Source organism: Papaver somniferum, chromosome 1 (assembly GCF_003573695.1).
Source record: "Papaver somniferum cultivar HN1 chromosome 1, ASM357369v1, whole genome shotgun sequence".
Classification (NCBI taxonomy): domain Eukaryota; kingdom Viridiplantae; phylum Streptophyta; class Magnoliopsida; order Ranunculales; family Papaveraceae; genus Papaver; species Papaver somniferum.
The window spans coordinates 67,053,746-67,125,834 of NC_039358.1; the positions used below are offsets into that span (position 1 = coordinate 67,053,746).

At 36.0% G+C, this 72,089-nt stretch overlaps 1 protein-coding gene across 1 annotated transcript in view; it reads left to right on the forward strand.

Moving 5' to 3' along the window:
• Positions 1–1,530, forward strand: part of LOC113326725 (transcription factor MYB90-like) — a 3,294-nt gene extending 1,764 nt beyond the window's left edge. Inside the window, exon 3 of the mRNA XM_026574412.1 lies at positions 711–1,530. Within this exon, the coding sequence (XP_026430197.1) occupies positions 711–1,530 (820 nt within the window). The remainder of the gene's footprint in view (positions 1–710) is intronic.
• Positions 1,531–72,089: the final 70,559 nt, after the last annotated feature.

The window sequence follows — 72,089 nt, forward strand, 5'->3', positions numbered from 1 at the left end:
AGTATATATGTTACTACATATTACATATGTTACTAACATACATAGTATATTATTTGTTAGGGTTAGTAGAGTAATTTTACTCTTTTCAAATCTTTTTTGGACTAGGGAGTAAATGTTGTTTCCCGCTGGATTAGCCACTAATCCGGATCGGGTTTAGTGGACTAAACAGAAAATCTCTCAGAGCAATATGTATAATTGGCGGTGGCATGAAGGTCTGTGGGCCTGTCACCTGTGGCAGCTCTTTTTTAACGAATATACTCCTCCGTATATACTAAAGAGTTTTATTTTTTATTTCTTTTATCGTTCAAAAAGAAAAAAATATCGGTAAAGAAGGATTTTATTCATGCACGAAGTTTTTACGGGAAGTAAAAACTAGCTAGCTTCAATGGTTTGATGCCAATTATATTTGCTTCAATTTATGTTAGCACCCGAATTTGCTTCAATTTATGCACGAAGTGGTGACTGGTGAGCAGAAAATAACACATAGGAAAATAGGTTAAGCAATAAGACAAAATGGAAATTTTCCGGATGTGTTTTAATTGTTTTTGTCCACTCTTGGTTGTGCCCATTCCATAATTATGTATGCAAATCATAATCATGTAAAAAAGTAAATTGAATTGACATGCACGTATAAGACGAGTTTGATTGTTTTAATTATATACGTTTACTTAGTAACAAACACCTAATTCCAATTTATGGACTTCTTTCAGATGGTCATTAATTGCTGGTAGACTTCCAGGAAGAACCGCAAACGATATCAAGAATTACTGCAACACTCGCTTGAAAAAAACTTGTTTCTCCAGATACAATACCGAGAAAGGAAAACAAGTTGTCGTGACCAAGAAATCAACAGGAGATGATAATACCGCTCATCGTGATGGCCAGGACCATGAACACCGGAAGATTCTAAAACGCAGGCGCCTGTGCCCAGATATTAGTACTATAGATCATATTGATGATAAACATATGAGAACCGAAGTCGTAAGACCTCAACCTCGAACCTTCAAGAAATCTCAGTGGAATATGAATAATGTGCCAACACCAAATAATGAGAACATCACCATAACAACAACTAGATTTCCTAAGAATTCACAAGTTGTTAGTGAAAATGCTACTAAATGTTTGCCATTATTATTCGATGATCATCACGATCACTTCTCAAATAATCAACAAATTTATGATAATAGTACTTACTGGTTGAAAAATATTTTGTTCGGTGACACTGAAGAAAAAGAAGATTCAACGACGAAGAAGAAGAAAAAGAAGCCAAAGAAGAAGAAACGAGTTACGTCTAACAATAATGCCTCATCACAATTTGAAAGCAATACAACCAAAGGTGTTGAGGATGGGATGGCAAACGCTAAAGATAGCGGTGGTGACAATCAACATGCTTACTACTGTAGTTTCAATGAGGGCAAAGGGTTAGAAGAAGACGGTAATGCTGGCGACAACGACAACTTCTGGAACAATTATCTTGATGACAATTTGTGGCATATGTTAGGGGAAGAACATGAGCAGTATTTAATTTAATGATCTAATTAAGGGTAATGTAACAAGTATTATTACGAAATCAATTAGCTTAATAACTAGTGACTAAGCATTTAAGCAACTAGATAATTAATTAATTACAAAACAATCAGTATGCATGGATTAATTTCTTACTGAAAGCTAAATTGATTAACACATTAGTGTTACAGTTTTAGAGAAAATGCTCCTTTCATGTTTAATGTAGACGGACGTGGTTCTCATTATCTCACGGGAACATAGTAGAAGATTTGTCTTGGTTTATAACGAGCCAAATAATTAAGAGTTGAAATGTATTTTGTTTTTTCATGAGAGAAGGTTGCAACTTGGTGAATGACTGAATGTGATGGCGGCACCCACACTCTAACAAAATTGAGGTGGTTGAATCATCTACAACCAAACATTCAAAGGAACTTCCGTGTGCTTTTACATGAAAAAGAAAGAAGAAAAAAAACGGCAATATATTCAGCTTGTTTTCCAAGGATAACCAAACCTTTCGACCGATTTCTCTCTTCTATTAATCTGGTCCGTTTCCTGTCACAGTGTCGACAGCCATGCATATTGCCGAAAAGGTTGATAGTTGTAGTTCAGTCCGAGATAGCAATGGCGGTAGGAGCAGAAAATAGCTAGCATTAAAGAAAATAATCGAAGCACTAAGACAAAACGGATATTTCCAAATGTGTTTTAAATCACGATCAGAGTTCACTTTTAGAGAGAAAGTTGTTGCTTTGTGTTTAATTCACACGATCCGTCGGTCTCATGGACAATTATAGAGGATTTGTCTTGGTTTATAATGAAACAAAGAAGAATCGGAATGTAGTAATATCTGTATCAGAAAATGGGCTATATAGTCAAAAAGGTATGATTCTTGGGTCAAATGGACGGGTAAGCTTTCCGTCTGGGTCAAATGGCCAAAAAAATCTTTTAGTTGAAATGGACACAACTACCCTGCCACGTCCACCAAAACCTTAACACGTTCTCCTTCTCTCTTCAACAAAACCACCAACGCTTTCATCTTCATCTTCTCTCAAACCAGATGAGAACCAAATTCCTCCACCGTCTACCATCCCACCGGAACCACCATCAACAACATAATCTTCTTCCACCTCTGTTATCAACGCCATTAATCCCATCTCCACTATCAGAAACACCAATACCACCATCGACGGACATCAAGTTTCTCCACCACCAACTTCGACACCACCACCACCATCTCTACTACCAGAAAACACCAACGCCGTCGACAACATCGTGTTTATCCAACACCGTCATCGACGCCGCTACCACCACCACCGTTCATAAAGAAATTTCTGATGCCCTAATTCAAAATTCTCAAATTCACAATTTGAGAATTGAACTATCCAAAAAAGGGTTTTGTGTTAATTGAAATATATGCTCAAATTGGTAAGCTTCAGACCCTAATTGTCTTTGGTTACATTTAAAATAGTTTAGTTCATCGTGTTTATATGTTTATCTTGATTGGTATTGGAAATGGGTTCATCATGTACTCAATTGGGGTGGATACGATTTTGTCTAGCTTTAAACTGGGATGAACTTGGTTTCACTCTATCTTAGTTGATTGAATTTGGTTAGATGAAAGTGGTTAGATCTAGATTAAGCTCTGTAAAATCTAGTTTGAAGTTGATTGAATTTGGTTTGGATGAAACTGGTTTCATCCTGTTTTGGGTTGAGCTGAATTGTGTTGAAATTGTTTTGGTTTGGACGAAACTGGTTTCATCCTGTTTTGGGTTGAACTGAAATTGTTTTCATCCAAGTTTAAACAAGGATGAAACTGGTTTCATATACGTTTACCCTATGTAAAAACTAGTTTGAGATTAACTGAATTTTGTTTGGTTGAAACTGATTTCATCTTGTTTTGGGTTGAGCTGAAATTGTTTTCGTCTAAGTTTAAACAAGGATGAAACTAGTTTCATCATGTGTATTCATTGAAAGAAACCTTTTTACATCCTATATTATTACACGTTGAAATCAGTTTCATCATGTATTATATAAACTTAAAGTTGTGGTTCTGTTATAAGTTCCAGCAGTGGTCATTTCAGGTGCACAAAGACCACTAAACAAACCATTTTCGCTTATATTATAGATTGTTGCAGGAAGCAATAGCAAGCGGAGTGCTGAATTAAGAGCCAAGAATAGGCATGAAGTGAATGTGGATGGTGAATAAAGTAGAAGCAATATGCATGATGTGAACGTGGCTAGCAAAAGTCGGAGAAAAAGGAAAATAAATGAAGTTTATAACGTATGCAATTGCTGGAAGTTGAATGATAACTAAAATCGTTGATGTCATTAGGTTGTTTAGCAAATAGGTCTCTACAAAAGCCTATTGATGTAGTTTAAACTTAAGTTTGTTGCTTGTAAAACTTTCTTTGCATTGATTTATAAATCAAGATTCATCTATGGATTCATGAATCTTAATTGCAAGTCAATTAAATATGTAATGTTGTTACTTAAACTAGCATACACTTCCAGTTGTAAATAATTTAAAATGATCTTTTCTCAGAATATGCAGGTATTTTTTGCCAGAATATGCATGATGAAACTGGTTGCATCTTGGCAAAAAAAATATTTTTGTGAGTATGTGTTGTTCCTGGTTTAATCTGTGTTGTTCCTGAACTCATTCAAGTTTTAGCATAAAAAAATGAAGAGTATCTGCAATTGAACATGAGTCAGTAGAATGCATAACCATAGAAAGAACTTGAAAATTCAAAGCATCTGCAAGAAGTATATGAATAGAGTTAATGTTATTAGGATTATATTCAGAAGTAGGCCTCGTCTGGACCCTCACTTTCATTTCTAGGCCACTTTTTTTATTTCTTGCAAAACTAGGCAAGTTAAACGGATTCCATCCACTTTAACCATCTCGGTCAATTTATCGCGTTGACTTGTCAATATCTCGCCAAAATATCATATAGGGAGATCTCATACATGTGGTAAGATTACTGAAATGTCCTTCACACGTGTGTGTGTGTCAGTCACACACGTTTAGATGTCCACCTGTCTCGATAAGATCTCCACGTGTTGCTATCTGAGAGACAAATCTAAGTAACACGAAATCTCGAGGATGAATTGAACGGCCAAGATAGTTCTTCATTGTTATTATTGACAGCGCGGGAAGGTGTAAGGAATAACAGAAGATTCTTGGATTGAGAAATCGATTCATTTAGTTTCTTCTTCTCTTTTGTTCTTCAGAGAGGGTTTTTAGATAAATCATTGAAACAGTTTTTTGTTAGTTGAGATTCGAAGAACAAATTGAAGATTTCCTGCTGGTGAAGATGACGAGAAGGAAGAAGCGTTCTACAGAGAGGTAACAAAAAACACTAATCTGTTTTTTGAGGTTTCTCGGTTGATTTTAACGTTTCAGTGATGAACTTATTATGGGTTTTGTTTGTAAGGTTGATTTATTTGGGTTTGTCGAATTTCTAGGGTTTTCTATGTTTATAGAATTTTTATGAAGTTCGAATTTGTTCTGCTGATAATGAAGTTCTACTGATAAATTTCTAGGGTTTCTTAATTTCAAAATTGGGTTCTGCTGATAATGATTAACTGAAATTGATTTCTAGGGTTTTTTTATGGTTTGTGTGATAATTGATTTCTAGGGTTTTTATGGTTCTAGAATTTGTCTGAGATGGGTTTTCCATAAATTTGTCTGATATATATTTTTTTGTTCTTAATTGTAGAAAGCAAGTGGTTAAAATGGTTAAAGAGGTTCAACAGGACATATTTCCAACCAGAAATATTAAGGTGAAGGATCTAATCAACACTGCTATGTGTTTTGAGTTTAAGGGTTTGTCCAGAGAAGATATGGGTATAAATCAGTTAAAGTCTAGGATTAGTCCTATGTTGAGATTAACCAGTAGGGAGACATTGGACCTTCTATGGTTTGTTGATCCATGCCTACCATCAAACATCATTAATGATATAGAATTTTGGTTTTTCTGGGAAAATACAATTGAAGATGAACATGGTTGGATTACATTGTATTTGCAAGTGATGCCACTAGATGAGAATGGTGATATAGATGTATCTCAGGTTACTGCAGATTCACAGCCTCCTCCACCACAAATGACACCCAAAAAGAATGTGACTCCAAAGAAGCCAGTTTCTAAGACTCCACCTAAACCAGTTTTTACTAGTGGTTCATCACCTAAGAGATGGCATGGCAAGTCAGTTAGAAGAAGTCAAAGAATATCAAGGATGAAGAAGAAGAATCCTACTAAAGTGTTTGTTGATTTAGCTGGTAGTGAAGAAGATGTTTCTGATGAATATGTTGATGATGGAGGTGTATCAGTTCCACAGTTTACTCAACAAACACAAGCAAGTGTAGCTGAGAATGATGATGGAGATGTTTATATTCCACAGTTTACTCAACAAACACAAGCAAGTGTAGCTGAGAGTAATCCTGTTTTGGAGGCTAGTGGAGCTGAACAAGGTAATGAGATACCTAGATTAGATGATTATTTCAATCATGACTTTTGGGTTGAAGCTACAACACAGGCAGAAGTGGTGGAAGATTTGTTTGCAATTTCCCAAGAGTACAAGAAAAGTGATGAGTATGTCATGCACTTGAAAAATGTAGAAGAAGATGAATGTAACCCTGATGATGAGGATGTCCTGAAGATGAATGACAATGACAGTGAAGAGAAAGATATCAAGAGTTACAATAAGTTTCTACGAAAAGTTGAGAATGGGTATCTTTCAGATGGTACTGCAAGTGAGAGAAGTGATGGTGATAATGTTGATAATGATGCTGCAAGTGATGGTGATAATGTTGATAATGATGCTGCAAGTGATGATGATAATGTTGATAGTGATGTTGGTGACCCAAACTTTGGGGAGGTGGAGGTTGAGAATGACAAGGAAGGTATGTGATTGCTTCTGTCTCTTTTTAAACTTTGATGTGTTTGATTGTATAATCCTTTAATTTATTTAGTACTAATACCCTTATCTCTGTGGTTTTGTAGAGGACCATTATGGGGACTTGGTCTCTGACAGAGAAGAAGAAGGTACACTGTCATTTGTTTTGTAGTCTTTTGTTTTTCTTATTCTTTGTTTGTTTGTTATGTTTTTTTGTTATGTTTGTTTGTTATGTTTGTTTGAAGTGAAAACTACATTCTTTTTGTACTACATAACTTGTTATGCACATTTTTTTGTACTGCATAACTAGTTATGCATTTTTTTTTTTGCATCTGCAGTGATTTATGATAAGCATAATCTTTGATGCATCTGCATAACTGGTTATGCACATTTTTTTTGTACTGCATAACTTGTTATGCACATTTTCTTTGTACTGCACAACTAGTTATGCATTTTTATTTGCAGGTAGGATTCAAGCATTTCAAGAACAAATTTCCATTACTTACATCTGTTTTAGACCTCAACAAAGCTCTTACTCCATTACAAGGTACATGTTTGCACCTTGAATAAACCTATGGACATGCTTTTGTTTCATGATCTTCTTCCATTTCACCCATTAAACACACTAGCATACTAGTTGAAGAACTTGCTTTATCATTCATACCACCACCCATTTTTCAGTTCTGAAAATGAAGAGAAGTAGAAGTATGTGGTTGTGGAGACGTTCATTTATGATTTATGGAGAAGAAGATAAGAGTGCCACGTAAGCAGTGTCACGTGGGCCTTGCCACGTAAGCAGTTCCACGTACGCACTGGGTGATGACGTATAAAGAGTCATAGTAGCTGGTTGGGTCGAAATAACCGATTCAAAGGACTTTTAGGTCTTTTTAAGTGCACCTAACGGTGCTAACTTTCCATCCATCACTTTTGGTCAAGACTTGCCTAGTCTAGCAATAAATAAAAAAAGTGGCCTAGAAATGAAAAGCACCAAAAAAACGGGCCTATTTTTGTGAAAATCCCATGTTATTATTCAGTTAAATACATAAAGAAAAACTGATCCATATGCCGCTTACAACTTCAGTACAACTTTTCAATAATAATAACATTCCAAACATATTTTTATTTCACGTTCAAGTATCACCTGCACCTCAACCTATCTGCTCCATCAAGCGCAAACATCTACATTCCAGCCAATTCAAACTGAGCTCAGTTAATATAGAAAACCCCAGTTCCGTCTTAACCATTAAACCACTTCTCCCTTAACATATTTGCATAACTACCAACTGCAATTTCTACTCTGACCATCTCATCACTGCTCCTCCCCGAACTGGCCATAAAACCAGTCACATTGCCTACTATCGGACAACACCAACTCATCTGCAATTTCCTGAGTTACCTGCAACTTACAATCACACACATAATCCATTCATTCAGTCTGCACTACCAGAACAACCAAAAGCCAACACAACTCAGGGTCAGATTCAATCACTTTCATGCTTCAACCAATTCTTGCAATTCTGCATCTCCATACTCGGACCAAAACCAAATCTGAATGCAACCCATTCTCATAATCTTTCTCAGCATCAGATCCCCTCGCTCTCATCTCCATGATCGCTGCATCAGAGTACAGCTTCATTACAAGCTCATGGCATTTCAGTTGCATACCATCTTCTTTACTAGCCATTTGCTCAGCTTAACTGTAACTTCATCTCAGCCAGGCCACTTGAAGCACTATCAACATTAACATCATAGATTCCTTTCCTTGGCACCAACATACCAACCCTGCATTCTTCGTAACTCATCTCAGCTACAACAATATCAATCAGCAACAACACTTCTATCTTATCCATTTCCATGCTAACCACCATACTCAGTTTTTAATCTAATGTAGTCGACAAATATTGCAGTAGGCATGCTCTTCACTAAGGTAATCCAAGAATTTAGAAACTAGTTTGCATCTGGTTAAATGTATAGTCACACAAAGAATTTGGAAATTGGGAGCCATCTACAACATACATAAACAACAAAAATATGAAACTGGATGTCATTCAGTGGAAATTGGGAGCCATCTACTACATGTACAACGTTTGATCAGTTAAATACAAAAACAGAACAAACACACAAAACATTGATAAGTAAATACAAGATAAACATGAAATCAATTGAAACATAAAAAACTAACTCAATTCTTACCCAAAAATCAATAAATTGAAAATAACATCAAAACTAAATCTACAAATGATTCGAAATAAAAACAAGTTGAAAAGCATAAAAATCAAATTATTAATAACCCTAAAAAATCATAAAAATCAGATTATTAGTAACCCTACAAAATCACCAACAAAACCCAAAATTACAAAAAATAAATTCAATATTACTGAATCAAAGAGTAAAACACAAGGTTATGTGAATTCCTCTTATAATTAAACAAAAACAAAGCCAAAATCGGATTTATAAATCATAACCAGTTAAATAACCTGATGAATTTGAGATTGAAAACTTACCGTTCGAAGATATGAAAAGATTTTGATAGAAGAAATAACTTAAACGTTGATTTTACAGCAGTTCATCACCATGATTGAGCTCTCAGATCTGGAAGAGAATTTTTGTCTCTGTTGTATATCGTTTCCGTCGATATAAAGAGAAGGAAATACTTTTGTGCAATATCGTTTCTAAGTAATGGGTATTTTAGTCAAAAATATTTTCTTTGTTCACTTGTTTCTGGGTGAAATATCTAAATTGGATAATTCAACAGTATATTTTTGATTTTTGGCTATATAAATAGTATAAAAATCTAGAAATTTATTTCACCCAGAAATTGTTTGTTTTGGTCTTTTTGACCAATTTTGTGTATTTGTATTAGTTTCCACCGTTGAATCAATTCGTCGTTCCCAATAAGTAACGTCAATAAATGATTTCTAGGAGATTTTTCTTTAATGTAATCAGTTATATATATGATTGATTTTGTTTTCCAAAAAATGAAAGCTGGAAACTTCATGAATGTGATAGTACATACACTGCTAACTTGCCCATGAAAACTCTCAACGAACCAAGAGAAAAACCACAAAAAAAAACCCGCCTCTCACAAACCCACACCTGCACGACTTCCGAGATATGGGTCCTATTGGGACCCACTAATAAAAAAAAATATTCTGTGAGAGAAGGTTTTTCTTTAGTTTTTCTCCCACGGTTCATATAGAACCACTGTATTTATTTTTGATTGGAATGTTGTACTTTACTGAAATCACATGTCGACGCCCCGTCCATAGATTAATTATCTACCATATTGTGCAACGTAAGTCGTTTATGTCCACAAAAGAAACCGCCCGGTTGAGATGTCACAACTTAAGCATATATTGTACTCATTGTTGGGTGCAATAATCAAAAACAAGAAAAAATCAAATAAGCCAAAGTTATTGATACTTAGCTCCTTTATAATGGAAGTGATTGATTTGACGAAACTGACGAGCTCCCCAGATCTCTGCAAAAACAACAAGGTAAAACATTAGAAAAACATAGTGAGCCACGTTTTCAACACGTTGTCCTTAAGACATTAGCACCCGGCTACACTCAATAGTGATACTATAGCCCAACACATGACGGATATCTCCAGGATAAAACACCCTACCACACCTACTACTAGCATATGTAGTAGATGCTCAACTTGAGCTTGGCAACTCCGAAAAAAACCCTTAAGAAAAATAACGAACGCTTGAGAAAACAATATAAAATATTTTTTCCCTTGGGGTCCCTCTAAAATATAGAGCAACCCCCTTTTCCATAGATTTTACAAAAATACAGAATTTGTTTATATAATGAAACAATACAACTTTTGAAGAGGGACTCCTCGATATGGGGCTAAAAAGTTTATATAGTCTCTTAAAACTACTAAAAATTGAAAACTCCACGATGTGGGACTAATAAGTTTTTCATTCACAAAAGAAAATAATAAAGTATAATTTTTAGTAAAACTTTAAAAATTATTTTTTATTAATCGTTTTCCAACAATCCCCCACATGAATGAAAACTCAATAGAACACGAAATCACAAATAGATCTTGGTAAATAAACACCCCAATTTTACGACCGAACTGACTGAACAGACAGACGGACCGTGCATGTAAAAGTCATACTAGCCATTCTAACGTCCTCTCTCACACTAAATTGTATTGACTCCAGGGTCATACTATGGATTGCAAAAATCATATAGTATGGAAAGCTTCCATCTTTAGTTCCTCACAGGTGAGGCTCAAGGTTTCTTTCACCAAAGTGAAAAAGCATGAACTAGTGAACCCTTAGTGACCTTTAGGTCCTAAGTTCTAGTAATACCAAAATCATCAAAATGAAAATCACATAAAAAACGCAGGAAATACAATTTTAGGAAAAGGTGTCCATGAGGTCTTGAACCTTTGATTATTGAGATATTACCGGAACTACTTGCTAGAGACAGTGAACGCGATGTCTTGAACTGCTAGCGTTTGATGTAATTCACGGTAACAACCACGGACGATATCTCCAAGGTTGCTTCCAAGCTCGTGTCGTTTTGTCCAATTTGTCCCTTGACATATCATGTTTCTCAGAATGCTTTAGAGAATCAAAGCTCATATTCTCATAGGAAGCGGCCCACTTCCTCATTCAGATAGGTGAGTTTCCATAAAGAGTGTTACTGCTACACCCCTCTTCAATCTTAAATTGAAACTATAGAACTCATTAAAACTTCTGAAAAGTCATCCTTCACATGCAGTCACACTATCACGTCTACACCATAGGGAAGGGACAGAGAATGAAATTCTCTGATAGTGTTATACCTTTACCCACCACAAATTAGTTGTCTCATCCGAAACCTTGATCTTGGGATCTCCAGTCAGCAAGGTTGAGTATCCTTCATGGAAAGTTTAGTTTATGAGCTTAAATCTCTTTGTACAAACCTTTCGTCAAAGGTTGTGCGATATTCTCCTTGGACTTTATCCAATCAATGGAAATAACGTCGATTGAGATTAGTTATTTTTAGCTTTAGCTATTATGGCTTGGTTAACACAATGTATAGATATAGTTGGCACGGGCTTATGCCAGAGAGGAATGTCTTCTAAAAAGCATCTTAGGCACTCGGCCCCCTCTCGTGCTTTATCTAACGCAATAATATCAAATTCCATAATGAATTGAGCAATATATGTATGTTTGGAAATCTTCCAAAAACAAACCCTCTTGCTAGAGAGAAAACATATCCACTCGTAGGCTTAGACTCCTCTGAGTCAACTATCCAGTTTTCATCATAAAGTCCCTCAAAGACAACAAGATACCTTTCATAAATCAAACAAAAGGTAATAGAGTATTTTAGGTACCATAATACTTTACTAAGTGCATCTCAATGCTCTTGCTCATGACTACAAGTATATCTACTTAACTTACTCACAATATAGGCAATGTCTGGACTCTTACAGTTCATTAAATTCATCATACATCCTATAACTCTTGAGTGTTCAAGTTAAGATACTCCATTTCCCTTATTATTTTCGAGTCTACAAGAAGAATCGTATGGAGTACAAGCAGGCTTACAATCAGACTGATTGTATCTCTTAAGCACAAATTCAACATAATAAGAATGACTAAGACTATAAATGTTTGATTATCTTCTAATCCTCATACCTAATATTACATCAAAAGGGCCTAAGTCTTTCAAGTCAACGTTCACATTCAGTGCATGTTTTTAGTGGAATTAATCTTGTATCAAGTATAAGCATATCATCAACATACAAGCATACAATCACACATGCATCCTTAACAAGTTACTTTTAAATATGTTTTTCAGATTCATTAACTTAAATCAACTTTGCATTATCACATGATCAAATTTTCCATGTCACTGTTTACATGCTTATTTGAAAACCATACAAAGATTTGTTCAACTTACAAACTTTGTCTTCATAACCTTTCACTACAAAGTCCTCAGGTTGGTCTATGTAAATTTCTTTATCTAATTCACGGTTTTAGAAAAGCTATCTTAACATCCATCCGATGTATCTCCAAGTTGTTTATGGCAACAATATCAATTAGAATCTCAACAAAAGTAATTCTCGTCACAAGTGAATAAGAATCAAGGAAATCTACACCTTCTTTTTTTTTTAATTTATAGCCTTTAGCTACCAACTTAGCCTAATATTTTTCCACAGTTCCATATACATAATGTTTCCTCTTAAAGACTCATTTACATCTCATTGTCTTACTCCCTGGAGGTAAACTAGCAAGCTCCCAAGTTTGGTTCCGGCGGACTGAGTCCATTTCACTAAATGAAGCTTCTTACCAGAATGGGGTTTCAGTACATGTCAAGGATTCTTTACAAGTGTGGGTATCAGACTAAGCTAGGCATGTTATGAAGTCGGCTTCATAAGAAGTCTCAAGTCTAATTGTTTTACTTCTCTTATGCCCAACCTTAACTTCATCTTCCTTTAAGATAAGTTCTGACTATTTGAAAATAAATCTAGGGGATCAACAACACATCTCTAATGAGGTACAGGTTTAAGAATAAACATGTTCAAAGAACTCAGCTAAATTCTGTAATAATATTCACAACAAAGTCAGAAAAATCACACCAAAGTCTGAAAAATCAGAAAACACAACCAAAAATCTATATGGCACAATCAACATTTTTGGTTTCTATCTAGTTCTTTTAGGAAGAGGAATGACAATCTTAGTCAAACGCCCCCACATTTTGACGCATTCATAAGAAGGTCATCTACCTTTACATAAATAATATGGAGTTTCATCTGATCCTTAAAAGGGTACTCTATTCAGGATATACTAGTTAAGAGAATTGTCTCGCCCCACAAGGCCGCAGGTAATCCTGAACTAATCAACATGGAAATTATCATCTTTTTAAGGATACAGTTGTTATTTTCAAGTCTTCTAATTGGTTTTCAACTTCAAGTTTATACATCTTAAGGCTTCTAAGGCATCATACGTCCTTATCCCTAAGCAAGTATACAAGATAGTACCTCGTACAGTCATCTACGAAAGTTATAAACCATCTTTTACCATAGTGGTTTTGGGTTGATTTCATGTCAACTAGGCCTAACTGCATTAATTCTAAGGTCTTAGAATTACTATGAACATTTTTGCTAAAAGATTTTATAGCATATTTTGATTCTTCGAAGATTTAACTTTTTGTGTTCAATATCCAAACTAAATTTGGGTATGCAGCCTACGCTCTCCAGTTTACGCATTGACTTATAAGTTTACAGTTCCATGTCTACCATGCAAAACATTCAATCACACAAAAGAAAACACAAGAATCAAGTACTTCATCATATTTTTCCGTTAAGCATATATAAACCCTAAGTCTTATAACCGTTGCCTAAAAAATTACATCCCTTAGTAAAGAAAAGTTTTCCATATTAAATTAATAATTTTAAATTTTTTACCATCTACAACAGAACAAGATACAAGATTCTTGCATATGCTCAGAACATGAAAACTTCATTCAATGTGAGAATATTACAAATATGAGCCTCTGCTTGACCTTTCCCTTTTATGCAACCTATGTCGCAGACGAGTTACTCATAAAGAGTTTCTCGACATCCCCTATCTTCTGATAGGAGGTGAACAGGTCTTTGTTTCAATAAACATTCTTGGTGGCTCCAGAGTCCACCTACTGGTATCTCACATTGGTTATTAAAATAACTTCCGACATCATGTCATTGAACTCGTTCTAGTTTGTTTCAAATAAATTAGCATTAACTTTCTACTTATTAAGGTTTTTATGTTGTCTACAATTTACTGTCGTGTGGCTAGGAATTTTACAAACATAACAATCACCCTTAAATAAATGTCGGATTCAGTTTTACGAAACATACCTTTCTTATGGAGACTACGATTAGAGTTGTGTTTGATGTTCTTTCCTTTGTCATCATTGGAATATTTGTGTTCATCCATGCGCCTAGTAGCCATGTCCCTTTTCAATTTCATGTCACAATCTTTGTTTATACTCTGACCACGGACACGGTAATTTTCCAATCACCTAATACACCACATCTCACAAACCTTAGTTCTGAATCGGAAAATAAAATATGAGTTTTGAAGATAACATCTAGAACTACAAACTTCGTTTGAATCACCATTTCAATAAACTCATGGTTACCCCATAAAAACTAATTTAGTGAACAACAAATTTCTGCTCGTCAGAATTTTTCAGGAACGTTTCTCTGTTTTGCGAAATATCAAAAAAATACTTTGACAACTCCAAAAATTCTGAAATTTTGTGTGGTTAACTATCAAGATGTCATGTCAAAAGGGTTGTGTTTTGGTCCAAAAATCATAGTCTACAGCTGTAGAGATAAACTCGAAACTCTACAGCTGACCAAAAATTCGTTTTTTGTTTTTCACTCCACAATTAACATCCATGATTATTACAAATTTTAATGTCTTAAGATTGTTGGGTGCAATAGTCAAAAACAAGGAAAAATCAAATAAGCCAAAGTTATTGATACTTAGCTCCTTTATAATGGAAGTGATCGATTTGAAGAAACTGACGATGTAATACCCCGATATTCGGCAGTGGCTGGACAATTGACTCCAGAGTTGGCAGAAAGCTTTGCAGTTAAGCGTGCTCCGGCAGGAGCAATTCAGGAATGGGTGACCTCCCGGGAAGTTGTTGCTGGATAGTATCGGTGGAGGGACGAGTCATTACAATTGGTATCAGAGCCGACGATGGGTCACCTGCCGAGGGTGGGAAGGTACGCTGGATGCGGTTGGTCCAGGTGCTTCTAATGAGGGGCAGGGAATGTCAGAGATCTGGGCTTGCGAATATATTCTGGAGCCGAGGACAGCTCCAATTTAAGGTGGTGGTATTGTAATACCCCGATATTCGGCAGTGGCTGGCCGAATGGAATATAAGTAATGATTTGTCATTTCCTAACACCGAGGCCTTTTCAGCACAATTGGCTCCAGAATTGGCAGAAAACTTTGCAGTTAAGCGTGCTCGGGCGGAAGCAATCCAGGGATGGGTGACCTCCCGGGAAGTTGCTGATGGATAACCGCAGTCACGTGTTCAACACACCGTCCTTAAGACATTAGCGCCCAGCTACACTCAAGAGTGATGTTATAACCCTCACAAGACGGATATCTCCAGGATAAAACACCCTACTACACCTACTACTAGCATATGTAGTAGATGCTCAACTTGAGTTTGGCAACTCCGAAAAAACTTTTAAGAAAAATTGCGAACGCTTGAGAAAACAATATAAAATATTTTTTCCCTTGGAGGTCCCTCTAAAATATAGAACAACCCCTTTTCCATAGATTTTACAAAAGTAGAGAATTTATTTATATAATGGAACAATACAACTTTTGAAGAGGGACTCCCCGGTATGGGACTAAAAAGTTTATATAGTCTCTGAAAATTACTAAAAACCGAAAACTCCACGATATGAGACTAATAAGTTTTTCATTCACAAACAAAACAACAAAGTATAATTTTTAGTAAAATTTTAAAAATCATTTTTTATAATCGTTTTCCAACACTCACTTTGAGATGTATTATAAATTTCTATACAAGTAAATTTTTGTCAGTACTTCGTTAAGTTTGCAAATATGTTCGAATTAGTTCCATATTCTTTGTTTGGGTTTAAATCCTTGCTGGCCATAGTGTTTAATCTAGTTCCCCATGGGTTTAAATGGTTCATTTTTTTTTAATTTGATAGAAAAAAGAAGAATGTAGAGGGGGCAACTTACAAGTAATAAGAAGCGAAAAATAAAAAGAAAAACAAACTAAGTAAAAATTACATCCCAATTGTTGATAAGGTTACAAGTGTTCACCCTTAAGATGGATTTGAAAATTTAAGCCCAAGAAAGTAGTAATGCTCTAACATTCTGAGTAACTTGATCAATATGCTTGCTCTTTTCTTCAAAAGTATGATTGTTTCTTTCTGTCCAGATGGACCATAAAGCAGCCGCGGGGATCAAAGACCAAATATATTTATCAATTTCACGAGCTTTAAGTGATTGCCATACTTGCATCAAGACTAATACAGATGTTGGCCACAAACCGTTAATATCGTAGGAGGGCAGTAAAGAAAACCAAATATTTCTAAAGAAAAAACAATCAAAGAACATGTGTTTATGTTTTCCTCGGCATTCCCACAAAGTAAACACTTTTTGACATGATGATATCCCCATCAATGAATTTATCAATAGTTATTAATCGATCATGCACAACAAGCCAGGGAAAAAAGTTAATTTGATTTGGTACCTTATTGTTCCAAACTGCTCTGTAAGGGAATTGCGGATGAGTAACACCTTGATGGATGGCAGAGTATAATGAGCTCGTGGAGAAAGAACCAGTAGTTGTGAGGGACCATCTTCTTCTATCTTCCGCATTACATAGTTGTGGAGGTTCCTGCCCGACGATCTCAAGTAATGCTATCAGTTGCTCAGTTTCAGTTTCACTGTCAGATAGTGGATTCTTGAAATGAAAATTCCAGCTGCTCATATTGTCTTGTTCAACAATGAAAGAAGAAAGTGATCCATTTTTGTTGCTACTTAACTTGAACAAGGATGGAAATACCAACTTGAGAGGTTGATTGCCAGGCCATAAATCATGCCAAAAAGAGATTAAGTTACCATTTTGGATCACAAGAGATGAATATTGGGATATATTGTCCGCTTGTCCAGCAATTTCTTTCCAACATGAAGTACCATAAGAACCTTTAACTTTCTCAGCAATCCATAGAGACGGAGAGTTACCATGTTTTTCAGAAATCACCTTGTACCAGAGTGAATCTTTTTCAATTCCAAACCTCTAACTCCATTTGGCCAACATTGACTGATTGAAGTGTTGCAAATTTTTCAGACCTACACCACCTTGTTCAATTGGAGTACAAACTAGTTCCCAATTTGCAAGGTGTTTTGTGTCGGCTTCGTCGTTGCTGTTCCCAAGGAAGTCCCTCATCTTCTTTTCCAATATTTTAATGACAAGAAATGGTGCTTTAAAAGTAATGAAGTAATATAACAGCAGGCTGGATAATACATTCTTGATAAGTTCAATTTTCCCGCCTAAAGTGAGTGTGAGAAATCTCCCAACACTACCTGCTTGTAGTTGCAGGAAATCCTACAATACACTCCTAGCATGATTTTATCGTTGATCAGTCTATTTTTAGGTTTACACTCTTAATTTTATTGATTAATTTCTTAATATTCTTACAAGGAAAATAAAGAAATCAATAATTATCTCTGCTCTCCACTTTCTCTCTCCTATTTACTTATCTCTCACTCAAAAAAGATCTCTCTCCTCCTTTACATCTCGAATGATTACTTATAAGGGAAATACATAGTGGATGATAGCTAATCTATCCTTTATTTTCGGATATGGTTTGGGACATTCTCGCAACCTTACAAATGTTGACTTCGCAAGCTTTCTAATTTTCGCAAGACTATAACACCTTTCTCATGATTCTTGCTGATATCGTTTCTGTAATTGTTCTGCGACACTTTTGTGCAATACCATTGTTAACTTCGCTGAGACATAACTGTTGCGAGATTCTGATCCTACATCTTGCCTCTTCTCATATCTTATCTGCAAAGTAGAGAATGATGTGAGAAATGTCGCAACCGCTTATTTTTTCATATTCTGCATTTATCACGCGTATTCTTTCTTCCATTTATTTCTCGACATGTCTTTTGTAACCGTTACTTTTAAACCGCTTAAATCTTTCCTTATTAACCACGTTTATTTTCTCGAGGAAAAATTCCCTCTATATATATTTCTTTTCATACTCTTCCTCTTTCTTTCTTCTGCAACTTCATCGTTCTTCTGCAAACTTCATCGTTGCAACTTTCTTTCTTCTTCAATCTTTTTAAATTCTTCTTTATCTTTAAATTAGATCTTCATAGTTCGATCTTCTTCAAGATAATTTCCCTGCTATCATCTTTCATGGATTCATCAAGGTTAGTCTTCTTTTTTCTTCCTTATAAATTTTGCTGAAATTGATATATTTGAAATTGATCTTGTTTATTGCCTTATATGATGTTGTTTATGTGATTCCCATACTCTTGTTATTTCAGCAAAAGCGGCTCCAACACCAAATTTTCAGTTCAGAATCCTAATAATCCCAAATCACAGCATAAAGTTTTTGTTCATAAAAGGAAGTCTGCGAATGAGAAGGTAGTAAGAAACACTATCTTTTTCTAATAACAATATTGTTGCCTATGTTTCTTATCTAGATTGTAATTCGCAGGGTGATAAAGATCTTCATAGACCTCACAAGAAATCTCGCCACCTCAAGGCTATCCCAACTACTGTTCCCTTCCATCTTCTCATTTCTTCCAAATCTCCTGCGACATCTTCGCAAGATAAACCTTTATCTCCAATTCATGAAGACGTTGCCTCTGACTTCATTTCTTCCAAATCTCCTGCGATATATTCGCAAGATAAACCTTTATCTCCAACTCGCGAGAATGCTGCCTCTGATTTCATTTCTCCAGTTGATCTTCCTATGACTGAAACTCCCCTTATGGTTCCTTCTGCGAATGAAGCCTCTTCTCTTCCCATTGAGAATGTTTCTCAACTTTCTGTCTCTACCAGTTCTCTTCCTAAGTCTCCTCCTTTGTCGAAATAGAGCGTGGAAGGGATAAATATTGTTTTCAAGGTTTTATCTGAGATTCTAGATGATGGCAAGAAGTCTTCCAATGATCCCATCAAGTCTAATGTTTGCGAAATTCTGAGCAAGCATTTGGGTTCTGACAAAGCTGCTTCGCAGACAACTTTAGAAAAACAATGTAATGCTCTTCGTCTTGAAAATCAGAAACTTCAGAACGTTTTGCTTGATCGTGATCTTCGCAAGAAGAATGATGAGTTAAGAGGTATGATTTCCTCATCTATGTCTTTAATTTGCTTTTTCGATGGTTTTATCCTTCCCCCACTTAATTATCCTTTAAATCCCTCTTTCGAATGTTAAGCATTAAATCAGAAACGAGTAATGGAGAGATATCAATTTGAATCTGCTGTTGAAGAAGCCCGTGTTGATAAATAAGTCTTAATGGATCAATATAACCAATTAGATAATCTCTATTCATATTCTCTTGATCAAATAAACAACCTTACCAATGAAAATACCCAATTAGTTGAAAAACAAGATCTATTAAGTAATGAAGTATCTCGTCTTTCTTATTCTTTAACCAAAGATAATTTAGGGATGGAAACTTTATCATATGAGAATAAAACCTTGTCTCAAGAGAAGCGAGTTTATTTAAACAAGATGGCGATATCTTCGCAACAACTTAATATTCTCCAAAAAGTATGTGCTGACCAAGAAAAATCTCTTCGCTCTTTAAGAAATGAACTTAAAGAAGTAACAGAATCATCTATCACTGAAAGAGATTCACTCATTCAAGGTAGAATAGCTTTAAGTGTGAAGGCAAATCAACTTAAAGATCAATATTCCAAATTAGAAGAATCTTATTCTTCTCTTGCGAAGAAAAATGCCTTCCTTGTTTCTAAAAGAAAAATCTTCAGTCTCGACTTAAAGGTTTAGTTGGAGATAAATTTGATGACGCAATGGATCATTGGGAGAATAGTTGTCTATCCTTGGTTCAACATCTTATTTCGCAAAAGGAAGGTAGTCATAATAGTTTGACTGCCTTAATTATCTTTCCTTTGTCATATCTCTCTGAATTCCTTATCTTAATAAAATTTTGTATTCTATTTTTCGCAGAGTCTGAGAAGAATCTTCATTCTTCTATTTCTGATTTGGAGGCTAAATATGCTAAAATTCGCAAAGAGAATGCATTACTTGTCTCTACTTACTGGTTCTCGCGAGGGCAGAAAGAAGACTTGATTATCTTGCTTATTTTAAGGATATTCAAGATAGGAATCATCAAAGAGCACTTCTTCGCCAAGTTCATCTCCGGGCTGAAGTCCTTGTAAATGACATTTTATTGTCCAACTCTCTTCCTCCTACATCAATTGATCCTTTAGAAGTAGATGATGATGAAGTTCCTCGTCCTGCTGATAGTGATTACGATTATGAAAGCGGTGCAGAGGATAATTTCCGGAAGATGAAGAAGAAGTTCCTTCTAAAGAAGTATCTGCTGGTGTTAATCAGAATGAGAAAGAAATTTCTCCTGAAGAAGTAGTTGCTGGCGATATCAAATGCTAATCAAGTAATTGCTGGTGATAATCAAATGCTAGTCATGACGAAGATCAAAGCCGAAATGAAGGAGAAGCTTGCGAGAATGTTGGCGAAGAACTTCTGTCATCTCCTGCTACTGATATTGATATTGAAGCTTGAGCTTCTTTTCTAGCTTTGTTTTCTTGAGCTGTCTTATTTTTTACTTTTGAGAGCTACATTTTTCAATCGACTTTGGAGTCAACTATTTCTTTTAATATTTTGTTGATAAGAAAGATAATGCTTCTTGTATATCGATTCCCATACTTGCCTCTCATTATCTTTCTTGGAAAAATAATCTGTTATAAATGCTTATAATTAGTTTGTTTTTATATGGTCTTATTTTGCCTTCCTAATTAAAGGTCTTATTATGCCATCTCTTGTCATTGCGACAAAATCGCAGGACGTCCTTGCACTTTCATACAAAAACCCATTGATCTTGTCTTAACTTTTTTTTGTATTATGGCCTCTTCAGGAATGTTGCGACAATATGACAGGCCTAAATATTCTTGCGAAAATAAAGCCCCATGACATTGCCGTCTTGCGATGAAATCGCAGGACGTCTTCGCACTTTCATGCGAAAACCCATTGATCTCATCTTACTTTTCTTTTGTATTATTGCCTCTTCAGGAATGTTGCACAAATATGACAAGCCTTAATTATCCTTGCGAATAATAAGCCTCATGACATTTGCGTCTTAAGACACTTATCAGCTCCCTAATGGAGGGTGCCGCCCTTATCTTCCCCCTGGTTGCCCCTTCAAGGAGGCGTACTTCTACCATACAAGGTTAGCTCCTCCCATCCAGTCTTAACAACAACCAGTTGTTTTCGCAGCCTCTTATCCCTTTTACCTATAGGGCTTATGGTTACGAGACTGCACCCTAAGTGGGGTTTTCTTCAGGCCGAGTGCAGTATAAGCCAAGACTTGTCAAGAATGGCAAGGACGCTTCAAACGCCCTCGGCACTCTTGACTCAACCGTGTACCTCGGCGCCTTGATCAGATCTGCACTCATTGGGAGAGTCCTTATTACCTTAGTCGCCCAACCTAAGTCATATGCTTAAGTTGAGAATCCAAGGTGCCTCTCTCGGATGGGTTTTATTGACCCCAAATCTCCATGACTCAGGTTCCGGTGGCGGTATAGCCTTTCCCTGAGTCATGCAACAGGTACCCCCTAATATGACGTACTTTAGGTCTTACATTTGCCTCTTGCGAAATTTTATTCGCGAACTAGGGTGTACGCCATAAAGGTTCGCCCCTTTCTTTTATGTCATTGTTTCTCTGCGAAAATTTCGCACATCATGATCTTGTTTTGTCATGAATAATCCTGCAATTATTCTTTCAGAATTCATAACTTCTCAAAGCTTCTTACGGATAATATCTTTTCAAGTACAATTGTTCCATGGTCTATCTAATCTATGACCAACATCTTTCCTTCTGGTCCATTAATCTATAAGCTCCTGTTCCAACTATCTCCTTATGATGTAAGGTCCATCCCATTTTTTCGCTAATTTTCCACCATTTTCTCGCTGATATATTGGTGTTTCTCGCAGAACTAAATCTCCTGGTTGAAATTCACGTATTGACACGTTTATTATATTCTCGAGCAATCTTCGCTGATAATTCTCCATATGTTGTAAATTTTTCTCTTTTTCTTCTAATTCATCAAGTTTGTTTAAATTAAACCCGCACTAAGATTTTTCTCCCAAGCTTCTCTTTTTGTTGTCGGAATAACAACTTCTGTTGGTAACACCGCTTCAACTCCATATGTTAAACAAAAAGGTGACATTCCAGTAGCTTCTCTTCTAGTTGTATTATAAGCCCATACTGCATTATGTACTTGTTCACCATGATCTGTGATGTCCTTCTAATTTCTTCTTTAATATATCTGCAATTGTTTTATTTGTTGCTTCTACTTGCCCATTAGCTTGTGGATATAAAGGAGTGGACTTTCCACATTTTATCTTGAATGCATTGAGTAACATTTCTATGTTCTGCCCCTCAAACTGTTTCCCATTATCAGATACCAACTGTGCAGGAATTCCAAATCTGCAAATGATATTTTCGAATATGAATGTAAAGATATCTTTGTCGCGAATATGTTGTACTGCCTTCACTTCTGTCCATTTTGTGAAATAATCTGTTGCGACTATTAAGTATCTTCTTTGTCCAGTTCCTGGTAAAAATGGCCCCACAATATCTAAGCCCCATTTTCCAAAGGGCCACACACTGGTTGAAGATGACAATGGTGCTCCTGGTGCATGTATCTTCTTTCCATCCGCTGACAATCTTCGCAACGTCTTGATATTTGTTTTGCATCTTCATGCATGTATGGCCAGTAATAACCTTGCATTTTTGCTCTATGTGCCAAAGATCTTCCTCCACTGATTGCCAGCATCTCCACTATGTAACATTTTCAGCACCTTTTCTCCTTCCTCTCGTGTCAAACATCTGAGTGATGGTCCACTAAAGATTTTCGGTATAACAACCCATCTCTTAATTCATAATTCGTTGCTCGGTTTTTAACTTGTGTGTTTCCAATCTATTTCTTGGTGTTTCTCCTTTCGCCAAATATGCGTGAAGCTCCATTCTCCAGTCTGCGACATTATTTATTTGTTCTTCTTTTTCATTATCTATGACCATCACATCCACATCTTCCTCTTCTTTATTGACTGATGGTGACAGAAGTGTTTGTATTTTTATGCATCTCGCAGTTGGATCTGTCATCATACTTGAGATGAAAGCAAAAGCGTCTGCGAGTCTATTATCCTTTCTTGAAATGTGCCTCCATTTTATTTTGGGATTTTCGCTGACAATTCCTCAACCAGCTTCTTGTATTTCTTCAGGGATGGTTCATTTGTAGTATACTCTCCTTTTATTTGGCGAATAACTAGCTGCGAATCACTAGTGATCCTGGCGTTTTCTAGTTTCATTTCTATTGCGAATTTTAATGCATGTATCACAGCTTCATATTCTGTTTCATTATTAGTGGATCAAATTCCAACCTGAATGAAAAAGCCATCTTTATTCCTTCTGGCGAAATTAAAACAATTCCAACTCCATTTCCTTCTCCATTTGATGATCCATCTACCAGTATTTCCCATCTATTTGGTTCTGTTAATAAATCTTTTGGATCTCCATGTTCGTCTTCTACATCCATCATTTCTTCTACTGCTTCATCTTCTTCTAAAGGAAATTCTGCCAAGAAATCCGCAACAACTTGTGATTTTGGTGAAGATAAAACTTCATATTTAATATCAAAATGGCCTACTTGTGCATTCCATCTCTCTACCCTTCCTGATCTTTTAGAATTCTTCATCACTGATTCAATTGGTACTTTTGTTAATACCTTTATCTTGTGTGCTTGAAATATATGCGGAGCTTAAATGATGCATAAACTAATGCTAAGATAACTTTTCTTTGAGTAATTTCTGCGGTATTAAAAGTTTTGCTAATGTAATAAATGGGTTTCTCCACTCCTGCGTCTACTCGCAATAAACACACTTAATGCATGCGACGTTGTCGCAAGGTAAATCAATAATTCTTCTCCTGGTTCTGCCTTTTGTAATAGTTGTATTCATAAGATGTTCTTTGATTCCTTGAAAAGCCTTTTCACATTCATCACTCCATTTAAATTTCGCACCCTTCTTGAGTATATCGAAAAAATATTTGCATTTGTCTGATGATCGCGAAATGAATCTCCCCAGCGAAGCTAGAAGCCCATTCAACTTCTGTACATCTTTTATTGTTGCTGGTGTTGGCATGTCACGAACTGCTTGCACTTTTTCGGATCAACCTGTATTCCTTCCTTTGATACAATGTAGCCTAAAAATTTTCCCGATGCAACTCCAATAGTACACTTCTCGGGATTCAATTTAATGTTATACTGCCGCATTTGTTCAAAAATCTCCCTCAAGTCTTGTACATGGTCTTTAGCTTCTTACTCTTTACAACATGTCATCCACGTATACTTCTAATGTTTTGTGTATCCATTTTGCGAACACCTTCTCTACCATTCTTTGATATGTTGCTCCCGCATTTCGCAATCCAAACGGTATTTTCGTATAACAATATAAACCTCTAGGAGAAAAAAAAGCAGTATGTTCTTGATCTTCTTCACCGAGAGGAATTTGGTTATACCCTTTGTACCCATCTAGAGATGATACCCTATCATTTCCTGCTGCAGATTCCACCATTTGAGGAATATTGGGTAACGGAAAACTATCTTTAGGGAAAGCTTTGTTCAAATCAGTGAAATCTATGCAAATCCTGATTCCCTTGTTTTTCTTTGGGACAATGACCATATTCGCTATCCATTCTGGGTATTTAGCTTCTCTTATAATTCCTGCCTCCAGCATTTTCTGTAATTCTTCTTCTATTTGGGAATGGTAAGTTGTTGCGATTTTTCTTATTCTCTGTTTAAATGGTCTCACATTTTTGTTAATCTCCAGTCTGTGGCAAGCAATTGGTGGATCTATTCCTGGTATCTCATCCATGTTTCCTGCGAAAATATCTTTATCTTCTCGCAGTAAATTGACAGTTCTTTCTTCTTCTTCTATATCCATTTTGGTCCCAATTCTCAACATTAGAGGCTCTTCTTCAGTCCCAACATTTATTTCTTTTGTTGGTTCTGCGGCAGTGTAACTGGGTTTAGGTTCTCCCATTGGTGTGGGTTCTTTAATTGCTTTTATGGATCCTTCTCCTTCTTCCGAAATTTCACTGGGTATTCCTTTCCCTTCTTTTGCCCTTATCATATGTATTCTAAATTCTTCTTCATTCTTTGCTTCCTTTACCAATTTTCTGCGAAATTGTTTCCTTTTTGCTTGTTCTTCATAACGCCTTACTTCAATTTGATGACATAATTTCGCATTATCAACATCTCTTCCGATTTCACCTATTCCACTTGGAGTGGGGAATCTAATACATTGATGCAACGTTGATACCACAACTTTTATCGCATGTATCCATGATCTTCCTAATAACATATTATATGGCGATTCCATATCCACCACGCACAATGTCACATGTGTTTCGATTTCTCCAAGTGGAATTCGTACCACTATTTCTCCTTTAGGTTTTGTTGTGGATTTTCCAAAGCCGTGAACAAAATATGTTGAATTGGACATTTCTTCATCTTTAAATCCCATTCCCCGAAATGCATGATAAAATATTATATCAACTAAACTTCCTGCATCAATTAAAGTTCTGTTCAATATCCATTCTCCTGTGGATTTTATTGTTGTATCCTTCTCCTTTCGTGTAATAGGCATTGTGACAACCAATGAAGATGTATGATTCAAATTTTCTTTTGGTATTTCTTCTGCCATGAATACAATTCTTTGCTTTTCCCAATCTTTCAAAGGTGAAGTTTTTTCCACCGCCATAATTTTCTTTCCTTCAAAATTTCGTTTATGTATTCTTCCTTTGATGTTTTCATGGAATTCATTAACCAAGATTTTTGTTATCAAATTACACTCCAATTTTTTGCCATATTCATTAACTCTATTCATCTTTCCTCTAACTGATTCACTGTTTTGTTTAATCACTTTCTTGATTTGAATTTTCTCAATCATCAATCTTCAACTTTCGATCTTCAATCTCCCTGTTTCTAGAGTCATTATGTAGTTGCAGGAAATCCTACAATACACCCCTAGCATGATTTTATCGTTGATCAGTCTATTTTTAGGTTTACACTCTTAATTTTATTGATTAATTTCTTAATATTCTTACAAGGAAAATAAAGAAATCAAGAATGATTTCTTCTCTCCACTTTCTCTCTCCTATTTACTTATCTCTCACTCAAAAAAATATCTCTCTCCTCCTTTACAACTCGAATGACTATTTATAAGGGAAATACATAGTGGATGACAGCTAATCTATCCTTTATTTTCGGATATGGTTTGCGACATTCTCGCAACCTTACAAATGTGGACTTCGCAAGCTTTCTAATTTTCGCAAGACTATCACACCTTTCTCATGATTCTTGCTGATATCGTTTCTGAAATTGTTCTGCGACTCTTTTGTGCAATACCATTGTTAACTTCGCTGAGACATAACTGTTGCGAGATTCTGATCCTACAATGTTGTTTCATTAACAATACTTGATGTTAAATTTTCATTACTTAGGGAGAAAACAACAATTAAAGGTCTCTATATCAATAGGTCCTAGTACCAGTATTAGGTATCTCTTTATATCAAATTTAAAGGTTATACAACTCCGTCTCTGTTTTTCTTCTTCTTTCGCTTACCCTTTTGTTAGCAAACCATGCATTCATCTGTTTATTCATTAACACATCTGAGACTCTCATTTGTGGTCATGGATCAACATACACTTGTGTTAGAGCACTGCTCGGTCGAACTCGCAAGCGTTGTTATTTCAAACTTGTTTGTCAACGTTAGTGATCAAAACTATAAGTCTTGATTTCTAATCTACTTATAGTTGTTTATGGGTGAAAACTATTTCTGTTGGTTTTGGTAATTTTGGGTGTGTGTGGATGAGAAATGAATCTAAACCCTAAACAAATGCACTGCACGGGAGTGCTTTTGATTCGAGAGATCAATCTATACAATTCTGGCCTAAACCAAGAAATGGTCGTTCCAGACTTGCTTCGGTCACAAAGTGAAAGAGATGGGGTTGATCTTAGGGAGGGAAGCGAAGAAGGTGTTGAGATTGTGAAGGTGTTGGATATTTATGACTTGTATCAGAATGTTGAACTGGCTTGCACAATGTAAGCTGTCAGCTCTGGTGTTTTCTGGATACTGTGACAACACTTGGTTTCTCTGTACTTGTCTCTTGTGTTTTTGGAAATAGGTTGAGGAACCTATTTATACAAGTCATTGAGCGCAACCATCATCTCATAGGAAGTGGAGGAAGTGAAGTGATGGAGTAGTGGGGTCGTGTAGAAGTGTTACACGATCACGTCTTTGCACACTTCCCTTATCACTGTTAACCGTCCGTCTTTCCCTGACACGTTCTTGTAATGGCGCGTTGCACGCTGCATGCTGTAAACCGCTAGACCAATACCCCAGTAAGTATCCCCCAGTTTGTGACATGCTTGATGTCTCCAATGAGTGGATCGTGGGACCCACAGGAAGTAGCATACGATGCTAGGTTAAATAACTGAGTTATTTAGGAAATCGATATTCATGAATATCGTGTATACTCTATGCATGTAATGCATCGAATACAATCAATATGTATGAAGCATCATTGTTTTAAAGATTAACCGAATAAGTCGCGGATCAAGCGCCTTAAAATAGCATCACGTCCAACCATCTTCGAGTGATTTTTTGGAGGCTGCTTGGGCGAGCCATGCTTTGGTCGGTCACTCCCTGTGGAAGAGTGGCGGACGGTGATCATCGGGATGCTTTATTGGTCATCTAGCTTTTAACCTAGGTTGTCCAATCAAGCTAGCAAAGTTGGACGGACGAGATGGTTTGCGACTCTCATTTGCGACTGTTGATGGAATTTTAGGGTTTTTAAGAGGTGCGCAAGCATCACTCTTTTGCTCAATCGAATTCAAGCATGGACGCCATTTTTGGTGGGACCGACCAGGCATGCGTGTAGACGGCCTGCCGGTGTACATGTCCATGCTGTCTCATCTCATGAAGGTGCGATCTAGGCCACTCAATTTGAACGGCAAAGGTGAGTGGTTGAGATCGGTTTGCGGCAGAAATCCATTGCCGCAAAGGATTTGGAAGTTGCGCGACATGCCACTTTTGGGAGTGCGTTTCGAGGCGCTCGGCCATGGTTGGCCTAGGACGATCGGTTATACGTATAGGTGGGCCCATGGTGATCACGTTGATACTCTCTGGACCTCCTTAATCTATATCTACACCCTCCATCCAAGCTGGCGAAAATGGATGGTCGTGATCAAACTGCGGCAGTTATGCAATGCAGCAAACCCTAATTAGGGTTTTAAAGCTGTCATGCACGCATGACTTCGGCCAAACGGTTTGGCAGGTATGCTCCTTCTTTGGGGAGACCGGCCGTGTGGGGGCCATGTTGGGCCGACGGTGAATATATGTGTACTTGTTCGATGGCCCAAGGCGCGATCTAACCCATCCAAATATGCAGGCGAAGTTGGATGGTTGTGATCGACTTAAGACGCTAGTGGAGTTCCCACGACTTTTTAAGCATCACGCCAGCCTCACTTCGAGCAAGCGTTAATTGCTCTAGGGCTAAGTCGTGAGAAAACCAACCAGGTGAGTGAGGAGTGGGCCCGCTAATGTGTGCATTAGCGCTTCATTGATCAATCGTGGGATGATCAAAGCCGTCCAACCAGGCTGGTGAAGTTGGACGGTCGTGATGACTTTAAGACTGCCTTGAACAGTCTAAGCTCATCGAGCTTCTTCCAAAGCAGCGCAACCACCCTATTTTAGGGTTGGCGTTTGACGTGCTAGGAGGAGTTCGTGTGATGTTCGACCGGCTAGGGCATAAGTGGGCCCGCCGGTGGACATCACGATGCTCGCCTACTCTTGCCAGGGTTTGGCTAGGCTTGTTAAATTGCGTGACCAACTTGTGTGGCCGCGATCGTTTCTGAGACTGATTTGGACAGTCTATATTTCCCTTAAGGAAATTAAGCATGCTCGATCGGGCTACCCAAAGCGTGTCGATGCGAGACTCTCTCTGTCAGAGGGAGGTGTAGCCTGTGTGGGTATTCCATTCATGCCTCAATATTGGCACAGAGATTCGTGCTACTCTGCTGAGAGTGAACACTCAGTCGTCATGTCATGCTAGTAATGAGAGTTCGGCTAGGAACAACACATGAAATACTGGGCTAATCATGCATTAATTAATAATGCTAAAAATTCACAGAATATTCGGGATTGTTGCTATATGCACCATTTTGGGTGAATTTTATGTATTTATTGAATTGCTTCAAATAAATGAAGTGAAGAGGTACTCATCACGACTTTACCCTTTGCAGGATGTCGGCACACTAAATCTGTTTTTTACAATTTTAGCCCTGAACTAAAATCCACCATCAACATTAAGTCCCCTGCCTAGCGCATAATGGTTACACTATTGTGGAGTAAGCATTAGATGGTGACAAATAAAAAGAAATTCACAGAAGTGGTTTCAACGCGTGTTACCAGGATGGAGTCTGGCTCGTTCCTTGGGCGAGATGCATTTCCTCTTACTGCACGGTAACTGCCCTCAAATATTCGATAAACATCCACTGATCGTTTTCCCGTATTTGTAGCCTTTGCAGACGGCAGGTGGAGACTCCTTTTCTTCCCGGGATCTTGTTAACTTATGAAATATAAAGAAAGCTCTGAAACTCCTCCCATCGCAAAACCGCTATCTCCTCTATTCCAGGTATTGCTCCAGGCTTATCAGATCTTCTGATTGATCATGATGATTTTTTTTATGCATATATCTATCACTACACCAAAACCAGGATTTTGTAACAGTGCAACCTGTCACAGTTTATTTTTCAGTCACAGATACACCTGTGATAAGTCCTGTAACAGTTATAACTGTTATTAAATTTTGTATTCGTGATAATAATTAGGAATATTAAATTCTTTTATTAGTCACAATAATATTTGTTGACAATTTTACAGACAATCACAATTATAATTCAAAGTGATGATTCCACCCAAATATTTCACCACATTTAAAACAACCCCAAAATTATAACACTTTGAATTTTACTTGTCACTAATTTTCCCACATTTATACAAAATAACAATTATATTTCATTTCTATAAATCAAAATACATTTTTTTTTTCTTTTTAATTTTCTTAATATTAGAAAACAGGATCAAGACCAAGTCAACAAGTCATGACTTTATAGAAATTTGACTTTGACATATCTGATTCTTCCGAAGACGGTGAAAACTACCAGACTACCCTTATCGGAGTAAATGCAATAAAAATTCTGAAGATTGTGAAAATGACCAGACTACCCTTAATCGGAAATAAGTAAAGTAAATATTACAGTCTTTTAAAATGACCATATTACCCTTAATGGAAAAAAGAACAACAAAATATTATGCATGACTACCCTTATCAGAAATAAGTGAAGTAAATATTACAGACTGTGAAAATGACCATATTACCCTTAATGGAAATTAGTGAAATAAATATTATGGAAACTGTGAAAATGAGCAGACTACCCTTATCGGAAATAAGTAAAGTAAATATTACAGACTGTGAAAATAACCATACAACGCATATAAGAAATAAGTAAAGAAAATATTACAGTCTGTGAAAATGACCATTTTACCCTTACTGGAAATAAGTGCAATAAATATTTTGGATACTGTGAAAATGACCAGACTACCCTTATCGGAAATAAGTAAAGGAAATATTACACATTTGAAAACAACCATATTACCCTTACTGTGAAAATAACCATATTACCCTTACTAGAAATAAGTGCAATAAATATCATGCGGACTATGAAAATGACTATATTACCCTTACTAGCAATTAGTGCATTATATATCGTGGAGACTGTGAAAATGACCAAACTACCCTTATCGGAAATAAGTAAAATAAATATTACATACTATGAAAATGACTGTTTTACCCTTACTGGAAATAAGTGTTATAATATTCTGGAGACTATGAAAATGACCAGACTACCCTTATCGGAAATAAGTAAAGTAAATATTACAGACTGTGAAAATGACCATATTACCCTTACTAGAAATAAATGCAATAAATATCATGGGGACTATGAAAATGACCAAACTACCCTTATCAAAAATAAGTAAAGTAAATATTACAGACTGAAAATGACCATATTACTCTTACTGGAAATAAGCGCAATAAATATCATGGAGACTATGAAAATTACCAAACTACCCTTATCAAAAATAAGTAAAGTAAATATTATAGACTATGAAAATGACCACTTTACCGTTATTGGAAACATATGCAATAATATTATGGAGATTGTGAAAATGACCAGACTACTCTTATTGGAAATAAGTAAAGTAAATATTACATACTGTGAAAATGACCATATTACCCTTACTGGAAATTAGTGCAATAAATATTATTGGGGGTGTGAAAATGACCAGATTACCCTTATTAAAAATAAGTAAAGTTAATATTTCAGACTGTAAAAATGACCATATTACCCTTACTAGAAATTAATGCAATAAACATCATGGAGACTATAAAATGACTGAACTACCCTTATCAAAAATAAGTCAAGTAAATATTATAGCATGTGAAAATGACCATTTTACCCTTACTGGAAATAAGGTAATAAATGTTATGGAGACTGTGAAAACGACCAAACTACCCTTATCGGAAATAAGTAAAGTAAATATTACAAACTATGAAAATGACCAGGCCACCGTTATCGGATATGAGTAAAGTAAATATTACAGTCTGCTAAAATAACCATTTTACCCTTGGGGAAATAAGTGCAATAAATGTTATGGAGACTGTCAAAATGACCAAACTACCCTTATTGGAAATAAGTGCAATAAATATCACACAGAGGGTGAAAATGACCATACTGCCCTTATTAGAAATTAGTGAAATAAATATTATGGAGACGGGGAAATGACCAGACTATCCTTATCGGAAATAAGTAAAATAAATATTACAAACTATGAAAATGACCATATTACCCTTAATGGAAATTAGTGCAATACTGTGAAAATGACCAGACTACCCTTATTAAAAATAAGTAAAGTTAATATTTCATACTGTGAAAATGACCATATTACCCTTACTAGAAATTATTGCAACAAATGTCATGGAGATTATAAAAATGACTGAACTGCCCTTATCAAAAATAAGTAAAGTAAATATTATAGTCTGTGAAAATGACCATTCTACCTTAGTGGAAATAAGTGCAATAAATGTTATGAAGACTGTGAAAATGACTAGACAACCCTTGTCGGAAATACGTAAAGTAAATATTACAAACTGTGAAAATGACCATATTACCCTTAATGGAAATTAGTGCAATAAATATTATGGAGACTGTGAAAATGACTAGACTATCCTTATCGTAAATAAGTAAAGTAAATATTACAGGTTATGAAAATGACCATATTACCCTTATTAGAAATTAGTGCAGTAAATATTACGGAGACTGTGAAAATGACCATTTTACCCTTACGGTCGTAAGAATATAATGAACATTTTCCAGTAAGGGTAAAATGGTCATTTGCACAGTCTATAATATTTACTTAACTTATTTCCCATAAGGGTAGTCTGGTCATTTTATTTGTCACCATGATATTTATTGCACTAATTTCTAGTAAGGGTAATTTGGTCATTTTCACTGTCAGTGATATTTACTTTACTTATTTCTGATAAGTGTAGTCTGGTCATTTTCACATTCTTCATAACATTAATTGCACTTATTTCCCCTAAGGGTAAAATGGTCATTTTCACAGACTGTAATATTTACTTTACTCATATCTGAAAAGGGTGGTCTGGTCATTTTCACAGTCTCCATAATATTTATTGCAGTTATTTCCAGTAAGGGTAGTAAGGTCATTTTCACTGTATTTAATATTCACTTTACTTATTTCCGATAAGGATAGTCTAGTCATTTTGACAGTCTCCATAATATTTATTGCACTTATTTCCAGTAAGGGTAAAATAGTCATTTTCACAGTCTGTAATATTTACTTTACTTATTTTTGATAAGGGTAGTCTGGTCATTTTCACAGTCTCCATAATATTTATTTCACTAATTTCCAATAAGGGCAGTATGGTCATTTTCACCGTCTGTGTGATATTTATTGCACTTATTTCCAATAAGGGCAGTTTGGTCATTTTGACAGTCTCCATAATACTTATTGCATTTATTTCCCCTAAGGGTAAAATGGTCATTTTAGCAGACTGTAATATTTACTTTACTCATATCCGATAACGGTGGTCTGGTCATTTCACAGTCTCCATAATATTTATTGAACTTATTTCCAGTAAGGGTAGTATGGTCACTTTCACTGTCTGTAATATTCACTTCACTTATTTCCGAAAAGGATAGTCTGGTCATTTTGACAGTCTCCATAATATTTATTGCACTTATTTCCAGTAAGGGTAAAATAGTCATTTTCACAGTCTGTGATATTTACTTTACTTATTTTTGATAAGGGTAGTCTGGTTATTTTCACAGTCTCCATAATATTTATTTGACTAATTTCCAACAAGGGTAGTATGGTCATTTTCACCGTCTGTGTGATATTTATTGCACTTATTTCCAATAAGGGTAGTTTATGGGTGAAAACTATTTCTGCTGGTTTTGGTAATTTTGGGTGTGTGTGGATGAGAAATGAATCTAAACCCTAAACAAATGCACTGCAAGGGAGTTCTTTTGATTCGAGAGATCAATCTATACAATTCTGGCGTCAACCAAGAAATGGCCGTTCCAGACTTGCTTCGGTCACAAAGTGAAGGAGATGGGGTTGATCTTAGGGAGGAAAGCGAAGAAGGTGTTGAGATTGTGAAGGTGTTGACTATTTATGACTTGTATCAGAATGTTGAACTGGCTTGCACAATGTAAGCTGTCAGCTCAAGTGTTTTCTGGATACTGTAAACACTTGGTTTTTCTGTGCTTGTCTCTTGTGTTTTTGGAAATAGGTTGAGGAACCTATTTATACAAGTCATTGAGCGCAACCATCATCTCATAGGAAGTGGAGGAAGTGAAGTGATGGAGTAGTGGGGTCGTGTAGAAGTGTTACACGATCACGTCTTTGCCCACTTCCCTTATCACTGTTAACTGTCCGTCTTTCCCTGACACGTTCTTGTAATGGCGCGTTGCATGCTGCACGCTGTAAACCGCCATACCAATACCCCAGTAAGTATCCCCCAGTTTGTGACATGCTCGATATCTCGAATGAGTGAATCGTGGGACCCACAGGAAGTAGCATACGATGATAGGTTAAGTAACTGAGTTATTTAGGAAATCATGAAATATCGTGTATACTCTATGCATGTAATGCATCGAATACAATCAATATGTATGAAGCATCATTGTTTTAAAGTTTGACCGAATAAGTCGCGGATCAAGCGCCTTAAAATAGCATCACGTCCAACCATCTTCGAGTGATTATTTGGAGGCTGCTTGGGCGAGCCATACTTTGGTCGGTCACTCCCTGTGGAAGAGTGGCGGACGATGATCATCGAGATGCTTATTGGTCGTCTAGCTTTTAACCTAGGTTGTCCAATCAAGCTAGCAAGGTCGGACGGGCGAGATGGTTTGTGACTCTCATTTGCGATCGTTGATTGAACTTTAGGGTTTTTAAGAGGTGTGCAAGCATCACTCTTTTGCTCGATCGAATTCAAGCATGGACGCCATTTTTGGTGGGACTGACCAGGCATGCGCGTAGACGGCCTGCCGGTGTTTAGGTCCATGTTGTCTCGTCTCACGAAGGTGCGATCTAGGCCACTCAATTTGACCGGCAAAGGTGAGTGGTTGAGATCGGTTTGCGGCAGAAATCCATAGCCGCAAAGGATTTGGAAGTTGCGCGACATGCCACTTTTGGGCGTGCGTTTCGAGGCGCTCGGCTATGGTTGTCCTAGGCCGATTGGTTACACGTATAGGTGGGCCCATGGTGATCACGTTGATACTCTATGGACCTCCTTAATCTATATCTACACCCTTCATCCAAGCCGGCCAAGATGGATGGTCGTGATCAAACTGCGGCAGTTATGCAATATTGCAAACCCTAATTAGGGTTTTGAAGCAGTCACGCACGCATGACTTCGGCCAAACGGTTTGGAAGGCTATGCTCCTTATTTGGGGAGACCGGCCGTGTGGGAGCCATGTTGGGACGTCGGTGAACATATGTGTACTTGTTCGATGGCCCTAGGTGCGATCTAAGTCATCCAAACATGCAGGCGAAGTTGGATGGTTGTGATCGATTTAAGACGCTAGTGGAGTTCCCACGACCCTTTAAGCATCACGCCAGCCTCACTTTGAGCAAGCGTTAATTGCTTTAGGGATAGGTCGTGAGAAAACCAATCAGGTGGGTGAGGAGTGGGCCCGCTAATACGTGCATTAGCGCTTCACTGATCAATCGTGGGATGATCAAAGCCGTCCAACCAGGATGGTGAAGTTGGACGGTCGTGATGACTTTAAGACTGCCTTGAACAGTCTAAGCTCGTTGAGCTTCTTCCAAAGCAGCGCAACCACCCTATTTTAGGGCTGGCGTTTGACGTGCTGGGAGGAGTTCGTGTGATGTTCGACCTGCTAGGATATAAGTGGTCTCGTCGGTGGTCATCACGATGCTCGACTACTCTTGTCAGGGTTTGGCTAGGCTTGTTAAATTACGTGACCAACTTGTGTGGCCGCGATCGTTTCTGAGACTGATTTGGACAGTCTAGATTTCTCTTAAGGAAATTAAGCATGCTCGATCGGGCTAACCAAAGCGCGTCGATGCGAGACTCTCTCTGTCATAGGGTGGTGTAGCCTGTATGGGTATTACATGCATGTCTCAATATTGGCACGGAGATTCATGCTACTCTGCTGAGAGTGAACACTCAGTCGTCATGTCATGCTAGTAATGAGAGTTCGGCTAGGAACAACACATGAAATACTGGGCTAATCATGCATTAATTAATAATGCTAAAAATTCACAGAATATTCGGGATTGTTGCTATATGCACCATTCTGGATGAATTTTATGTATTTATTGAATTACTTCAAATAAATGAAGTGAAGAGGTACTCATCACGGCTTTACCCTTTGCAGTATGTCGACACACTAAATCTGTTTTTTACAATTTTAGCCATGAACTAAAATCCACCATCAACAATAGTGATGTCTCGGACTAGGATAGATTGTGTAGTTGAGCATTAGACTTCACGACGTTCATCAATTGAAAACGAAGAACTACTAAGGATAGCTTGTGGAACTTCATCAGCAAAAGGTATGTGGAGACTAAAACTCATCTATCACTTGGAAAGTCTATTTCTACTCTATCTCCTAGATTGAGACAAAAGTCATATTACTATATAGTTGTCGATTATACACATTTGAGATTTCGAGCTGAGATTAACTCGCTTACATATTTCTCGAAATATGTGTTGGTAAGCTTTCGCTTCAACTAGGTTCATCTGATATTCTTGACGAAAGTCAAAAGATGATCATGTAGAAATCGCCGAGTAACATCTTACATGGTTTGTGTGATACAATCATTTGGTGTAGACTTGGAATATTTCATTATGATTATTTCAATAACTTGAAAATTGCTTTGATGCTAATAGTGTGTGAAAACGGCTATTGTCATCCTCTAAGAAAATTTCAATGATTGAAATAGAGTTTAGAATACTTTACTATCATTGGATTATGAACATAGTGTGCATTCTTGCATGTATGTGATCCATGACCGGAACTAAAGTATGCATACCCGTATGCGTACATGTAGTTATGAAATTCCGTGTACCAAGTACACATACCGGTACGCATACTTGCATAAGGTATAGGTCCGGGAATTTCTGCTGGGTTTTGGAAGTGTACTAAGGTATGCGTACCCGTTTGCATACTGACGAACCTAAACTCAGACCGGCTACTTAAGTATGCGTACCCGTTTGCATACTTGAGTGGCTAAAGTTCTAAAATCAGTTTGGTCATGAACTAATACATTTATGTATTAAGGAATGCATTCTTTGCAAACCGTGGCTATAATGTTTATGAATTGATTCGAGCGAATCAAACCGATTTTGCTTCAATTGTGTTCTTGTATACTTCTATGAGAATATAGCAATTGAACAACTCTTTAACTAGTTTCATTTGAGTCATGAACTAGTTATGGTTAAGATGAATAAGGTTTATATGAGAGTGTTCATATAGCTAACCTCATTTAACTACTGTTGAGCTAACATGGTGTACACGTTTAGGTACGGTTACTTAAACCTAAATGCAGGTATATTTCATTTGTGTATAACAAGCTAAGTTCGATATAACGGTTGAAAGATATTTGCTTGAATCTAATCAGGTTTTCATCTAAAGGTGAATATTGAATGCTTTGTGAAAAAGCAGGGGTACAACAACCACACCCAATATTTTGATTAGCAATCTGTATGGACTAACTCCAATATACTTTCAAGAGAATCAACTAGGCTCAATCTTAATAAAATATATCAAATAATTATATATCTCTTTCTTGATTCAATACTTACTCAAGCAAATAGAAATCTACGAGTCTAATTGAATAGAAGAGAATCACTTGAACGGTACCAAAGACCAATGTTCAAGTATCAATCAATTTCAATCAACAACCGAAGGTTGGATTTCCCAATTAATTGATTCAAACGCACAACCTGTGATATTTCAATTATATAACAAAATATAATGCGGAAAAGAAATTACACAGACACCAGAAGTTTTGTTAACGAGGGAACCGCAAATGCAGAAAAACCGCGGGACCTAGTACAGATTGAACACACACTGTATTAAGCCGCTACAGACACTAGCCTACTACAAACTAACTTCGGTCTGGACTGTAGTTTAACCCCAATCAATCTCACACTGATCCAAGGTACAGTTATGCTCCTACGTCTATGATCCCAGCAGGATACTATGCACTTGATTCCCTTAACTGATCTCACCCACCACTAAGAGTTGCTACGACCCAAAGTCGAAGACTTTAATAAACAAATCTGTACCATACAGAAAAGTCTACGGTAATAGATAAATCTGTCTCCCACGGAAATACCTACGAGTTTTGTTCCGTCTTTTGATAAATCAAGGTGAACAGGAACCAATTGATAACCCAGACTTATATTCCCAAAGAACATCCTAGTATTATCAATCACCTCACAATAATATTAATCGACGCGGCGAAAGAAGATATTGTGGAATCACAAACGATGAGACGAAGATGTTTGTGATTAATTTTATATCATGCCTATAGGAGATATCAATCTCAAGCCAGTCGTTACGATTGCACTCAATATGATAGAAAAGCAAGATCAGATCACACAACTACAACAAAGTAGTATCGGTCTGGCTTCACAATCCCAATGAAGTCTTCAAGTCGTTAACCTACAGGGTAACGGTAGAAACCTAAGGTTGAAGGAGAATCGACTCTAGCTTATACAACAAGTATCACACAGGAGGTGTGGGGATTAGGTTTCCCAGTTTCTAGAGTTTTCCCTTATAGTCTTTAAAATCAGGGTTTGCAATCAATGTTAGCTTAGTAACAAAGCATTCAATATTCACCGTTAGATGAAAACCTGATTAGATTCAAGCTAATATCTTTCAACCGTTAGATCGAAAACTTAGCTTGTTACACACAAATGAAATGCATGTTTTAGGTTTGTGTAACTGTACCCAAACATGTACATTTGTTGGTTCAACAGTAGTTAACCAAATGGTTAGCCATATGAGCACTTTCATATCAACCATATTCTTCTTCACCATAACTAGTTCAAATGACTCAAATTAACTAGTTAGAGAGTTGTTCAATTGCTTAGATCTTATAGAAGTATACAAGACACAATCGAAGCAAAAATGATTTGATTCACTCGAATCGATTCATGAACTTTATAGCCACGGTTTGCAAACTTGCATTCCTTAGTTAATATAAGTATAAGTTCACGAATAATCGTTTTTAAAATATAACCAACCTAAGTACGCGGACCAGGTACGCGGACTTAAGTACCCGGAATAAGTTTGTAAATAGTTCACAAACTCCAGCAGATTTTCTCAGGAAGAAAACCTCTGACAGTACGCGGACTGGGTACGCGGACTGGGTACGCAGACTGGGTTCGCGGACTCTGTTTCGGTTTTCCTGATCAATAAAGTACACAGACTTTGGTTCAAGGAATCAGGACTCATACATGTATGTGTTACCACACAATGCTTATATCCAACATTGGTTATATAATCTAAACTCTCATTTCAATCATTGAAACATTCTTAGAGGACATTATATAGTTGTTATTCACAAATCATTTTTCGTCAAAGCCATTTTCAAGTGATTGAAACATGACATGACTTTCGTCACTAGGTAAAGATGAACTTGGCCAAAGCGAAAGCTTACCAACACATATTTCGAGAAATAGATAAGCGAGATAAACTCGGCTCGAAATAGCAAATGTGTATAATCAAAGTCTATATAGCAAAACGACTTTTGTCTCAAGATAGGAGATAGAGTAGATAGACTTTTGAGTGATAGATAAGTTCAAATCTCCACATACCTTTTAGTCGATGATGTTCCACCAGTTCCTTGAGTAGTTCTTCATCTTGTATGATGATCGCCATGGAATTCTTGAGCTCAACTACACTTTCTATCCTAGTCCGAGACCTTTAGCTATATAGGCTAGAAATCAAGACTTATAGTGTTGATCACTAACATTGACAAACATGCTTGAGATAGCAACGCATGCGAGTTCGACCGAGCAATGCTCTAACAATCTCCCCCTTTGTCAATTTTAGTGGAAAAACTATTAATACATATGGAATACAAGAAATAAATAAATTAACTTTCGTAGCTCCTATTCCACATGCCTAATCTTCAACATTACTCGAAATCTTCGTCACTTCCAAGTACTCCAATAATTACAAAAGTTGTAAGTTTAGCATCATCGTTGTTGAAAATCCGTAGCTATAACAATGAGAAAACAAGAATTCTCAATCATTGTTATAAAATATCATATTATTATTATACGGCATCAAAGTTCAATTTTCTCACAACTTCGAAAACAATATTATGGTGATATGTATCACTCCCCCTTAGTTTGTACTCCATCTCACATGGAAACCACTCCCCCTTACATAATGATCCGAAAACCATATGTATTTGTAGTGTGAACTACACATTAATTCTCCCCCTTTTTTTGTCAATAAAATTGGCAAAGGTACGAAAACGGGATCCTATAAAAAATTTCATAGAGACATTTCATGACCAAAAGAAAGCACATATCAACTTGTTTAGATGCAATCATATAGCCGAAGCTAAATTCTTTAATCAAGGAGTTCATAAAGATACAAGATAACTCCTATAATATTCCACAGCCGCGCTCCCCACAAAGATTTGGCAATTAAGCACAAGTTCAATTAAGAACTCTCCTCCATAAAATGCCATCCCCGAAAGAACAACATGAGTGACCTTACTTTCGCAAGAAAAGAAGGATTTCTTTAGACATCACATACGAATATGAATTTGAATCCAAAAATACTCAATTAAATTAACCACAAGAAAACTCATGATTAATTTAATCGGAAATGCTCAACATAAGAGAACTTATGGAGCCACACAGTATACACATAAAAAAATATGGATCAGGGAAGATCAATACTGCGGAATAGACAAGGATTCATTCTATTTACCATCACTATTTGCACAAATACATACAATAGATATAATCCTCGTAAACAAAAATTCATCCTGTCTTCCATCAATTATTTGCATAATGACACAATAGGTTGAATTTTTGTTTGTCAAAAGTTCATCGATCTTTTATCAATACATGCATATCGACATATGAAAGAGATAACTTTTGACAAAGTATGGGACAATCAAAGTTCACGTACGCAAACACATATCATATAACAAATTGCAATATATAAAACCAATAAAGATTAATACTGCAAATACAATCTTTGCCCTTTGAAGGTAGAATCAATCTTTTTCGCACGGATTTACACCAAGAGTGGTTACCAAAGGCGTCTAAAAATATTTTCTTAACAAAGAAGAACATACAAAGTCATTAAAGACCATGCATCATAGTTCACATAAGATGATTGTGAACATTCAAGAATCACATAACAATGCGTACTACTGCCTATTCTTGAACTTCCTTCTTTGTTATTTACCAATATCATTCTTGCAAAAGCTACAAATGATCTTATAAGATAATTACTCTAAGAATCCAAGTGCCCAAGTCCAACAGAAGTAGAACAAGTGCGACGAAACGGAACAAATTACTCAAAAACAATATATGGGACAAAGACCAACCTCAACTCATTCAAATTTAGGATTTCTCATCACCATTTTGAACATAATTCAAATAGGAAGAGAATGAAAAAAGAATGAGGTCATTCCGAGTTCGGACGAAGAAGTTACGGCCAAAACAAATTTACCGAATATCGGCGTTAAGTATGCATGCGGGTTTGCAAACGAATTTTCGTATCCTGGAGCTATATGCAAACGGGTATGCGTATTTAAACCCCTGAATTTTGATTTTAAATGATGTTATGCATACCTGGTATGTGTACCATGTAGTCCAAACATCCCGAACTATTATTTTCAAACCTATACATTTAAGAACCTTAAACACAGATCAAGTTAGGTAGAAACGAACGATAAGAAAGGTACGTGGATCATTATAAGTTCTCTAAGAAAATAAAAAACACAAATTTTTCTCAAGTTTATTGACATACCTTTTTAAAAGAATCCAATTGAATTCTACAGTCTTACCGAACATAATCTGTGCCCCCAATTTTCGTGCTTCCTTCACCGTATACATAACATGGCATTCCTTGGTGAGGATGCACTTACAACATACTCAAGCTGTGCTGAGTTCAATAATGTCTTGCTCACCACAAGTGACTTTTGTATTATCATGAAAGAGATCGCTTTTGGAACCTTCCACATCCAAATCCATCTTTCCAAAGAACTCTTTAAGTTCCAACATCATGGATACTACCTTCTCCATAGTCATGGAATTTTCTAGGAGATCATTCCTTTTCACACTCAAAGCGTCATTGACTTTCTTTGGAACCCACTTATGAGTGCGTTTAGGAATAACTGGAACCTTCTCCGCATTACTCTCTTCTAGAATTCTCGGAAGAGAATTGGATTGACTATTCTTTTGCAAGTTAGTCTTTCTCCAATTGGGAGCATCGGATCTTGTCTTTGTCTTTACGAAGTTATCCTTTTGATAACCATTATGATTTTGAAAATGATTCGTATGACGTTTATAGGAAAATCTAGGTTTATCACGGCACTGATTCCTTTGCCTAAAGGTTGCACAGTTACAACCTGTAACGTTAATGGGATTAGTGTTAACATATGATCTTGGTTTTACAACTTCTTGTGATTCCCAAAAGAGAACATCATGAAGTTTCTCATTCCTTATACGGAAACGAAATCTCCTTTCCAGGTAACCTTTATTTCCACAATAGTGGCAAACATAAGGAATGTTCTTACCTCGATCCATGTGTGCTGACTTTGAAGGTTGATATACTTTGCTCTTTTGAACCTTAACTGCCTGTGAAGGTATTTCACTTTTTCCATTAGTGGAAACCTTTTGTTGAGAAGAATCACTAGCCTTGACAAATTTTACCTCTTTGCTAATACTTGGAGCATCTATTCCCTTATAGCCCAATCCTCGTGTATCACGATGATTTTTACTTGCTCCTAGCATAGTGGTTAACTTGCTTGAACTAGTATTCAAATTTTTCAAGTCATCTTCCAACATCTTGATTTTATCAAGAGCAACAGCTAAATCATCCTCGAGACGTTTTTCTCGAGCGAGAAAAGCGCTTTCTCTGTCATCAAGACTAACTTGTTAAGAGTTAATCCTTGCTTCAGATTCTGCAAGTTTCTCTTCCAACGAAATGTACTTTTGATAAAGATTATCACATTCAAGTGACTTCATACGTAGGTTTTCCTCAGAATCCCTGAGGATCGATTCTCCTTTAACCTTAGGTTTTTCACGAAACCCTGTAGGTTAACGACTTCAAGACTTCATTGGGATTTTGAAGCCAGACCCAACTATTTTTTCTGTAGTTGCGTGTTCTGATCTTACTTCTACTATCGTATTAAGTACTATCTTCTCTAAGATTTTCTCGAGATTATATCTCCGAGAGGTAAGATTAAAAGTAGTTACAAACATCTTCGTCTCATCGTTTGTGGTTCCACAATATCTTGTTTCGCTACCATACAATTCAGATTATTGTGAGGTGATTGGTAATACTAGGTTGTTCTTCTGAAATATAAGTCCGGTTTATCAATTCGTTCATGTGCACCTTGATTTATCAAAAGACGGAACAAAACTTGTTAGAGCATTGCTCGGTCGAACTCGCATGCGTTGCTATCTCAAGCATGATTGTCAATGTTAGTGATCAAAACTATAAGTCTTGATTTCTAGCCTACATAGCTAAAGGTCTCGGACTAGGATAGAAAGTGTAGTTGAGCTCAAGAAATCCATGGCAATCATCATACAAGATGAAGGACTACTCAAGGAGCTGGTGGATCTTCATCGACTAAAAGGTATGTGGAGACTTCAACTTATCTGTCATCAAAAGTCTATTTATTCTATCTCCTACTCTTGAGACAAAAGTCGTTTTGATATATAGACTTTCATTATGCATATTTGCTATTTCGAGCCGAGTTTATCTCGCCTATCTATTTCTCGAAATATGTGTTGGTAAGCTTTCGCTTTAGCCGAATTCATTTTTACCTAGTGACGAAAGTCATGTTATGTTTCAATCACTTTGAAAATTGCCCTGACGAAAAATGGTATGTGAATAACGGCTATATCCGTCCTCTGAGAATGTTTCAATGATTGAAATGAGAGTTTAGATTACATAACCATTGGTAGGATATAAGCATTGTGTGGAAACACATATATGTATAATTCCTTATTCCTTGAACCAAAGTTTGCGAACTTTGTTGATCAAGAAAAATGGAAGTGGCATGAGCCAAGTATGCGAACTAAGTCCGCGAACTGGCGGAAGTTCTCGACCCGAGAATTTCTTCTGGAGTTTGTGAACTCCTTCCATGATCTTAAGTCCGTGAACTTGAGCAGGTTATATCTAAAACCGGTTGTTCTTGAACTCATGTTTATTTAAACTAAGGAATGCTTTTGAAAACTGTGGCTATAAAGTTCATGAACCGATTCGAGTGAATCAAACCATTTTTGCTTGGATTGTGTCTTGTGTAGTTACATAAGATCTAAGAAATTGAACAACTCTCTAACTAGTTCATTTGAGTCATTTGAACTAGTTATATGGTGAAGAAGAATATGGTTGATATGAAAGTAATCATATGGATAACCATTTGGTTAACTATTGTTGAACCAACAAATGTTAATGTTTGGGAACGGTTCGTAAACCCAAAATTGGACATTTCATTTGTGTGTAACAAGCTAAGTTTTCGATCCAACGGTTGAGAAATATTAGCTTGAATCTAATCAGGCTTTCATCTAACGGTGAATATTGAATGCTTTGTTACCAAGCTAACATTGATTGCAAACCCTGATTTGAAAACTATATAAAGGAGAACTCTAACAACTTGGAAACCTAATCCCCACACCTTACGTGTGATACTAGTTGCATAGCAAGAGTCGATTCTCCTTTAACCTTTGGTTTCTTCTTCTAAACTCGGTTAACGACTTAAAGACTTCATTGGGATTGTGAAGCCAGACCGATACTACTTTTCTTGTAGTTGTGTGATCTGATCTTGCATTTTCTATCGTTACGAGTACGATTGTAATAATTGGCTCTAGATTTTATATCTCCGATAGGCAAGATAGAAAAGTAATCACAAACACTTCGTCTCATTGTTTGTGATTCCACGATATCTTTTTTCGTTGCGTCGATTAAAATTATTGTGAGTTGATAAATAATACTAGGATGTTCTTCGGGAATATAAGACCGGTTTATTGATTGGTTCATGTTCACCTTGATTTATCAAAAGATGGAACAAAACTCGTAGGTATATTCGTGGGAGATGGATTTGTCTATTACCGTAGACTTTTCTGTGTGATACAGATTTGTTTATTAAAGTCTTCGACTTTGGGTCATAGCAACTCTTAGTTGTGGGTGAGATATGCTAAGGGAATCAAGTACGTAGCATCCTACTGGGATCAGAGGCGTTGGAGCATAAATGTGCCTTGGATCAGTGTGAGATTGATTGGGGTCAACTACAGTCCAGACCGAAGTTAATTTGGAGTAGGCTAGTGTCTGTAGCGGCTTAATACAGTGTGTGTACAATATGGACTAGGTCCCGGGGTTTTTCTGCATTTGCGGTTTCCTCGTTAACAAAATTATGGTGTCTGTGTTATTTCTTTTCCGCGTTATATTTTGTTATATAATTGAAATATCACAGGTTGTGCGTTGTTCAATCAATTAGAATATCCAACCTTTTGGTTGTTGATATAAATTGATTGACACTTGGATATTGGTCTTTGGTACCATCCAAGTTATCTCTCTTTGATAAAGACTCGCAGATTTCTATTTGCTTGAGTAAAGATCAAATCGAGAGATTGAATATAAACTCTTTGATATACTTTTATTTAGATTGAGTCTGACTGTCTAGTTGATTCTCTAGAAAGTATATTGGAGTTTGTCCATACAGATTGCTAATCGAATTGTTGGGTGTGGTTTTTGTACCCCCCCCCCCCCACTTTTTCAATTGGTATCAGATCAGGCAAACACGTTCAAGACCTCACAAGTTTGTGTTTGTAACGATCTGACTCTATGGACAGAGGTGTTATCTCAATATACGTACCACCAGTCATCGATGTAGGAAATAACCTCAACACCCTCTCCAAAAATACCTCTCTTGGAAAGGTAAAAATACTTGATCCAAAGTCTGTTCAAACCTTTGCATTCAATGCTATTTCTGACACAAGTGAAACCTCTAACTTGTCTTGGGATGATGAATGTTGTTCAAATAGTGATTGGTTTGACAAACCATTAATAACATAAAGGATCAAGGATTTTGTAAAAAGAAGTATGAGATGTGATAAACATCCTCAGTCAGCCTTTGCTGCTAATGATTCTGAGAAAGAAAATCTTTAAGTGTCAATGTTTTGAATACGTCTGATGGATGTGATGAACCCGCAGCTCTCGCAGCAGAAATATCCACATACTCAAAGTCTGATTCAGAAATTGAGTCTGACACGGAGATTTTTGAATTCTTGAATAAAGAGGTTCTTCAAGAAAATCTTCAATTAAAAGCTTCGTTGAAGAAATTGGAATCATTAATACAGGTGAGAGATCTTGAGAATGACTGTCTCAATGATAAACTCACCAGAACCATTGTTCTAAAGGAAAAAGAGATTAGTACTCTCAAAGATGATCTACAACGATTGTCTGGAAGTTTTGACAAAATCTCAGCAATGTTATTTGGTCAGAAATCCTTTGGGAACACAAATGGTTTAGGATTTAAAATCAAGACTGCAAGTATCGTCAACCCTGTTTCGAAATTTCATGGAAAATTAAAGGTTGACGGTTGTGATAAACAAAAGGCACTTCAACAAGACAAAGGATCCTCAATTTGTTCGTTTTGTGGAAGTGCGAATCATGTTCAAAGCACGTGTTAGAGGTTCAAGAGGATCAACAAAAGAATGTCCAGTCTGCAAAAGAACATGCAAAAGATGAATCTGGATAATCAACATCGGTCTCATAAAACCAATGCTTCCAGAATCAGAAGAGGTAGGAAATTTGTTTATACAACAAACCTTGGTAAATCACTATGTGATAAACAAGGGGAGCGTTTAGCTCACAACATCTCTGTCTAGTCCCAGAGACGTTCGCATCCTCATTTTTAACTTGAGAAAATGAGGCTCTGCATCTTTGTGGCTCAAGTACTGTATTTATTTTTGTTAAAAAATATATATTCTCCTAACAATATAGATGTTGAATCTTTAAACAATGGAAGACTTATTCTTCTAGGGTTTAGATGTTCACGAGTCTATTTATTTCATTTGTAGACTCCTTTCTTTTTTCCTAAAAGGATACAGTTTCATGGCTCCTGTAACTAGAAACATCACGAGCAGAGATGCAGTCGAAGCAATCAACGTGTATCGGTGTAAAGGAATCTCTTCCTCAAGGGTAAATAAAGTGAAGACTACAAATTGTGGAGAAGGTTCTTCCTCTAACTACCTTTTGTCTTTTTATCATTATGATGATAACTTCAGGGGTTTGGTGAAAGACTTCATCAACAAAATAAACAATTTAAAATCTCAAATTGTTTCATCTTTAGAAGAGATAGCTCACTATGAACAAATGTTGTCTCTAACCAAGAACACCTTGCATGAGCTAAAAAGATAACTTAGTGAGTTGACTGATATTTCTGAAGATTTGGAGGAATTGAACGATCCCATAATCAATGGGTTTTTCAATAATGAGAAGGAATTCTCAGTAGAGGCTCTGAGAAAGATCTACAACGACTAGTAAGTTTTCGGATGAGAATTCCATGTTCTTGTTTTTATTAGAACAATAACTAGAGTGTGGAATAGCCATTATTGTGATTACACATAGCTATGTCCAACATTTTCATCTTCATGTTTTTAGATTTATTGGTTTAAATTCTAAATTTGTTTGGAAGATGATTTTTGCAGTATTAATCTTTATGGTTTTATGTATTACAATATTGTTATGGGATTTGTGTTTACGTCCGTGAACTTGACCGTCTCATATCTTGTCAAAGTAAAGTCTTTCGTATGTCGATATGCATGTATTGATAAAAGAATGAATGGACTTTTGACAAATACAAAAGTTAAGCCTATATTGTCAATTATTGATGGAAGATAGGTTAAAATCTTTTGTTTGCAAGGATTATGTCTATTGTATGACATTGTGCAAATAGTGATGGAAAATAGAATGAATCCTTGTGTATTCTGTAGTAATTGATCTTCCCTGATCCATATTTTATGTATTACTGTGAGGCTCCGTAAAGTGTCTTATGTTGAGCATTAAACAACCAAGTTGATTATTTTTGATTAGCTATGTTGTTGTTCCGTAAGGTACTTTATGTCGAGCATTTTCAACTAAGTTAATCATCTTGTTTGGTTATTTAGTTGTTGCTCCGTAAGTTTTCTTATGTCGAGCATGACCAATTAAATTGATTACTTTTGTGATTAGTTTGTTTGTGTATTTCAATTAGATTAATTATGGGTTCTCTTGTGATTAATCTAATTGTATTTTTAAAGTCTCCATAAGTTCACTTACTTATGTTTGAGCATTTGTCGATTAAATTAATCATGGGTTCTCTTGTGGTTAATTTAATTGAAATTTTTGGATTCAAGTCCATACTTGTATGTGATTTGTTATGTCCAAAGGAATACTTCTTTTCTTTCGAAATTAAGGTCGCTCTTGTTGTTCTTTTGGGAATGACATTTAATGGGGGAGAGTTCTTTTGAACTTGCGCTTAATTGCCATATCTTTGTGGGGAGTGCGGCTGTGGAATATTATAGGGGTTATCTTGTATCTTTATAAACTCCTTGATGAATGCATTTAGCTTCAGATTTATGATTGCATCTAAAGAAAAAGTTGATATTTTTGCTTTCTTTTGGTCAAGAAATGTCTCTTTCGAAAATTTCATTAGGATCTCGTTCTTGTACCTTTGCCAATTTTATTGACAAAAGGGGGAAGAATTAATATGTAGTTCACACTACAAATACATATGGTTTTCGGATAATTATGTAAGGGGGAGTGGTTTCCATGTGGATGGAGTATTGACTAAGAGGGAGTGATACATATCACCATAGTATTGTTGTTGAAGTTGTGATACAATTGGATTGACGCTGTGTAATGATACTATGACACTCTATAACAATGATTGAGAACTATTGTTATCTTATTGTTATAGCTACGGAATTTCAACAACGATGATGCTAAACTTACAACCTTTGGGATCATTGAAGTACTTGGAAGTGACGAAGATTTCGAGTAATGTTGAAGATTAGGCATGTGGAATAGGAGCTACATAAGTTAATTTATTTATTTTTTGTATTCCATATGTATTAATAATTTTTCCACTAAAATTGACAAAGGGGGAGATTGTTAGAGCATTGCTCGGTCGAACTCGCATGCGTTGCTATCTCAAGCATGTTTGTCAATGTTAGTGATCAACACTATAAGTCTTGATTTCTATCCTACATAGCTAAAGGTCTCAGACTAGGATAGAAAGTGTACTTGATCTCAAGAACTCCATGGAAATCATCATACAAGACGAAGGACTACTCAAGGAACTAGTGGATCTTGATCGACTAAAAGGTATGTGGAGACTTCAACTTATCTGTCACTCAAAAGTCTATCTATTCTATCTCCTACTCTTGAGAAAAAAGTCGTTTTGATATATAGACTTTCATTATGCATATTTTCTATTTGGAGCCAAGTTTATCTCGCCTATCTATTTCTCGAAATATGTGTTGGTAAGCTTTCGCTTTAGCCGAATTCATTTTTACCTAGTGACGAAAGTCATGTTATGTTTCAATCACTTTGAAAATTGCCCTGACGAAAAATGGTATGTGAATAACGGCTATATCCGTCCTCTAAGAATGTTTTAATGATTGAAATGAGAGTTTAGATTACATACCATTGGTAGGATATAAGCATTGTTGTGGAAACACATATATGTATAAGTCTTTATTCCTTGAACAAAAGTTTGCGAACTTTGTTGATCAAGAGAAATGGAAGTGGCGTGAGCCAAGTCCGCGAACTAAGTCTGCGAACTGGCGGAAGTTCTCGACCCGAGAATTTCTGCTGGAGTTTGTGAACTCCTTCAATGAGCTTAAGTCCGCGAACCCAGTCTGCGAACTTGAGAAGGTTATATCTAAAACCGGTTGTTCTTGAACTCATGTTTATTTAAACTAAGGAATGTTTTTGCAAACCGTGGCTATAAAGTTCATGAACCGATTCGAGTGAATCAAAACGTTTTTGCTTCGACTGTGTCTTGTGTAGTTACATAAGATCTAAGAAATTGAACAACTCTCTAACTAGTTCATTTGAGTCATTTGAACTAGTTATATGGTGAAGAAGAATATGGTTGATATGAAAGTAATCATATGGCTAACCATTTGGTTAACTATTGTTGAACCAACAAATGTTAATGTTTGGGAACGGTTCGTAAACCCAAAATTGGACATTTCATTTGTGTGTAACAAGCTAAGTTTTCGATCCAACGGTTGAGAAATATTAGCTTGAATCTAATCAGGTTTTCATCTAACGGTGAATATTGAATGCTTTGTTACCAAGCTAACATTGATTGCAAACTCTGATTTGAAAACTATATAAAGGAGAACTCTAGCAACTGGGAAACCTAATCCCCACACCTTACGTGTGATACTAGTTGCATAGCTAGAGTCGATTCTCCTTTAACCTTTGGTTTCTTCTTCTAAACCAGGTTAAAGACTTAAAGACTTCATTGGGATTGTGAAGCCAGACCGATACTATTTTTCTTGTAGTTGTGTGATCTGATCTTGCATCTTTTATCGTTACGAGTACGATTGTAATAATTGGCTCGAGATTTTATATCTTCGATAGGCAAGATAGAAAAGTAATCACAAACACTTCGTCTCATCGTTTGTGATTCCACAATATCTTTTTTCGTTGCGTCGATTAAGATTATTGTGAGGTGATCAATAATACTAGGATGTTCTTCGGGAATATAAGACCGGTTTATTGATTGGTTCATGTTCACCTTGATTTATCAAAAGACGGAACAAAACTCGTAGGTATATTCGTGGGAGACGGATTTATCTATTACCGTAGACTTTTCTGTGTGATACAGATTTGTTTATTAAAGTCTTCGACTTTGGGTCGTAGCAACTCTTAATTGTGGGTAAGATCATCTAAGGGAATCAAGTACGTTGCATCCTGATGGGATCAGAGGCGTAGGAGCATAATTGTACCTTGGATCAGTGTGAGATTGATTGGGGTTCAACTACAGTCCAGTCCGAAGTTAATTTGGAGTAGGCTAGTGTCTTTAGCGGCTTAATACAGTGTGTGTTCAATCTGGACTAGGTCCCGGGGTTTTTCTACATTTGCGGTTTCCTCGTTAACAAAATTCTGGTGTCTGTGTTATTTCTTTTCCGCATTATATTTTGTTATATAATTGAAATATCACAGGTTGTGCGTTGTTCAATCAATTAGAATATCCAACCTTTTGGTTGTTGATTTAAATTGATTGACACTTGGATATTGTTCTTTGGTACCATCTAAGTTATCTCTCTTTGATAAAGACTTGCAGATTTCTATTTTCTTGAGTAAAGATCAAATTGAGAGATTGAGATATAAACTCTTTGATATACTTTTATCTAGATTGAGTCTGACTGTCTAGTTGATTATCTAGAAAGTATATTGGAGTTTGTGCAGATTGTTAATCGAATTGTTGGGTGTGGTTGTTGTACCCCCACTTTTTCAAAACTCGTAGGTATTTCTATGGGAGACTGATTTATCTATTCCAATAGACTTTTCTGTGTTAGACAGATTTGTTTATCAAGTCTTCAACTTTGGGTCGTAGCAACTCTTGATTGTGGGTGAGATCAGCTAAGGGAATCAAGTGTGTAGTATCCTGTTGGGATCAGAGACGTAAGGAGCGCAACTGTACCTTGAATCCGTGTGAGATTGATTAGGGTTCAACTATAGTCCAGTACGAAGTTCATTAGTAGTAGGCTAATGTCTGTAGCGGCTTAATACAGTGTGGTGTTCAAAGATGGACTAGGTCCTGGGGTTTAACAAAATTCTGGTGTCTGTGTTGTTTCTTTTCCGCATTATATTTTGTTATATAATTAAAATATCAAAGGTTATGCGTTGAATCGATCAATTGGTAAATCCCACCTTTGGTTGTTTATTGAAATTGATTGATCCTTGAACATTGGTCTTTGGTACCGTTCAAGTTACTTCTCTTATATTCAATCGGGCTCGCAAATTCCTATTTGCTGATTGCATATTGAATTGAGAGATAGAGATATAAAACTCTTTGATATACTTTTCTATAGATTGATTCTGACTATCTAGTTGATTCTCTTGAAAGTTTATTGGAGTTTGTCTATTCAGATTGCTAAATGAAATATTTGGTGTGGTTGTTAGACTCCCGCTTTTTCAACTTGGTATCAGAGCAGGAAAACACATTTAAGACCTTATAAGTCTGTGTTTGTAGAGATCTGAATATAGACAGGAGTGCTATCTCAATTAACGTACCACCAGTCTTCGATGGTTCGAATTACTTATGGTGGAAAATTGTTATGCGTGCCTTTCTTCAAGCGCGTGATTTTCAATCATGGGTTTATGTTGTTAATAGCTATAATCCTTCGGTTGTTGCAGAAGGCGATGCAACTGTTCCAAAGGATATTGGTGCATACGAACCTGCCGAGATTCTCGCTGCAAAGCGACATTCTGACGCGTTAAATGCTATCATCCTTGTCATTACCCCAGATCTTCAGCAACATGTGACTACGTACACTCGGTATAAAGATGCTTGGGATATCTTAGAAACCGTATTTGAAGGGAATACCAATGAAAAGGAAGATAGGCTTCAAAACCTAAATTCCGATTGGGAAGACCTTCGTATGGAGGATGAAGATTCATTTGATGAGTTTAATCACAAAGTGTCTGAAATTGTTAATGCATCTTTTGCATTGGGTAAGACTATTCCTGAAAAGGACATTGTGATGAAAATTCTCAAATCCCTGCCATCTAGATACGATTCTAAGAAGCATGCCATTGTTGAAGGTAATAACCTTGCAACTCTTTCCAGAAATACTCTGGTTGGGAAGTTAAAGATCTTTGATCATGAGCATACATCCAAATCCGGAAAGGATGTTGCTTTCAAAGCACAAAAGAATACTAAATTACTTGACAAAAGTAAAAGTGTTTGCATATCTGAAGATGATCTTTCCGAGGCTGATTCATCAGATGAAGTTCTTGGCAAGTCAGTCTCCTTGATCACTAGACAGTTTAGGGATCTTCTTTTGAAGAGAAGTAAGCGATTCTCCAGAGATAAACCTAGGTCATCAGTCAATTTTCATAATCGTGTTCCTCCTAAAAACCGGGATATAGATGAAACTGATGACGAGGATATGCCTCGGTGCTTTAAGTGTAAAGGTTTTGGTCATTTTGCAAATGAGTGTCCAAATCGTAAAAAATACACTGGGAACAAAGGTCTAGCTGCAACTTTTGATGAAATGTCTGATAACTATGATTCTAATGAAGACGAAAAGTCAAGTGTTGCACTTCTTTGTGAAAATATTTATTTTGATAATTGTAGCAATACGTACATCAATCTTGATATTCTTTCAGAAGAAACCTCAACCGGTTTGGAAGAAAAAATGAATATCTACCTGTTTCTACTGGAAACTCTTTTTCTGATTTTTCAGGTTCCACTATGTGTCTAGCTGCCTACACATCTCGGGCGTATGAATAATCTTCCATGTTGACATGCTCTTATTGTTCTCTCAAAGGTCATGAACTCTCAAAGTGTTTTAAGTACAAACACAAAATGAGATATGTCAACAAACTTCAACAAAGAGCGAATCGATTAGCAAACAAGCTCAAACTTGTTCAAAAATCATCAGAGGTATGTAAACGCATCTCTTCTTCAAATAAGTTAGTTTCCAAAGAAAAGACTAGATCATTAGAGAAAAATTTATGGTCTAAACACTCTGAGAAACAGGGCTCTACGAATTCCTTTCGAAAAGGTTATGGTGGACAGATTAGTGTTCACCCCAGCACAACTTAATTGTGTTGGTTAGTGTATCTTGTCTCATATGCCTGATCAAAAGAGACAAGATTGTGCATACCTCAGGCTTTAGGAAAAGAAAATTGTTTTAGATTGTTTTGATTTTCTTTTTTTGTTTTTGCTCTGTTGAGCTTTGCAAGTATGGAATTCGTGCCTCTTTTCATATTTAATTGATATTGGAAAGGACTTCCCTGTTTAATCAATAAAAGAGGGTTATTCTCGACAATTCTACCATTTTTAGGGTTGGGAGTTGTGTATGCGTGAACTTGTGTGTTTAAAAAGTTATGTAACCCTACATTCCTTTTTTCTTCACTTGAAACTCTTTTTATCATAAGACTGCTTGTTGAGATTATCTTGTGATTTCCTCTCACAATTCTGCTCGTATGGATACTCCAAGAATTATGTCTTCTGATGGAAAAGATGTTAATATGATTGTTAAGCCATCAATCATGAAGGAAAAAGATAAATCTCTGTTACCTCCAACTTTGAAAAGAAAAAGAAGGAATGTGAGGAACCCAGGAGCTGTTTCTTTAAATTCTCAGAAGTTTTATGGTGTTCTTGAAGAGTTGAAGGAAACAAGGAAGGAGATTCAGGAAATAAAGGCTATTACTTTGAGAACTCTTAAAATTCAGAAGGCCCTGGTTCGGCATCAATTCAAAAGGTTTGTTGGAATTGACTCCTTTCTTCATGAGTCTTATATTCCCATGGTTGTTGACAACAAGGAGTTCAGGGACGATAAAGAAATTTTTCAGAGGTCTCAATGTCTAGGAAACTTCTTATGAGAATTTATTATTTTGTTTTTAAGAAGGATAACTAGGGTTTGGAATAGCCATTATTGTGAGTACACATAGCTATTGCCAACGTTTTTTCATCTTACAATGTTTTTAGATTTATTTATTTAAATTCTAAAGATGATTTTTGCAGTATTAATCTTTATGGTTTTATATATTGCAAATTGTTATGGGATATGTTGTCTACGTCCGTGAACCTTGACTGTCCCATATTTGTTCAAAAGCTAACTCTATTATGTCGTATGAAAGTATTGATAAAAGATAGAATGAACTTTTGATTACAAAAGTTAAGCCTTTTATGTCATTATGCAAATATTGATGGAAGAAAGGATGAAATTTTTGTTTACAAAGATTAAGTCTATTATATGTCATTGTGCAAATAGTGACGGAAAATAGAATGAATCTTTGATTATTCCGCAGTATTGGTCTTTCCCTAATCCACATCTTTGTGTATGTACTGTCTTGCTCCGTAAGTTCTCTTATGTTGAGTATGACCAATAGAATTGATCATTTTCCTTATAGTTAATTCAATTGATATTTTTGGATACAAATTCATGTTTCATGTGATTTGTTAATGTCCAAAGAAATCCTTCTTTTCTTGCAAAAGTAAGGTCTCTCTTGTTGTTCTTTCGGGAAGGACATTTTATGGGGGAGAGTTCTTAATTGAACTTGTGCTTAATTGCCAAATCTTTGTGGGGAGTGCGGCTGTGGAATATTGTAGGAGTTATCTTTTATCTTTATAAACTCCTTGATGAGTACACTAAGTTTCGACTATGTGAAATCATCGAAACAAGTTGGTATGTTGTTCTCTTTTGGTCATGAAGTATCTCTATGAAAATTTCATGAGGATCCCACTATTTTTCGTACCTTTGCCAATTTATATTGACAAAAAGGGGGAGAATTAATGTGTATTTCACACTACAAATACATATGGTTTACTGATCATTATGTAAGGGGGAGTGGTTTTCATTGTGAGATGAAGTATTGACTAAGGGGGAGTGATACATATCACCATAGTATTGTTGTCAAAGTTGTGATACAATTGAACCTTGTTGCTGTGTAATGATACCATGACACTGTATAACAATGATTGGGAGCAACTGTTTTCTCATTGTTATTGCTAATGGATCTTCAACAACTATGATGCTGAGTTGAACGCATTTGGAATCATTTGAGTACTTGGAAGTGACGAAGATTTAGAGTAATGTTGAAGAACCAAGGAGATCAAGCATTTGGATGAGAAGCTATAAAGTTTATTAATTTTGTAATCCATATGTATTGATAATTTTGTCACTAAAATTGACAAAGGGAAAGATTGTTAGAGCACCGCTCGGTCGAACTCGCAAGCGTTGCTATCTCAAGCTTGTTTGTCAATGTTAGTGATCAAAACTATAAGTCTTGATTTCTAGTCTACTTATAGTGATGTCTCGGACTAGGATAGATTGTATAGTTGAGCATTAGACTTCACGACGTTCATCTATTGAAGACGAAGAACTACTAAGGAGAACTTGTGGAACTTCATCAACAAAAGGTATGTGGAGACTAAAACTCATCTATCACTTGGAAAGTCTATTTCTACTCTATCTCCTATATTGAGACAAAAGTTGTATTACTATATAGTTGTTGATTATACACATTTGAGGATTTCGAGCTGAGATTAACTCGCTTACATATTTTCGAAATATGTGTTGGTAAGCTTTCGCTTCAACCAAGTTCATCTTATATTCTTGACGAAAGTCAAAAGATGATCATGTGAAAATTTTCGAGTAACATCTTACATGGTTTGTGTGATACAATCATTTGGTGTAGACTTGGAATGTTTCGTTATGATTATTTCAATAACTTGAAAATTGATTTGATGCTAATAGTGTGTGAAAACGGTTATTGTTATCCTCTAAGAAAGTCTCAAGGATTGAAATAGAGTTTAGAATATTTAACCATCATTGGATTATGAACATAGTGTGCATTCTTGCATGTATGTGATCCATGACCAGAACTAAAGTATGCATACCCGTATGCGTAGTTGTAGTTGTGAAATTCCGTGTACCAAGTACACATACCGGTACACATACTTGCGTAAGGTATATGTCCGGGAATTTCTGCTGGGTTTTGGAAGTGTACTAAGGTATGCGTACCCGTTCGCATACTGGCAAACCCATACTCAGATCGTTTGCATACTTGAGTGGTTAAAGTTCTAAAATCGGTTTGTTCATGAACTAATACATTTATATATTAAGGAATGCATTCTTTGCAAACCGTTGCTATAATGTTCGTGAATTGATTCAAGTGAATCAAACGGATTTTGTTTCAATTTTGTTCTTGTATACTTCTATTAGAATATAGCAATTGAAAAACTCTTTAACTAGTGTCATTTGAGTCATTTGAACTAGTTATGGTTAAGATGCATAAGGTTTATATGAGAGTGTTCATATAGCTAACCTCGGTTAACTACTGTTGAGCCAACATGGTGTACACGTTTAGGTATGGTTACTTAAACCTAAATGAAGGTACATTTCATTTGTGTATAACAAGCTAAGTTCGATCTAACGGTTGAAAGATATTAGCTTGAATCTAATCAGGTTTTCATCTAATGGTCAATACTGAATGTTTTGTTACCAAGGTAACTTATATTGGAGACCCTGATTTGAAAACTATATAAAGGAGAACTCTAGCAACTGGGAAACCTAATCCCCACACCTCCTGTGTGATACTAGTTGCATAAGCTAGAGTCGATTCTCCTTTAACCTTAGGTTTTTCATGAAACCCTGTAGGTTAACGACTTAAAGACTTCATTGGGATTGTGAAGCCAGACCCAACTATTTTCTATGTAGTTGCGTGTTTACTTCTACTTTCTTATTGAGTACTATCTTTTCTAAGATTTGCTAGAGATTATCTCTTCTATAGGTAAGATTAAAAGTAGTCACAAACATCTTCGTCTCATCATTTGTGATTCTACAATATCTTGTTTCGCTACCATATTATTAAGATTACTGTGAGGTGATTGATAATACTAGGCTGTTCTTCGGGAATATAAGTCCGGTTTATCAATTGGTTCATGTGCACCTTGATTTATCAAAAGACGGAACAAAACTCGTAGGTATTTCTATGGGAGACAGATTTAATTTATTCTAATAGACTTTTCTGTGTGAGACAGATTTGTTTATCAAATCTTCGACTTTGGGTCGTAGCAAATTTTGGTTGTGGGTGAGATCAGCTAAGGGAATCAAGTGCGTAGTATCATGCTGGGATCAGAGATGTAAGGAGCGCAATTGTACCTTGAATTAGTGTGAGATTGATTAAGGTTCAACTACAGTCCAGTCTGATTTTCATTGGTAGTAGGATAGTGTCTGTAGCGGCTTAATGCAGTGTGGTATTCAAAGATGGACTAGGTCTCGGGGTTTTTCTGCATTTTCGGTTTTCCTCGTTAACAAAATTCTGGTGTCTTTGTTATTCCTTTTTTGCATTATATTTTGTTATATAATTGAAATATCACAGGTTGTGCATTGGATCGATCAATTGGTAAATCCAACCTTTGGTTGTTGATTGAAATTGATTGATCCTTGAACATTGGTCTTTGGTACCGTTCAAGTTACTTCTCTTATATTCAATCGGGCTCGCAAATTCCTATTTGCTGATTGCAGGTTGAACTAGAAGATAGAGATATAAAACTCTTTGATATACTTTTCTATAGATTGAGTCTGACTATCTAGTTGATTCTCTTGAAAGTATATTGGAGTTTGTCTATTCAGATTTCCAAACGAAATATTGGGTGTGGTTGTTAGACCCCCGCTTTTTCAACTTGCTTATACAAGACATGATAAGCTAGGGATGGTTGTTAGAGCACTGCTCGGTCGAACTCGCAAGCGTTGCTATCTCAAGCTTGTTTGTCAAGTTTAGTTTCCAAAACTATAAGTCTTGATTTATAGTCTACTTATAGCTAAGTCTCATATTAGGATAGAAAGTGTAGTTGAGCATTAGACTTCACGGTGTTCATCGATTGAAGACGAAGAACCACTAAGGGGATCTTGTGGAACTTCATCAACAAAAGGTATGTGGAGACTTGAACTCTTTTATCACTCAAAAGTATATCTACTCTATCTCCTATTTGAGACAAAAGTCGTATAGTTATATAAACTTCAATTATACGCATTTGATATTTCAAGCTGAGTTTAACTCGCTTATATATTTCTCGAAATATGTGTTGGTAAGCTTTCGTTTTGACCAAGTTCATCTTATATTCTTGACGAAAGTCAAAATATGATCATGTGAAAATCGCCTGGTAACATCTTACATGATTTGTGTGAAACAGTCATTTGATGTAGACTCACAATGATTCGTATTGATCATTCGATTAATTGAAAATTGCTTTGAAGCTAATAGTTTGTGTGAGACAACTATTGTCGTCTTCCCAGAATGTTTCAATGATTGAAATGAGAGTTTAGAACAATTGGATATAAGCACAAGATGCGTACTTGTATATGTGTAACCCAAGTCCGGGAATCATGGTATGCATACCCGTATGCGTACTAATTGGTTTAGTAGAGGTCCGAGAACTAAGTACGCATACCGGTACGCATACTAGCGTGAGGTTCAAGTTCCGGGACTTTACTGAGTTTGGTGGTATGCGTACCCGTTCGCATACTGGCGAACCCAAACTTCGTCCGGCCACCTAGGTATACGTACCCGTTTGCATGCTTGAGAGGGTTATGTTATAAAATCGGTTTGTTAATGAACTAGTACATTTATATAATAAGGAATGCAATCTTTTTCAAATTGTGGCTATAATGTTCATAACTTGAATCGACTGAATCAAAATCGAATTTGCTTCAATTGTGTCTTGTATACTTCTATGAGGATATAAACAATTGAAAAACTCTAGAACTAGTTTTATTTGAGTCATTTGAACTAGTTATGGTTAAGATGAATAAGTTTGATATGAAAGTGTTCATATGGATATCTTCGATTAACTATTGTTGAGCCAACAAAGGTGTACACATTTAGGTACGGTTACTCATATCTAAATGAAGTCACTTTTCATTTGTGTGTAACAATCTAAGTTCGATCTAACGGTTGAAAGATACTAGCTTGAGTCTAATCAGGTTTTCATATAACGGTGAATATTGAATGCTTTTTTACCAAGGTAACATTGATTACAAACCTTGATTTGAAGACTATATAATGGAGAACTCTAGCAACTGGGAAACCTAATCCTCACAGCTCATGTGTGATACTAGTTGCGACTAGAGTCGATTCTCCTTTAACCTTAGGTTTTTCCAAAACCCTGTAGGTTAACGACTTGAAGACTTCATTGGGATTGTGAAGCCAGACCCAACTATTTTCTCTGTAGTTGTGTGTTCTGATCTTGTTGTTTTCTATCGTGATTGAGTACTATCTTCTCAAAGATTTTCTCGAGATTTAATCTACGATAGGCAAGATAAAAAGTAGTCACAAACATCTTCGTCTCATAGTTTGTGATTCCACAATATCTTGTTTCGTTTCCATACGATTAAGATTATTGTGAGGTAATTGATATTTCTAGGATGTTCTTCGGGAATATACGTCTAGTATATCAATTAGTTCCTGCTCACCTTGATTTATCAAAAGACGGAACAAAACTCATAGGTATATGTATGGGAGACATATTTATCTATTCAATAGACTTTTCTGTGTGAGACAGATTGGTTTATCAAGTCTTCGACTTTGGGTCGTAGCAACTCTTGGTTGTGGGTGAGATCAGCTAAGGGAATCAAGTGCGTAGAGTCCTGCTGGAATTCAGAGACGTAGGGAGCACAACTATACCTTGATCAGTGTGATATTTTTTAGAGCTCAACTACATTCCAGTCCGAAGTTAACTTGGAGTAGGCTAGTGTCTGTAGTGGCTTAATACAGTGTGGTGTTCAAATCTGGACTAGGTCCCAGGATTTTTCTGCATTTGCGGTTTCCTCGTTAACAAAACTTCTGGTGTCTGTGTTATTTCTTTTCCGCATTATATTTGTTTTTATAATTGAAATATCACAGGTTGTGTGTAAGTTCAATCAATTGTGAATGCAACCTTTTGTTGTTATTTAAATTGATTGACACTTGAATATTGGTTTTTGACATCGTCCAAGTTGTTTCTTATATTCAATCGGACTCACAAATTCCTATTTGTTTGATTGCGGATTGAATTGAGAAATTGAGATATAACTCTTTGATATACTTTTTCTTAAGATTGTGTCTGATTGTCTAGTTGATTCTCTTGAAAGTATATTGGAGTTAGTCCATACAGATTGCTAAGTGAAATATTGGGTGTGGTTGTTAGACCCCCGCTTTTTCAATGGCTACATTGAGTAGGAATCTTTCGTATGCTCAAGTATTATAATATCTTTTTTGTCCAAAATAAAAGTATGTACATTATCTATCACTAAGATACAGACTTGAGAGAAAACTATATCCGTTCTTGTAATTTTACCCATCTTTGATGCATATTTTTCAGGCAGGACTATAAAATCTGGCGATTTCATCTTTATCGAATACTGAAGATTTTGTGCAAGCAACAAGAACAACATCAACAACTAAGAAAACAAAGGCAAAAACAGAAAAATCAATATCATCAACAAGTTCATCCATTATATCAACTGTTATAAAGACTCCAAGGCCGATTCGGGCTAATTCATCCAGATCCAGACTACAAAAGACCGACTCAAGATACCTTTGTTACTTTAGATCATGTTACTTAAGACTCGGTTACTACTCCAGAAACTTACGACTCTATTCAGGGTTCTGTTACTTCTCAACTATATCAATATATCTTTATTTTCTAGCAAAAAAAAGGAAAAAAACTTACGACTATGTTGTAACTGCTCTTATTACTTTGATTTAGTTGTAAGATATTGTTACTATAAAAATCTTAGTTCATGTAAGCTAGTCTTACATATTCTTAAATCACGGGGTTGGATTTGATTCAACCACTACTTTGCATAGTCAAACAAATTAGTTTTGTTCCAAAATTATTATTAGGCCCTTGATGTGGTCCTTTGGGAATTCTGAAAAGGTTTTCAAGTCTATAAACTTAGTAGGATTGAGAATTTTTGGGGATACGATGGAGTTGATGATTGTGTAATGATCTTAAATAACCATGTAACTATTCCTGACATTCATAACCTGTAATACCCAGATTTCGATAGCGAATGGTCGAATAGAATATAAGTAATGGTTTGTCATTTCCTAACACCGAGGCCTTTTCAGCACAGTTGGTTCCAGAGTTGGCAGAAAACTCTGCAGTTAAGCGTGCTCCGGCGGGAGTAATCCAGGGATGGGTGATCATCCGGAAAATTTCTGCTGGATTACCGCAGTGATGCCCGTTGAAAACCTGACACTGCCGGATAACCGAAGTGTCTAAGTGGGGACAGTATCGGTGAAGGGACGGGTCATTACGAATTGTATCAGATCCGACGACGGGTCACCTGCCGAGAGTGGGAAGGTATGCAAGACGGGGTTGTTCCAGGTGCTTCTCATGAGGGGTAGGGAACGTTGGAGATTTGGGCTTGTATATATATTCCGGAGTCGAGGATGGATCCAATTTAAGGTGGTGGTATTGTAATACCCCGATTTCGGCAGCGATTGGCCGAATAGAATATAAGTAATGGTTTTCCATTTCCTAACACCGAGGCCTTTTCAGCACAGTTGGGTCCAGAGTTGACAGAAAACTCTACAGTTAAGCGTGCTCGAGTGGGAGTAATCCAGGGATGGGTGACCATCCAGGAAGTTTCTGCTGGATTACCGCAGTGATGCCCGTTGAAAACCCCACACTGCCGGATAACCGTAGTGGCTAAGTGGGGACAATATCGGTGGAGGGACGGGTCATTACATAACCGGTTGGTGTATTGTGTATTATTCTTAGCGTTCTCTTATTTTATGAAAAAAATAATTACGTACTCGGCACTGACTATTGATAAGTCATGTATATATGTTCAGCTGAATTTAAACGTGCGTGGTCTAATAGAGAATTTTATAACTAGACTTTGACACATTCGTCACAGGCTATGTCCTTTCTCCTCTCTCTCTTCTCTCCCTACATTCACCTGATTTCTATCAACTAATGTTATGTTTTTTTCCGTCAGTTAACGGCTAGACGTTTACTCCGGATTCTTGTCGTATTTTGAGAAAACTATGAATGAAATTGTTTATTTATTGTAGAATGAAAATCATTAAGGTGTTTTACATAGTGTTAGAGCATAGCTCGGTTGAACCCATCAAGCGTTGGTATGTCAAGTTTGGTTGTCATATTTTAGTCAATCAAAACTCATTTAAAGAGTCGCTTGATTATTTACTAGAGTCAACTTCGTGTAGGTTAGATTGAAAGTATTAGGATATGAGACATTAAAAGTATTACGTGAAGACTTGAAGAATGTGAAGAAGTAAGGAGCAACATCGACGACATCATCCTTCCACTTGAGGTTAGTAATATTTGACTTGAAGTGTTTCATTCCCTAACGTATCTTTCAAGTCGTGCATATAGAAAACATAACTGCGAATCTATGAATGATTATACTCTAGTTAGACATAGTATTAAGGAATACAATACGAAGTATAATGCTTATCTTTTGAACTTCGTATGTAAGACATCGACATAATCATATGAATGCTATTGTGATTATGTATGGGTATGGGTGAAGATTTCTTCCTAGGAAACATTGTTTTTACATTCGTTTAAAGGAAGTACAATTCATAAACTTGTTTTATGAATCGAAAGGGAAATTGCTAGGCTTATTGGTATTGTTATTCATTGCAAATCTTTTGAATTACCAATATATGTGTTTAGTATAATCGCTCATGACTTGCTTATGTGCTTGGTAAAACTATTCACAAGGCCCGACTTTTGTATTGGTATGACTTTTATTAGTGAAACCGATCTTAAGTAATCACCTGAGATGGTATGATCGATTTTTTGTAATTGGTATGACCAACTCTAGGAAAAGGGGAACCGATCCTAGTAAGAGGTGCAACCGATCACAAAAGGGGAATCGATCCTTGTAAGAGATGCAACAAGTTTCTAGTTATTGGGAACCGATCCTATGAATATGTGCAACACGGTTTTAGACATTGGAACCGATCCTATGGACATGTGCACCAAATACAAGTTAGATACCATATATATGTGGGAACCGATCCTAGTACCTAGTCAACCAAGTTTTGGTAACTGGCGTGACTAATTCTAGTACCCACATGGAGGTAGAACTGAAACTTGTTTTGGTAGAGCCGTGAAACCCATGTTTGGTGATTTGATAGGATAATCAATCACGTAGTTCTTGCAAGTCAGATGAACCAATTCTAAACCTGTTTGGAAGTGTGGCAAATCGGTTTCAAGATTGTAAGTATGAAAAAGGACTTACAAAGTAAAGATGTCGACATACTTTGAACATGTGCAGTAACGCTTATCTTTTATTGTTCAAAGATATTCCTTAATATCTAAAGGAGAATCCCAGATCGAAAATAAATTGAGCATCTTTTAATTAAGGTTTTTAATTTTATATTTGAAAAATAAAAGTAGTAATGTGCATTTACTAGTTGGAAATTTTCTAAGAGATTTCGGTCAATATTTGGACAGTGCATTTCTAGGAATTATGGAAACCGAATTTGGTAATATATTGCATAACTTGAGAATATTTTCGGTTTTGGAAATTCCTTGGTGTCCAAACTCCCTTGGTCTATAAATATTGAAGTTTGCATTTCGAGCAAACTAATCCTCAGAGCCAGCAAAACTACCTAGTTGTGTTGTTACTGGTGGAGCCGCCTATTCGGAGAGGAAAGTAACCTAATTAGGAGAAATCTCTTACGGTCGCTCGGCTTAAAGATTTTTTTGGGATTGAGAAGCTCTATTAGTACCGTTGGTGGGAAACTAGATAATTGTGGTTTATTATTAGTTTCCGATTGATTTGATTGACTAACAGTTGTTGAACTTTGATTGCACCTAGTTTGTTTATGCTTGAGAATCTTCTCTTCTGATATAAGATTCACTCAAACTAGATCGAGGTTTCGACGGGGATATTTAGACTGTTTGTAGATCTAAAGACGTCTTGTGATAATCTATTGTTAACAGACTCCATTCTGTGTGTGATTGATCACAAGATATTCAAGTTGATTGTGTGCAGGTGTTTATTGAAGATATAAGAAGATTTGAAGACGAAGAAGATTTCTGATTTGGGTTCATAATCTTTGGTGTGCACAATACTTGTTTTGGCTGGAAAAGGATCCAACTATAATCGGTTTATCTTTGTGATAGATTTGATTGATTAACTGAGTAGATCGGCATCAATACAATTCTTTGTGATTCAAAGTATTGATTGCAAAATCTTGACAATTACTTTGGTAGTTGTTGATAGATAGATCTAAGGACCTTACAAAGGAGTTTATTGTGATAAACAGAAGAGCCTTTTGTCGAACTCATATCACTTGATTGAAAAGAGTTGTTACCGAACAGATTTGTTGTTCCTTTACTGTTTGGAATATGAACCAAAGGAATTGTTCCAAGTGCGTGACTTATTAACAAGTTGGAGGCGCAGGGGTACAGGCGAAACTAGGTGAACTATAGGTTTAGTTGCTTGGTCTCAACTATACGAAGTTGGTTTAGATTTTGTATAGCGGCTTAATCCTGAGAGTATTCAATTCTAGACAAGGTCCCGGGGTTTTTCTGCATTTGCGGTTTCCTCGTTAACAAAATCTTCTTGTGGCATGTACTTTTACTTTCCGCATTATAATTGTTTTATTATAATTAAAGTAAATTTCACTTTGTATGTTAACAAGGCACATGATATTGATCCCATTGGTTTCGGTTATCACCGTACCTTTTATCAAGTGATCACTTTGTTATAGTATTGTCTCGATTTTTTATCCATAGACAATCACACAAAGCGTATTGGTTTTCTCCACTTGTATTTGATATTTAATTCACGAGTTAGTCCAGTTCGGACTAACCCTATATCAAGTGGACGCTATGTTGAAATATTCCTTGAGTGATTGCCGCTCCAAGAGGTTTATACACAGTGGGTCTTGTATAGGTTGTGATCAAAATAAAAGATTGTGGTATATTTGGGTACCCTCGTCTTTTCACATAGTTACATGATATAAATACTTATACCAATACCACTATGACACACAAACTTGGTAAAGTCAATCGGACTTGACCTAATACACCCCACTCAAAGGATACAGGTAGACAATGTAAATATTTGAGAAGAAAAGGAAATACAAAAACACTTTCTCAAAGTGACAATACACCTCACAAGAGTCGGCTTAGCAAAGAACAAAAGAGAACAACGCACAAATCACCCTCTCAAACTTATAAAACAAGAGAGAGATAAGAAACTAAGCCACACGATTAAAATTTCAGTAGTAGAAATTGCAGCGGCAATAGAGACAACACCAAGATTGTCGGAAACCAAACATCTCACCACGTCTCAATAAACTGAACTTGTTGAAGAAATGAATAAGGAGAAGTGATGTGAGGAATGCACCACACTCACCATTTACAGCAAAGCAGAAATAGAACATTCAATTCAGTAACAACAATATTCGATGATGAATTACTAGCATAATTAGAACCATCATGACGTAGTAGCATGAAACTAAAATCAAATAGTACATGAACTATTGAACTAGGAACTCCAACAAAATCACCATTCAATGCAGTAAAGTAAAAGGAATTCCAGAAACATGTGGTTTGACAAGCTAAATTCAATAAATGAGTAGCTACAACAATGACCAATAGGTATTATAAAATTATATAAAAACTAGTTTTTAATAAATTTTGTAAAGGTGTTGAATGACAAAAAGATATTTAGAAACTTTTTTAAGAAAGTTTTTAGAACTATAATCTGTAAAGATACCGATAAACAAGTGACAAAATGGGTATTGAAAAGCTTTTAGGACTAGTTGGTATTGAAAAGGATGTTTAGAAGCTGATATCTAAGAAAATATCAGAATTAGTTTTGTAGGTATTGAACAAAAAAAAAAGATATTGAAGATATTGAAAGTGTTTGAAGGTGAAAAGACGAGGGTACCCAAATACAACGCAATCTTTTATTTTGATCACAACCTATACAAGACCCACTGTATATAAACCTCTTGGAGATACAATCACTCAAGGAATATTTCAACATAGTGTCCACTTGATATAGGGTTAGTCCGGACTGGCCTAACTCGTGAATTAAATATCAAAGGCAAGTAGATAAACCCAATACACTTTGTGTGATTGTCTATGGATATGAAATCGAGACAATACAACAACAAAGTGATCACTTGATAAAAGGTACGGAAATAAATGAAACCAATGGGATCAATATCAAGTGCCATGTTAACGTACAATTTACTTTAATTATAATAAAACAATTATAATGCGAAAATTAAAAGTAAATGGCACATCAAGATTTTGTCAACGAGGAAACCTCAATTGCAGAAAAACCCCGGGACCTTGTCCATAATTGAATACTCTCAGGATTAAGCCGATATACAAAATCTAAACCAACTTCGTATAGTTGAGACCAAGCAACTAAACCTATAGTTCACCTAGTTCCGTTTGTATCCCTGCCGCCAACTTGCAATAAGTCATGCACTTGGAATAATTCCTTTGGTTCGTATTTCAAACAATAAAGGAACATCAAATCTGTTCGGTAACAACTCTTTTCAATCAAGTGATATGAGTTTGAAAAAAGGCTCTTCCGTTTATCCCAATAAACTCCTTAGTCAGGTCCTTAGATCTATCCAATAACAATTACCAAAGTAATTTTCAAGATTTTGCAATCAATACTTTGAATCACAAAGAATTGTATTGATGCCGATCTACTCAACTAATCAATCATATCTATCACAAAAATAAACCGATTATAGTTGGATCTTTCTCCAGCCGAAACAAGTATTGTGCACACCAAAGATTATGAACCCAAATCAGAAATCTTCTTCGTTTTCAGATCTTCTTAGATCTTCAATAAACACCTGCACACAATCAACTTGAATCTCTTATGATCAATCACACACAGAACGGAGTCTGTTAACAATGGATTATCACAAAACGTCTTTAGATCTACAAATAGTCTAAAGATCCCCGTCGAAACTTAGATCTAGTTTGAGTGAATCTTATATCAGAAAAGAAGATTCTCAAGCATAAACAAACTAGGTGCAATCAAAGTTCAACAACCATTAGTCAATCAAATCAATCGAAAACTAATAATAAACTGCAATTATCTAGTTTCCCACCAACGGTACTAATAGAGCTTCTCAATCCCAAAGAAGTCCTTAAACTGAGCGGCCGTAAGAGATTTCGCCTAATTAGGTTACTTTCCTCTCCGAATAGGTGGCTCCACCAGTAACAACACAACTAGGTAGTTTTGCTGGCTCTGAGGATTAGTTTTCTTGAAATGCAAATTTCAATATTTATAGACCAAGGAAGTTTGGACATCAAGGAATTTTCAAAACCGAATATTCTCAAAGATATGCAATAAACACCAAATCGGTTTTCATAATTCCCGAAAATGCTCTGCCCAATTAATGACCGAAATCTCAGTAGAAAATCTCCAACTAGTAAATGCACATTACTAATTTTTATTTTCTAAAGATATGCATTTTAATTGCTGGAAATTAAAAGCATATAAAACTAAAAACCTTAATTAAAAGATTCTCAATTTATTTCGAACCGGGATTCTCCTTTAGCTATTAAGGAATATCTTTGAACAATAAATGATAAGAGTAACTGCACATGTTCAAAATATGTCGGCATCTTTACTGTGTAAATCCTTTTTAATATTTACAATCTTGGAATAGATTCGCCACACTTCCAAACAAGTTTAGAATTGGTTCATCTGACTTACAAGAACTATGTGATTGATTATCCCATCAAATCACAAATCATGGGTTTCACGATTCTATCAAAACAAGTTTCGGTTCTACCTCTACGTAGGTACTAGAATTAGTCACGCTAGTTACCAAAACTTGGTTGACTAGGTACTAGGATCGGTTCCCACATATATATGGTATCTAACTTGTATTTGTTGCACATGTTCATAGGATCGGTTCCCAATAACTAAAAACGCGTTGCACATGTTCATAGGATCGGTTCCCAATAACTAAAAACTTGTTGCACCTCTTGCAAGGATCGATTACCATTTTGTGATCGGTTGCACCTCTTACTAGGATCGGTCCCCCAATGACTAGAGTTGGTCATACCAATTACAACAAACCATCTCAGGTGATTACTTAAGATCGGTTACGCTAATAAAAGTCATACTAATACATAAGTCAGGCCTTATGAATAATTTTACGAAGAACATAAGCAAGTCATGAGCGGTTATACTAAATACACATATTGGTAATCCAAAGATTTGCAATGTATAACAATACCAATAAGCCTAACGATTTCCCTTTCGATTCATAAAACAAGTTTATGAACTGTACTTCCTTTAAACGAATGTAAAAACATTGTTTCCTAGGACGAAATCTTCACCCATACCCATACATAATCACAATGGCATTCATACGATTATGTCGATGTCTTATATACGAAGTTCAAAAGATAAGGGTTATACTTTGTATTGTATTCCTTAATACTATGTGTAACTAGAGTATAATTATTCACAGCTTCGCAGTTATGTTTTCAATATGCACGAATTGAAAGATACGTTAGGGAATGAAACAGTTCAAGTCAAATATTACTAACCTCAAGTGGAAGGATGATGTCGTCATTGTAGCTCCTTACTTCTTCACATTCTTCAAATCTTCACATAATACTTGTAATGTCTCATATCCTAATACTTTCAAGTTAACCTATACGAAGTTGACTCTAGTAAATAATCAAGCGACTCTTTAAATGAGTATTGATTCACTAAAATATGACAACCAAACTTGACATACCAACGCTTGGTAGGTTCAACCGAGCTATGCTCTAACAATCTCCCCCTTTGTCAATTTTAGTGACAAAACTCTTACATCATATGGATAAACAAACTACAAGAATTCATTACACATACGCTTGATTCCAAAATTCAACAACACAATAACTTGTATAAATTAAATCCTTTAAATGTCGTTGTTGACATTATAATAACAAAGCTAATATTCCCCCTAAAGGTAAGATAGGTAGATTTTCAATCCGCACGTTTTTGTTGTTTCATGATCATATGATATGTTACTCCCCCTTAGACTATGCTTTACTCTTTTTGTTAGATATAACGTTTAAGCACCATTGTCCTTTCCTTAGTGATACCAAATCAATATCAATATCACTTGTTTACTCCATATATTACTCCCCCTTTTTGTCACAAAATGACACAGGTACGAGCAAATAAAAGAACAAACTGAAAGGATCTTACAAATCTTACAAAGAGACTTACAAACTATAAGAGTTAAGCATGAGGATTCCACACACCATTTTTGATAACCAATATCAAAACTGAAACTACAAAGTAATTTTGTTTTGATATGTTACCAAGGAAACAATTGCCCGAAGCAATTTTCCCTAATAGTTTAGCAAACCAAAAATCGACTAAGCACCTTAGTTCCTTTGCTAAACCGATTGCACAAATACAATCGCTTGTTCGATAAGACCAAAATAAAGATCAGAATTAACTTTATTTTTCTCATCAGGCGCTAGTTATTCTCATCAATAACTTAGACCTTTCACTTTTAAACAATACAAGTACTAGGTTAGTTGACTAGCATTTCTTGTTAAGGTATTCGATTAGACTTGAATAACCGAAACCTCCACTTTGATAAGTCTAACTAAGATCATAATTAACTTAGTTTCTCTTATCCGAAATCGAATTGGACTAAACAATTCATTCCGAAAACCTTTACTTTTGTTAAGCCATAAACAATTCATACAAACCAAATAAATCAACTTGCATAATTATTTACCTCAACCGGAAGCAATAGAAACAATATAGACATTAAAGTACCACAACCGCACTGAAATTTCGTAAGCCTAAACAATTGATACCAAACAATAAAGCAAGATAACAATAGTTTTTCTTAACCGGAAACAATTGAATCACACACACATCCATACACAAATAATGGAATATACATCAATTGTACCGAAATTTTGTTAAGTAAAAGCAATAAATATATGCAATAAAATCAGGCTTTTCTTAAACAGGAAAACGATTAACTAACAAATTCGTTACCTCAAATTCCGAATCCTCTTCACCCCCAAAATATATGTCATTAAGCGCGAGTTCACATTAGAACTCTCCCCCGTTATGTTGTCATCCTCTCTCAAAACAAAAGAACAACAACAAAGAGCAACCTTTACCAGAGAAAGGTTGAAAACTGGTTTTAACTTATTGCAATGCAAAAGTTGAAACCCCGAAACACATATGCTTTTATGTTAAACCAAACTATTCAACATATTGTGACTTTTTCACATATTTGTTTCAATCAGAACCTCTCATGATCCTTTGATAAAGCCTACCAACATGGGCTAGAACTCAATCCCGCTAAATCAAAAAGTCACCCAAACCATAAGGGTTTATACATATGAGATCGAATATTAAGTTCATGAAAACCGAAATCAGACATCCCATAAACATACATAGCAATAATATAAAGCAAGCACAAGCTATGTAATCAAAAACTATCACAAGAAAAATTATAAAAATAATAATTTTATTCATAAATAAGATACTTTTATTCGTAAATAGACCTTATACAATTATTGAAAGAAATCAAAAATTGATGTCTATTTTCTTTGCAACTCAATCCTTCATATCAGTGCCAAAGGAAGGCAGATTATTACTTTCAGTCTTCAGCTTGTGAATTTCTTCAAGTAGATAACCTTGTTGCTTGACCAGAATTTCTTGCAGCTGAGAAATTTTCGTGAAGGATTCTGCAAGAGCATGTAATTTTGTCTTTGATTGAACACAGAAGTGTGTCAATGCTTCAATACACTGATCTTTCTTCAGCATATTCTCTCTTTCCTTTTTGCTAAGCCAATCTCTGTTTTTGATTTTACTCTTAATATCAAGAGAAGATGCAGGCTTATTCTTAAGTTGATCTTTCTGATCTAGCATCTTATCAAGAGAAGATGTTGTATCCAGACTCATGGTCCGAACAAGGAATGACCAAAGAAGGAGATGGATCTTTTTATAATTTTCATACTTCCGAAAATATAATATTCCTATAAATACGAATATCTCAAATATTTTCAACTACTAAATTTTATTCCCATAATCTACACATAAGTGCCTTGATTTTTCTTCTTCCTCACTCAAATATTTGGCACACGTGGTGAGGAAAGAATTTTAATACTGATCAGTGGGTATTAGTATGAGATTTTCTCTCATTATGGAATTTTGAACACCCAGAGTGTTCTTGATCTAGTATAGTATGAAAGGATCTCCTTTTGTTACCTCGAACTAACGAAGTA